The sequence below is a fragment of the Nicotiana tomentosiformis genome, chromosome 5, assembly GCF_000390325.3.
Source record: "Nicotiana tomentosiformis chromosome 5, ASM39032v3, whole genome shotgun sequence".
Classification (NCBI taxonomy): Eukaryota; Viridiplantae; Streptophyta; class Magnoliopsida; order Solanales; family Solanaceae; genus Nicotiana; species Nicotiana tomentosiformis.
In genome coordinates this window covers 57731728-57803816 of record NC_090816.1, presented here as the reverse complement: position 1 = coordinate 57803816, position 72089 = coordinate 57731728, and the positions used below count along the sequence as shown (strand labels likewise).

General features: G+C 38.7%; 2 protein-coding genes and 1 long non-coding RNA gene across 3 annotated transcripts; 2 read left to right on the top strand and 1 right to left on the bottom strand.

Annotated features, from left to right (window-relative positions):
• Positions 1-8321: 8321 nt before the first annotated feature.
• On the bottom strand, positions 8322-14767 carry LOC104112505 (uncharacterized). Its single transcript, XR_689994.4, has 2 exons — positions 10064-14767; positions 8322-9424 (listed from the first exon to the last, which is right to left on the bottom strand). It is a non-coding gene; the product is annotated as an uncharacterized lncRNA (long non-coding RNA).
• Positions 14768-42920: 28153 nt separating this feature from the next.
• LOC138892410 (uncharacterized) lies at positions 42921-43959 on the top strand. The gene is made up of 3 exons (XM_070176122.1): positions 42921-43022; positions 43137-43397; positions 43603-43959. Exons 1-3 carry the CDS (start codon positions 42921-42923, stop codon positions 43957-43959), a joined length of 720 nt encoding a protein of 239 aa, XP_070032223.1.
• LOC138892409 (uncharacterized) lies at positions 43960-53338 on the top strand. Its single transcript, XM_070176121.1, has 2 exons — positions 43960-44259; positions 53129-53338. The coding sequence occupies exons 1-2, from the start codon at positions 43960-43962 to the stop codon at positions 53336-53338; spliced, it is 510 nt and encodes a 169-aa protein (XP_070032222.1).
• Positions 53339-72089: the final 18751 nt, after the last annotated feature.

Below are 72089 nucleotides of genomic sequence, written 5' to 3'. Positions count from 1 at the left end.
AAGGGATAGACTCACATACATTGTATATACTTCCCAACCTCAAGCTATGCAAATGTCATGACTCCTTAGTCTACAATAAGAGAAATGAGACTATCGTTATCGTTTAAGCATCATAACTATTATATATCGACCGCAACCTATTTTACGATGAAATGGACAGAATATCCCCTATTTATATGACTTCCCACAAGTTAAAACAATCACCAAACAGCCCAAACAACATCAATAATAATCATATTAAGCCTCCCAAAACAGTCCACCAACCAACAATATTACTAACAAGCCTTTCTATAGATATCTCACATGTTCTAGCTTCAACGACTTAGCCGCAACCTGGATAATCTTAATACATGTAGAGTAAGAGGTTCCTTACCTCTAAACATATAGAACAACTCCAATTTGACCTTACTTCACCACGAAATATCCTTCCAATGCTGCCACAAGAACAAGAAAGTGAAACTAGCAATCAATTCGAGTTTTTCGGCACTAGAATCACTTTGGAAGACTTGAGATCACCTAGGATTGATATTAAAAACATGGGAGAGTATTTTAAAGAACTTAAACCACTTCAAAAAACCTCCCACATGAGCTGGAACCACACAAAAATCAGTAACAACAAGAAGAACAAGAAACTTACTAGCGCCACGGGATTCCCGACACTTGATTTGTGTTTTTATCTGTCCAGGGTCTGAAAAGAGTGAAAAGGAATGAGTTAAAACTGGCTTAAGGCGTCTCATATATATCAATATATCTCAACCGCCTATGTGGGTCTCATAGAGAGTTGCTTATGCAGTCTCACAAAAACGCAAATATCTCTCTACTCTTATGTCGTATCGACAAATGGTTTAATGCGTTGGAAACTAGACTCATAGATATTCAATTTGGTGGGTATATCACCCCGTAATTCCATATAAATTAGTAGAAAAGCTTAGTAATATTTGACCTAAAGTTTAAGTAAAATTATGAACGTAAGTTGCGACAACTTTTGTCGATTTTTATTTCATAACTCGTTTGAATTCAAGAATTATGATACGGATATTATATGATTGAAATAACTTAAAACACGACCTCCTGAGAATATTAAGCACCTCTAGTTTTACCCGAAAATACGGGTTACAACATCCTTGATTCATTTAATTTCTAATACTTGTTAACACTCTTATACACCGTTGTATCATTTAAGACCAATTGGATTAACTTCTTATCATCTCAAAGATAATCTCTTCTCGGATTTACATCGACTAACTTACGGCGTGATCTAACGTACACGAATATGGGTTGTAACAATATCAGATTCGGATTTTTGTTCCGTGAGTTGGGATATGTCCATTGTGTTATATGGGACTTGCATGCAAAATTTGAGGTCATTCTGAGTTGATTTGATATGGTTCGGCATGCGTTCGGCATAATGATCACTATGCATATGCCTGGGGTAGATTATTTAAGTACCTTATTTCGAAGGTTTTGGTTATTTTATCACATTTTGAGTTATAGAACTCGAATTTGGGCGATCATGGAGGGTATATTCACGATTTGGATTGGGGTAAGTATTTTTTACTTGGATTTGTTCTTTATTCATCGTTCCATCCTTGTTTTTGGCATTTAATTGATGAATATAAGTGAAGAAATTGGGGGTTTCAGTAAGAACTTTTCTAAAATGTAATTTGAGGATTTGGACCCCGATTCGGAGTTAGAATCGGATGAAATTGGTATGGTTGGACTCATATTCGAATAGGCGTTCAGGATTTGTGAGTTTTGTCGGTTTCTGGGGTGTAGTCCCAGGTTGACTTTTTGGGTTGACTTTTTGATTTTCATAAAGATCGAAGCTTTATTGTTTGGGGTCATTTCCTACGGCATTATTTACTATCATGCCTCGTTATATCCTGTAACGACCCGGCCGGTCGTTTTGAGAATTTAAGTTCCGTCCGATGGGATAAGGCCCTGAGCAGCTTCGTATTATGAGTATTGACTTGCGTGCGTGGTTGAATTCAGTTACCGGATGATTCGAAGTGATTTGGGACACTTGGTCTCTAAAACGGAAGCTTAAGTCTTAGGATTTTGACCGTAGTCAGAACTGTGTGAAGACGACTCTGGAATGGAGTTCTGTTAGTTATGTTTGCTCCGTTGGCTGATTTTGGACTTAGGGGCGTATCCAGATTGTGTTTTGGAGGTCTGTAGCTCATTAAGCTTGAAATGGCGAAAGTCGAATTTTTGGAGATTTGGACCGGAAGTGGACTTTTTGATATCGGGGTTGGAATGCGATTCTGAGAGTTGGAACAGCTCTGTTATGTTATTTGAGACTTGCCTGCAAAATTTGACGTCATTCCGGGTTGGTTTGATAGGTTTCGGCACGAGTTTTAGAAGTTGGAAGTTTTGGAAGTTCATAAGCTTGATTCGTGGTGCGATTTGTATTTTTGGCGTTGTTTGATGTGATTTGAGACCTCCAGTGAGTCCGTGTTAGGTTATGGAACTTGTTAGTATGTTTGGACGGGGTCCCTGGGGCCTCGGGTGTGTTTCGGATGGGCTACGGGTCATTTCCTTCTATTTTTGAATTGTTGGTTCTGGTGTCTGATGTCCTTCTTCGCGATCGCGAAGCTCCTTTCGCGTTCGCGAAGTGTCTCTGCTGACTGCCTCAATTTCCTTCTTCGTGTTCGCGTAGTACGCCTCGCGATCTTGTAGCTCTACGCATTTCCTTCATCGCGTTTGCGTCCTCCATTCTGCGTTCGCGTAGTAGAAACCAGGCCCTGAGCACTGGAGGTCGTTACTCTTCGCGTTCACATAGGTTTATGTCTCTTCTTCTCCGCATTCGCGAGCATGTCTTCGCGTTCGTGAAGCACTTCCTGGCAGCCTTAATTTTTCTTCTTTGCGAACGCGTCCCTTTCTTCGCGTTCACGATGCACAAACACCTGGGCAGAATATAAAGTCCTCTATTCTGAGGGTTTGCCATTTTCACCATTTTGGGAGTTCTAGAGCTCGGTTTTGAGCGATTCTTTGTGGTTTTTTCAAGCAAATCGATTGGGTAAGTGTTCTTCACCTAGAATTTAATATATTCCATGATTTTATCTTTATTGTTATCATTTAATTTGTGTTTTGAGTTGAGGAAAATGATGGTTTTTGAAGAAAATTTTCAAAATGAAAAATCATGATTTGAGGGACGAAATGGTATCGGAATTTGATGATTTTTATATGGTTGGACTCATATTGGAATGGGTGTTCGGGTTTTGTAAAATTTGTCGGGTTTAGAGGTGCGGGCTCGGGGGTCGACTTTTGGACCGATTTTTAGATTTTGATAAAGATTGAGGCTTTATGATCCGGAATAGTCTCTTATGAGTTTTATTTGTGCTTTGAAGTTATTTTGATTAGATTTGAGCCGTCCGCAGGTCATTTCACCCGAGAAGTTCATTTTTGAGTATCGGTCTGTCTTCTTTGAGGTAAGTATCTTGCCTAACTTCATGTGGGGGAACTACCCATTAGGATTTGACTCTTCTATGCTAATTATAGTCCGTGTACGTGAGGTGGCGAGTACGTGCCCAGACTTATTTGTGGAAAATTGGCCTTTAGGGATTCTTAGGTCCTTGTACTCACTGAATATACAATTGTTCTCGTTATGATTACGTTTCTAAATTTCCAATTTCACTTCTACCTGCTTTAATTGGAATTAATTGCTTTCTGATCCATTTTTGTTTTTCATTTGATTCATATGTGCCTTAACTGAAATTGTATCTCTTCTATTGCCGTGTTGTCTTTTCCCTAACTGCTTATCTTTATCTAAAATTATAGTTATCTCTTCTATATTGTTCATCCTTAATTGAGGCTATGATTATCTTCATACTGCTTATCCTTAATTGAAGTTGTTGTGTCTCTTTCGTACTTGCCCAACCTTAAAAGAAGTTTAGATATCCTATATCTTAATTGAATCATCCTTATTGGAATTATTGACTCGTGATATCTCCCTCGTTGTTGAACTGTACCTTGTGGGACCGTCATTACATATTATGCTCTCCCTTGTTGAGTTGTTCTTATTATGACTAGCGTTTCTCTATTGTGGCTACTCCTTGTGAATTAGTTCCTCCGTTTTCTTGAGTTCTGGAATTTCTGAGTTAACGTATTTGTCGTATCCTTGTATTATTATCATTTGTTGTTGTTGTACTTATTGTGGTGATGCACGAGGTTTCTGCCGTGCGGTTGTTGTTATGGGGTTGCACGAGGTTTCTGCCATGCTATTGTTACTACTGATATTTGCACATACGGCGTGACAAGGCGGGATATATATATATATATATATATATATATATATATATATGTGTGGGTTGCGCATGTGGCGAGACAAGGTGGGAACATTATTATGCACGTGTGGCGAGACAAGACGGGCATTTATTTTATTATTGCACATGTGGCGAGACAAGGTGAGTTGTGTCAGGGATTGATTTGTGATGATTTGTGATGGCCTGGGGGCATTGTTGTTGTTGATATTGTGTAGTGGTACACCTACCTGTGTGAGCTTTATCTTGTGAAAGCTATGAGAAAATATTCTACGTGTTGTCCGTTCTTTTTCCTTATGCTTATTTGCTGGTATGGACTATGTTAGGACACTTGCACAAACATACACGTAGTTAAGAACTCTTATCAGATAAGAGGTGTTCTTGATACTGTGGAACATAGATGCTCACCCTTGTTTACTTGCCTTATATGTGAGAATGGCTCTATTGGCACGTGAGTCGTCAGTGCGGTTATGAGGTGTTATAAGGGCACAGGATGCCAAGTGTTAGGGTTCAGGTATTGAGACCCGTAAGTTGTGATTTGTCCGAGGTTCGGTACCTCATGGAGTTTAATGACTAAAACCTTATGTAAAAGCGGTTGTAGTTGCTGAGTTATTACTTGTCCTTGCCGTATTTGTGATTCCGAATTTAGGTTATGTTCCATTCACTTTTCTGTGTCATTTTTATGGTATTCCGCTGATACTTGTTGTTTCCTTTCTTATTGCCATTATTGTATTGTGAGCCATATTGCATAGTCTTTATGTAGATATCATATTTCTGTTGTTCCCATACTCATACTTGTTCAGTTTATTAGACCAGTGGGTGTCTTGACTGTTCCTCGTCACTACTCTACCGAGGTTAGTTTGATACTTACTGGGCACCGTTGTGGTGTGCTCATTCTACACGTCTGCACATTTTTGTGCAGATCCAGGTATTTGTTCGTTAGTAGTTATGCGGGTCGTTGCTGTGGAGACTCAAGGTAAACCTGCTGTTGTGTTCCCAGGCTTCGGAGTCACCTTCAAGTTTTTATTTTGCACTGTTTATTCTTATTTCTAGACAGTTGTATTTAGAAGTTTTCTAGCAAACACTCTGTAGAGCTTATGACTTCTACTATCGGTTTTGGGAATTATAAATTTTAAGAGATTTCTATTTCAAATTGTTGGATGTTATTTAGATAATGTTGTTGTTTCAATTAGTGTTAGGCTTACCTAGTCCCTAAGACTAGGTTCCATCATGATACCCAAACGGAGGGGAATTTAGGTCGTGACATATCCGTGTTTTCTCTACTTGTGTGATCATTTGAGCTATGATTCATGTTAGAAATCATGTCTAGGCTATGTGCTTGTTTGTTTGACACATAATAGGGCTATTCTTGTTGTTTTAAGTTGTTTGCCTTAATTGTAGTCATATCCTCAGTCATAATTCTTCATCCGCATGTTATGTCTCGGTCTTTGTACTTTATTTGTTAGTCATATCACATATTGTTGTTGCCTTCTATGTGTTATACTGTTTGGGCTAAGTTCTATGAGATGTGATCCATTGAGACTTGAGCGGTTGATGACTGATGTGGGCCATAGAGCCGTGTTGTGAGTGATATTTGGATCGGGTTGCACGCCGCAATAGATTGATATTTGTATTGGGTTGCACGCTACAACGGTTATATGATTATTGACTAGTGCTTGGGCCGAGAGTTTCCCCTTCGGAGTCTGATATTACAGTGAGCGCGGGCACAGTGATATATATATATATATGCGCTTTGGTAAGGGGCATTTGTGCCAAGTACCCGTACAGTGCTAAGTGTAGTTGTGTTTGTAATGGTGAGGGCTTGTGCTAGGCACCGTGAACATGCCTGTGATGATATTAACTCATGTATATTTGACATGTAAGCATAGAGATGTATTTTTCCTCATGCTAGCTGGTAAATAAAATGTCTTATCCGTGTTGGGCTTTGATTGTTATACTTGGAAAGCACGTATTAATTTCCCATAATTGTAAAAGACCTGAACATGATATCCTTGAGTTATGTACTTTTACTGTCTTCGTTATATCCTGAGTTGTTATTAATTATTGATGATTGGGCACTAACTTTTCTTCTAAGTGTATTACTGCTTTCAGCCCAAGGTTAGGTTTGTTACTTATGGAGTACATGGTCAGTCGTACTCATACTACACTTTTCACTTCATGTGTAGATCCAGGTACTTCCCGGCACGGTGATTGCTAGAGTTCACATTAGTACCAACTTGTGGAGACTACGAGGTAGCTGTTATATCATTCGCAAACCTTGGAGTTCTCTTTCATTTATTTCTGTTATTACTGTTCTATTGTTCAGACAGTTGTATTGAGGATTTGGCCTTGTATTTTGACATTCAGTAGTGCTCATGTACTCGTTGACACTAGATCTTTGGGATGGTTGTAGTTTTGTTATCATTGTTTTTCACAGATATTTTATGATATTATCGTTGTTGAGGTTACTAAGCTTTTGTTAATTTAGTCATTGTTATTGTGAAACTGTTGGCTTGTGTAGCAAGTAGTGTTAGGCATCATCACGGCTCCTGTGGGAGTTTGGGTCATGACAAAGGTTGTATTAGAGCACTAGGTTGCCTAGGTCTCACGAGTCATGAGCAAGTTTAGTAGAGTCTTGTTGATCAGTATAGAGACGTCTGTACTTATCTTTGAGAGGCTACAGAACTATTAGAAAACTTCACTTTCTTGCATTCTTATCATGCTGATTTGTTAATTCTGAAGTTTGAACCTTTAATCTTCTATTCTCTCACAGATGGTGAGGACACGTTCTGCTGATCAGGCACTAATGCCACAAGTCAGGGCCACGAGAGGTCGGGCCGAGGTGGGCTCGCACTACAGCTAGAATAGCACCCGTGGAGCCACAAGTTGCTCCAAAGGAGGAGCAGGTTTCGGATAGTATTGAGCCGGTGGGACCAACTCAAACACCGGTGGTGCCTATTGCTATACTTGGTCTTCAAGAGACTTTGGCTCAGATCTTGAGTGTGTACACGAGCTTGGCTTCGGTGGGTATGATACCGGTTGCACCAGCTACCTTATAATCTGGGGGAGTAGCCTAGACTCCCGCTGCCCATACACCGGAGCAGCTAGCTCAGGGTTATCAGACACCAGCGGTGTTACCAGCTCAGCCAGTTGTTGCTGCTCGGTCTGAGGTTGGTCCATCTATGTCCGATGAGGGGCAGAAGAGCTTGGGCGATTTAAGAGGCTTGATCCTCCCGAGTTCAGTGGAAGAGAGGATTCTCTGTGTTTTCTGGATTGGTGTCATCGGATTCTTCACACAGCGGGTATTGTGGACACCAGTGGAGTTGCCTTTACTACCTTTCAGCTTATAGGGGCAGCCGATAGATGGTGGCAGACTTATGAGTCAGGCAGGCCAGCTGACGCAACACCACTTACATAACATCAGTTCTCAGTTCTCTTCTTAGAGAAGTTGGGTCCATAGACTCGTAGAGAGTAGTTGCGTAGGGAGTTTGAGCAGCTACACCAGAAGGATATGACTGTGACCTAGTACGAGATGAGATTCGCGGATTTGGCACGTCATGCAGTATGGTTGGTTCCTACTGAGAGAGAGAGGAGGGGGGGGATTATTAGGTTTATTGTTGGCCTCAACTATGGTTACGTTACATTTTGGCTCATGAAGCCGAGACGGATTGATACGAACTATGAACGAAAACACGTATATAGCAAAACATGCGGAATCAAAAATAAGAGCTAGACCTACAATTGATTGGAAGAACAAGAACAAATTAGGATATGAAGCTTAATTAACTCTATGAACTCAATCAATTATAACCATAAGCTATAAAAATAAGAGCTAGACCTACAATTGTTGGAAGAACAAAAACCAATTAGGATATGAAGCCTAATTACCTCAATGAACTCGAACAATTAAAACCTTAAGCCATGAAAACACTCAAGAGATTGGCAACTCTTGAAAACCAGAATAAAGTAATCAAGCAATTATGCATTCACTACTAATTGCTCACCAACTAAGACTAATTTAGCACTAATAAAAGCATAAATAAAGCAATAAAGAAAGTAAAAGCATAAACATAAATGCATTAATTAAAAGATAATGATAAAGTATGAGACTTGCATGTCTTCAAGTTTATCATTCATCAAGTCTACATAAAATAAAAGCCTTAAGGGCTATTTATACTAGAGTAGGTATTTGGCTCCAAATGGCCCAAATACCCCTAAGCTAATTCTACGAAGCTAGGAGTAGTCAATTATTACAAGTATAGCCTTCTTGATCTTGACTCCTTTAAAGCACTCCAATGTTATGATGTTGATTTGGAAATCCTTAGGCATGCCCATCTGACATGTATTATCCTCCCCCCTTTAAAAGAAATTCATCCTCGAATTTGGACCTTGCAGAACCAAGAAAGGAGCAAACATAAGTACCAAGCCAATCACAATCAAAGCATTGTATGTCTAAGCTAAAAGATCAAATATTACAATCTTGCATTCAAAAGTGACACTCTTATGATATAGCCAAGTGTCATAATCTATAAAGAACACATCTCCAACACAAATGACACAAACTTGACTATAAGAAAAATAATACTCATGAGAAGAATCAAGAGTCTAGAGTTACATGCTTCCAACAAAACCACAATGTTGTAAAATCCTCAACAAAGTGCACACTTTTATGGTATAACCAAGTGTCATAAGAAGCAATAAAAATCATACTCTCCAATCCAAAGAGAGACACTTCACCATGATAAGAAGCAACTCCAGGGTCAAACACAATTTTTAATCCCCAAATATCTACACTTTCCAACAACTTCACATGACAACTTAAGAGATACGCCAAACTCATCATGAATCATCATACAAAGAATATCACAATACTCAAAGTTAAGAATCTTTACCTCAATGGCCTAAGATAAACACAAGATAAGCATAAGCCAAACGTACATACCATTCTTGCTTTTGGGCAAAAGAAAAAGCTCTTTACAAAAAGTATGCCAAAGTGTTAGTTCAAGGCATTTCTTACCCTTAGCAATTTTCTCTTGTTGAACCTTCACAAAATAATCAATAAAGTTAGGTTTTGTTTTGGCTCAAAATGATCACTCAAAACACCAAAAGAAACATTCTTACCTTTTCTCATATAAGCATTAGCAAAATCCATAGAGAATGTTCTTGCAAAAGTAGAAATAAGATAAGTAAAGTAATTAATACTAATGCTAGCATAAAAAACTTTACTTTTCTTTTCACACTCAACAAAATCATCACATAAATATGCATAAGAGTCATCAAGATCAAATACAAGAGAAATTAACTCATTGGAATACAAATGGAAACTGTCTTCTTTTATTTCTATGTCATTATAAGTAACTTGTTCACTCTCCAACAAGGCATCTCCACACTCATATTTGCTCATTTCACCATAAAAAATGAATCTTTTTCCAAAGGAATGCACATAGAATCAAAAGAATCATCAACACATTCTTTCTTGACTCATTTCTTCATAAAGGTCAAAACTTTCTTCCAACAAAGTTAAAGTAGAGTCAAAAGAATCATCACATGCATCATCCCATAAAGGTGGGGTATCATAAGATTCAACATCACACACATCACTAGTTAAGGAGTCATTTAACAAAGAACTAGAATGATCCAATAATGCACAAGAACTCCTAGTTAGTTGCAAGCCATAACTATTTTTCTCATTACAAGATAAAGTATCAAACTCAAAGTGTCAACACAATCAACTAAAGTATCATGAATAGAAGGATAAGCTATTTTACCTTGAAGATCTTCTAAAGTGAAATTATCTTTACCTTGAACTTGCTCATTGAATTTCAAAAGTTCTCTTGAAAAGGTAGCTTGATCTTCTTCCAAGTTCATCAAAGTAGATTGAACTTCACTTGATGGCTCATCTCCAAAAGTTCATTCACAAGATACAAAACAACTAGAGAAAGAAGAAAGGTTATTAGCATTAGAATAACGAAAATCCTCACTCTCTATTTGTTTTCCCTTTGTTTTCCCTCTTTCTTTTCTCTCATTTTCTTTTCAAGCTCTTCACTCTTTTCTTGTGACAACTCACTCACTTCACTCCACACTTTCTCTCATTTTTCCACTCTAGAGTTGTCACTTTTCTCTCCCTCACTTCTCACTATCTTTTGTCTCTCATCCTTACTCTTTCTCTTTACATTTTTCAAGGATGGTCTCAAACTCATTTGGCCTCTTCCCCTTTGGTTCACTTCATCCCCTCTATATGTGTCATTGAAAACTTGTTGGATGTTGTCCAACTCATTCAAGGTGTCCTCTTGATCATGTTGAAAAAGTGGATTGTTCATCTTCTGAGGCTCTTGACTAATTACTTGTGGTCTAGGTAGTGGTGAAGTTTGATAAGGTTGTACTTGAGGTACTAGTGGTGGTTGATGTGTGGTTTGGGGTTGTAGTTGGTGTTGGTAGTAGGTAGGTGGTCGGTAGTTTGGTGGAGGAAAATAAGGTCCTTTTGGTTATTGTGGTTGCCTTGGTAAGTTTTATGGTCTTTGGTTAGGTTGGTTGTGTTGCAAATTTTCGCTTTGAAGCATTTGCCGCACTTGTGAAGGAGAGGGTGTAGCAGAGGAATTAGTAAGCGTCATACTACGCTCCCTTCCTTGTTGTCTTAAGTGAGATTCCTCTATCACGGAATTCAACCTTGCATCCATTTGGTATTGCCATATGGTAATATTGGTAACTTTCTCACTTATGTTGGTAACCTTCTCACTTATGTCATAAAGCATATATACAACTTCATGCATCGTAGTCTCACTCCTTGGATCACAATTAGGACTAAAAGTTTGTCTGTACTCCATGATACCTACAAAACGAGCAAACAAATTAGTAGTAAAGTCCTCACCAAGCTCACTCGATGTCGCTCAACCCTCGTGTATCACACTTTGCATCAATTGGCTTTTGCGTGCTCAAAGTCCTATTCACTCTTGCCTTTTTCCGCTCAAGTAGTGAATGTCAAAATTGCTAGCAAACTTAAGTCCTAAGGGTTCACAACAAGTTCCAACTGTCTTCGGGGTGGAGTGGAAGTTGTGTATTCACAAGGACGGACAATTAAAAGCAAACAGACTTGAGCCAAGCAATTCACAACGAAATTAAAAGATAAAAGCATGAAACAATTGGCACGAAACAAAATTAAGCACACAAAGAACTAGGATAAAACTTAATATGAACTAATATCAAGTTTACACTAGTTTAGAATTAACAAACAAGAAGAAAAAAAGAAAGAAAAAGATTAACGACTGGACAGGAAAATTGGACAGAAAACCGGACAGAAGAAACTTCTGATCTTCTGAACCTTTGACTCTCTGGACTTCTAGCAATTGCAGAACCCTTGCCAGCCAAAAACAGCTTCCAAACTGTGTATGTGACTGCTCAAAATTGTTCAAGAAAATCTGATGTTTAGTCCAAACAACAGAAATCAGCAGCCCCAATAGTTGTCCAAAACTGATGCAAAACTGGTGCAAAGCAGGTGTGAAACTGGTGCAAAGGTGGTTTCAATAGCAAGCTCAAACGTTGGTCCCAACTGATAGTTAGCTGAGTGGAAAATTTCTGCAAAACTGCTGCAGAATCAGCTGTAAAATACTGCAGACTTCAGCTGTTAAATTTGCAGGACTTTACTGTGAAATAGCTGCTCAAATTCTGCTGAACTGATGCCCAAAACAGTGCAGAAATTGCACTCAAACTATACAGAAAATTTGCAGCAGAACAGGAGCACAACTTCAACTCAAAACCACCAACTTTTCTGATAAAAGTTACTCACAACTGTACTAATTTCCCAGGATTCCCTTTCCTTCAAGTACTATCAGGAGGCTGTAAAACTTGACAGTAGCTTATGCAACAAGAGCACTCAATTCAGCAAGGGAACATATCAGAAACGAGCAAATTTCAGCTATCACAAGCTGAACTCAAGCACAGCTTTGAGATATACAAAGGATACTCCCAGAAATTTTATGCACTACAGCCTTTCCAAAACAGAAACCTTTCAATGCAGCTGCAGTTTCATTAAACTATCCAACAGATGCAAAGTAATGAGGTTCAACAACTTTCTGCTTCACTTGAACTACAGCAACTATGCAGTAATTGCAGACTGTTCGGCAACAAACAACTAAGATACAATTTCTAACTCAGTTTCTGCATTTCTTCAAATAACCAGCTGAACTCAAACTAAAATGCTCAAAATTAGGTGAAACTGAAAACTGGTGCAACAATACTGCAGATTTTACAGTCCTCTGATTGTCAGATTTTCTAATTCAATTCTCAACAGACTAGGAAAACTGACTGCAGCCTCAATTCCCAACTACCTAGACACTTCACAATGCAACTTAATCAAGCAAACAGTCAGTTGTAGCATCCACAATGGCAGGTTTAATACCTCAGCAGCAGAAATTACAGCAGCAAAGGTACAGTCAAGAACATAAACTATATCAGCTTTAAATGCCTTGAGGCTCTTCAGAAATGAGCTAAACCAGTGCAAGATTTAAACTATGCAGAACCTGTAACTATTGAGAACTAAAAATGTCACAAATCACCCCTTGTGCTAACAGGTTCTCAATTGAGAACTTCACTGGTGACCCCCAAACTTCAGAAGCAAACACAAATATAAAACCAAGCACTTTATTTCAATCAAATGAACAGCAGCAAGTCGTGTCTTTTGCCCTCAAACTTGTGCAGTATATTCTGCACTGGTGCTTCAGTGAAGTTCTAGTGAGAATACCCTCAACAAGCTGCAAGTTTTTTTCCAAATCTTACTGACCTTCTATAACAGTCCTTCACACACAATCCAACTCCAAACTCACACACAAAATCTCAGAAGCAACAGCAGTGAACAATTTCACTAAGCCTGCATTTCTAAACTATGCAGAGTTTCTCAAAATATAGGTGCAGCAATGAAGTACAGAATTAAGCAAAGCTGTCCAATCTAAGAGTTCAACAATACAGACTAAACTGATACCAATTCTGGAAACAATTCTGGGCAAAAATTTGCAGCAACAAACAAAAGAAGTTGAGCTACCAAAAATGTAGCCAAGAAATCACCAAGCTGCCTCTTAAAATTTCAGAACCATATGCGATCATTATTTCAACCAACAGTAGCTATTCACCCGATTCGATTCAAACTATCAATAACTAGTATCAGTGCAGTAGTTGACACTATCAAATTCAACTCAAAAACTTGACGACAAGTTCTCGATCAAAATTCAACAGCAACAAGAACGAAAATTGAATTTTTAGTTTTTGATTCAAGCACTCAAGCTCCAAACGGACAGTACCAATCAGTTATTCAGCAATAAGTGACGTGAGTCGACTTCACTGATTTAAATCAATCAACTAAGAAAGATCGAGTCGATGTTCAGAAAACTCTCTCCAATATTTTCAGCACATAACTCTAATTTTCGACTTAGAAGAATCAAACCTGATGCTTCTGGAATTGGTTACGTGTCGAGGACGATGCATAGTCTACGCAGCTTCAAACACAATCCCAGACGTTTGAAGCTGTTCTTCGCGTTCGTCGAGCTTTGAAAAATTTCCGACCAAAATCGCATCAAATAAGTTCCAATCAAGCTAGAACTTCGAATAGAACTTCCCAACAGGTGTAGGGATGAACCCCAGTGACTAATTTGAATAAACACTCACGAAATCGACGAACCCTAGGTCGTCTTCTTCTTCGCACAATCAGCTCAAAATTTCGAACCAAAAACTAGCAAATCAGTTCAAATCGAGCTAATCCTTCCGATTCAGCTTCAAAATGATGTTTCTAACTAGATTCACAAACTCAAATCTCGGAACCGGAGCAAAACCCCCAATTTCGCTTCTGCTTTTCGTCGTCTTAGGGTTCAGAAGCTCAAACCCAGCTTCAATCCAAACTCAAACCAGTAGTTACGAATCGATCGATACTCGATCTTTAGAAGTTTTCAGAATTTTGGAAGGTATTTTCGAACAGTAGCAATTAGGAACAGTAGCGAAATTCTAATTCTGGAAACAAAACATAGCACGGTACATTTTTATTTTTATTTTTGTGATTTTCTGTTTTGATGATAAATACACAAATCCTTGACCTCATAGGAACTATGAACTAAAACACAGATATAGCAAAACACGCGGAATCAAAAATAAGAGCTAGACCTATAATTGATTAAGAGAACAAGCCTAATTAACTCTATGAACTCAATCAATTGTAATACTAAGCTATTAAAATAAAAGTTAGACCTACAATTGTTGGAACAACAAGAACCAATTAGGATATGAAGCCTAGTTACTTCTATGAACTCAATCAATTGAAATCCTAAGTTATGAAAACTCTCGAGAGATTGGCAACTCTTAAAAACTCGAATAAAGTAATTAAGCAATTATGCATTCACTCTAATTGTTGACCAACTAAGACTAATTTAGCATTAATTAAAGTATAAATAAAGCAATAAAGGAATTAAAGATATAAACATAAATACATTAATTAAAAGATAAGGATAGAGTGTGAGACTTACATATCAAGTTTGTCATTGATCAAGTCTACCTAAAATAAAAGTCTTGAGAGCTATTTATACTAAAGTGGGTATTTGGCTACAAATGACCCAAATACCCCTAAGCTAATTCTAAGAAGGTAAGTATAGTCAATTATTACAAGTATAGTCTTCTTGATCTTGACTACTTTAAAACACTCCAATGCTATGATGTTGACTTGGAAATCCTTATGCATGCCCATCCGACATGTATCACGAATGATAGGTTTGACCAGATGGTTGAGATTGTTAGGCGTTTGGAGCATGTTTGCAGGCTTAAGCGAGAGGAGCGAGAGGGCAAGAAGGCCCGGGGTTCAGGTAGTTTTGGTGGTACCTCGTTTAGAGGTCAGTCACATCACAGTAGAGGTCGTCCTTTTAGGCCCGCTCAGGCAGCTCGTCAGATTCCTCGTAGTTCATCAGTTAGCCAAAGTTCATACACTGCATGCCCAATTCAGTCATCATTCAGTGCACTTTCAACTCAAAGCTCTTACCATACTCCCTCAGCTCAGGGTTCGCCAGTATCGGGCTCTTCTAGTGGCTATTATGTTTTACGGGGTCCGATTCAGGCCCCACAGTCATTCCTAATTCGAGGTTGCTATGAGTGTGGGGAGTTGGGGCATGTGAGGAGGTATTAAACCTCTTTTCTCAGAGGTCCCGTGCAGCAGAGAGGTCAGACTATGACCCCTGCACCAGTTGTTACACCACCCGTTTAGCCAACTCGGGGTAGGGCTCAATCAGTTCAAGGTCGCCCTAGAGGGAGAGGTCGATCAAGTGGTGGTCAGGCCCGTTGCTATGCATTTCCCGCCAGGCCAGAGATAGTTTCTTTTGACGTCGTGACCACAAGTATTGTTTCTGTGTGCCGCAGAGATGCTTCAGTGTTATTTGACCCTGGTTTGTAACGACCCAACTTGTCGTTTTGAGAATTAACGTTCCGTTCAGCGACTTAAGGTCCCAAGCAACTTCGTAATATGTATAATGACTTGCGTGTGCGGTCGAGTTTGGTTTTGGAAGGTTCGCAATTAAATTGGAAGAACAATCCTTATTTTTGAAGCTTAAATGAAAAGAGTTGACCGGAGTTTGAATTTTGAGCAAACGACTCCGGAATGGAATTTTGATGATGTCAATAGTTTCGTATGGTGATTTCGGACTTAGGCGTATATCCGGATTTGGATTTGGATTTGGAAGTCCGTAGGACAATTTGACGCATTTTGGCGAAAGTTAAAAAAATGGAAGATTTTTAAAAAGTTTGATCGAGAGTTGACTTTATTGATATCGGGGTCAAAATTCGATTCCGAAAATTGAAACACCTCCATTATGTCATTTATGACTTGTGTGAAAAATTTGAAGTCATTCCGAATTGATTTGATACGCTTCGGCGCAAATTATAGAATTTGGAAATTTCATAACTCATAATTCGATTCGAGGCGCGATTCATTGTTTCAGCGTTGTTTGATATGATTTGAAGCATCGACTAAGTTTGTATCATGTTTTGGGACTTGTTGGTATGATTTGACCGGGTCCCGAAGAACTTGGGTGTATTTTTGGATCATTGGTTGAAAGACTTGTAAAGTTAAGAAATGTTGAATTTGACCATGGTCACTATCGGGTCAAGACGACCTCTTTTCAGTGTTTTGAGTGCGAGAGCAGGTCCGTAGCGTGTTTTATGATTGAAATTCATATATGATTTGTGTTCGGAAAGTTCCGAATGTGTTTCGGGGTGGTTTCGGATCATTTCAGAGAAGTTTGGGTTTTACTGATTTCTAGTGAGGCACTGTTCATTCACAATTTGCGAACACCGTTCATCCGCAATTGCGAATACTGTTCATTGCCATTGCGAACACTGTTCATTGTATTTACTGTTCATTCGCAAATGTGAAGTTTTTGTCCGCAAATGCGAACCTGGGCAGAAACTTAAAGATTGAAAATCTTTCATTTCTTCATTTTCGATTGGGATTTTTGGGCGATTTTGAGAAAATCTTCACAAGCTTGGTTGGGGTAAGTGTTCTATATCCGAAAATGATTATATTTCATGAATCTATGGTTATATTCATCATTTAATTCGAGTTTTAATGGAGGAAATTGAGATTTTTGTAAAAACACCTTTCAAAAACGAAAATTTAAGATTTGAAGGTCGAATTGTTATCGAAATTTGATAAAATTGATATGGTTGGACTCGTATCGGAATGAGTGTTCAGATTTCGTAAAAATTTTGTCGGGTTCCGAGAGGCGGGCCCCGCGTTGATTTTTGGTTGGCTTTTTAATGTAAAATTTTAAGTCGATGTTTTATTATCCGAAATTATTTTCGATGAATTTTAATGAAGTTATAGAATTAATTTGGATAGATTTAAGTTGTCCGGAGGTGAATTCAAGCAAGAAGGCTATTTTGGAATATCAGCCTAACTTCAAAAAGGTAAGTATCTTGCTTAACCTTGTGGGGGGAATTTCCCCTTAGGTATTGAGTCGTATGTGCCATTGGTGTAATGTGAAAGCCGTGTACGCGTGCTGGCGAGTACGTACTCGGGCTTATATGTGCAAATTGTATTGGTTTAAAGTCGTAGGAATTCTGAAGTATTAAATTGGAAATTTGCTGGCACTTATTAAATCCTTATTTGCCATGCCTAGTTTTTTGTTTGTCGAATTATTTTATATGATAATTTGGTATGATTGCTACTTGTGATCACCTAATTTTTGACTATATTTGAATTTTTATCACCTTCTACTATGTAAATATTTTCAAAAATTTAATATATATATTTTTAGCTTTGTTATATTTTTTTATATAGGGTAAAAATTAATAATAATTTAAAAGATCAATTATTAATATTAGTATTATTTTTATTTTTATTATTTTTCTTTATTTTTAAATAAAATAAATTTTAAAAAACCAGAAAATAAATAAAAATTAATTTTTTTTTAAAATTGTAGATGGGAATTAAAAAACTAGTAAAAGTAGAAATATAAAATTAAAAAGTAAAAGTAAAAGTAGGTGGAAATTGTTTAATAAAAAAGTAAAAGAAAGTGAAAAATTAAAAAAATAAAAGTAAAAGAATGTGGAAATTTTAAAAAATAAAAAGTAAAAGAAAGTTGGAATTAAAAAAATAAAAGTAAGGGTAGCTGAAATGTTTTTTTAAAAAAAGTAAAATAAGTGAGAAATAAATAAATAAAAAGTATAAAAGTGGGAATTTAAATATAATAAAAGTAAAAAAAAGTAAGAAATTAAAAAATAAAAGTAAAGAAAAGTGGGAAATTATTTTTTTTTTAAAAATAAGAAAAATGGGAAGTGGAAATTCTTTTTAATTAAAAAGAAATAAAAAATAAAACAAATCTGAAAATTTCGAAATTTTTTTCTATAAATAGAAGAGAAATGTGAGGATAAATAGGGAGAAAGAGAGAAAAAAAAAAGGGAGGAGGGAATGGAGAGAAATTTATTTTCTTCTTTTAGGATAAGAGAATTTCTACTTGTGTCATTCTTTCTTCGTCTTTCTTTCGAAAAACCCAGCAGCTTCACCACCCAAAAACGACCTTTAAACCTCCATAGAACAGCCCTTTTAATACCATAAACTACCATCCAAACTCAGTCGAAACGGTGAGATTTTTAGTTGAGGTCGTTGGCGAGTTTCGATGCTCCATTTGAGGTCTTGCGTGCGGTCTGAATGAGTTTAAGATTCAAAGTTGTAAAACCGTAAAGTTTCAGATTCATTTTTAAGGCCAACTTCTTATCTTGTTTTGATTAATGATATGAGTTGCTTCTTTTTCTTTTGGTGTTCTTTGGTGTTCATTTATATCTTGAATGAATGAAATTATTCTCTGTTAAACATGCCAATTTTTAAGCTTCCTCTTTGTATATTTATTTTAGTTCATTAGCATGTTCTCTTAAAAAGGGGTTCATCCATGAATGGTTTAATGAAATTTGCTAATTGATAAGTGAGTTGTGATTGTTTATAAAATAAAAAAAATAATTTTTTATTGAAATGGAAGCTCAAGCAATGTTATGTCTCTATTTGGTTATTTAGTCATTCATGTGTTAATAAATGAGCTTTAGTAGTTCCATCTTTGTTTTAAACTAAGCTGTCAATTGTCTAAAGTATAGAGTTAAGTTGTTAAACAAGTTTAACTAGAATTATGTCACTGGTGAAGATCCAATGTTTGGGCCTAGACACATGGGTTGTTGAAGGAAGTGGAGTTGTGAGGTTACTATAAGCTAATGAAGAAAGTTATTTTATTTTTGGGCCAAAACTTGAAATCTGCTAGGCCCATTAATCTCATACAATGGCCCCCTTTTGTAGTTCTTGAATAATTAATTTAATCTATTTCATGCTTTTCTACAATGACATACTCTTATGGTTTTACAAATCTCAAATTAGTTTAAGACAAATAATTCATAAACTTCGTAGCTTGCTTTAGGCACGATTAATAAATTATCATGGCCATAGGTACAGTTCCCGTGGCATAGTCACGATACGTAAATCTCAATTCGAGTGTGCGTTTCACGCGACTTGATCATAACTTCAAATAATAATAATAAACATGTTATAAATCGCGGGTGCGTTTCACGTGGCGCATTTTGCAATGTGTACCAAACGACAAGTGTACGACATCGTAACTTGTTCAAGAAATAACTTCATAAATACTAAAAATCGATTTAAATACATAATTAAAAGCGGTCAAAGGTAAAATGCACAATAGGTTTAAAACAGGTAATAAATCACATAATTAAAAAGTAAAAAAAAAATAATTAAAAAAATTAGATAAATAAGTCAAGTATTAATTGTTAAGCGACCGTGCTAAAACCACGAAACCCGGAAGTGCCTCATACCTTCTCCCGGTTTAACAGAATTCCTTACCCGGTCTTCTGTGTTCGCGGACCATAAATAGAGTCAATTTCCTTAATTTGGGATTTTAAAATAAATCGGTGACTTGGGATACCATAAATTATTCCAAGTGGCGACTCTGAATAAATAAATAATTCCATTTTGAATAATGTTACTTAAATTGGAAAAACTTCCTATCCTCTCGGGAAAAAGGATGTGTGACAGCTCTGGCGACTGTGCTGGGAAAACGAACCCACAATCTCTGGTTCAGGGTTTAGAATTCGAGCTTAGAATAACTGTTATGCTTGGCTTTCTTGTGATTCTCTAATATTACATGTTTGGGCCTAAATGTGCTAAATGTCGCTTTTTACCGCTTTGATATTGATTGAACTGTATATAAACTGTTATGAAACCCTCTTCTCTCTGAGTCTTCTGAATTTTCTGGGAAGCATGCGCTTCCCGTGGCTTCTTTTCTGTTAGAGTCATATCCTAATTTTAGAATGAGGTACGGACAAGTTGCAAAGCCGGTGAAGCTTCTGTATTCCCGGTATGCTGCCCTCCCCCTCACCCCCCCGAGTTGTCCGCTCGGGTAAGCCAGGTCTAGAACAATACACCCAGGATTTAAACTTAGAATGACATAACCTCATGCCGGATCCCTAGTAGGTACGCTTGTTTGCCTCACGTGCATTTGACTTTGGGGACTCAACACAGGGGTTGGGTCCGTCTAGGACAGGTGTACCCAAATCAAAAGACCATCCTGATGCATTGTTACATGCTACTTGTACATTTATTTATTTCGGCTTTCATGTTGACCGTCTTCTATAATAGGGAAAGAAAATCAAGAAAAAACAAGGGTGAGGCAAGAGAGAGAAATTTACCCGATTTCTGAAAATTCAGTTATTTGAAAATCCCAAAACTCTGCCAACATTTTGAAAAAAAAAATCATTTCAAAATACACCAAATATTTTCAAAAAAAAAAAGGTCATGCTTTTCTGACCGAACTACACGGGTCTGATTCTCACCGGATGTGAGATACGTAGGCAAACCTTATCGGTTCCGGCCCCAATTTTGAAAAATTTAAAAATATTTTCCTTTAATTCCTTCTTTATAAGTTTTTCTTTGACACATAAAATCCAAAATTTTTCCTTCTTTTGTAGAAGTTTTTCTTTTGGAAATTATAAAACAAAAAGTCAAAATTCAAAAATATTTTTCTTTAATTCATTTTTTAGAAGCTTTTCCTTAGAAAATCCCAAATAAAAAAAAATTTAAAACCAAAAAAAAAAAACATTTCTTTATAGAAGTCTTTTATTTGAAAAAAGAAACAAATCAATTCAAAATTCAAAATATTTTTTACCTCTTTTTAGAAGTCTTTCTCCCAAAATATTAAAAAAATAAATTCAAAATAATATTTTCTTTCTTTTCAAAAATTCTAAAAAAAAAAATACAAAAAAATCAAAATCAAAAAAAAAAATTCTTTCTTCTTTATAAGTCTTTCGAAAATTTAAAAAAAAGAAAAAGAAAAAATTTAAAATCCAGCAAAAAAAAGTTAGTTTGTTTACTTTTTTCCTGATCTTTCCCGAACTACGCAAGATCTGATTCATGCGGCGTCATGATACATAGGCAATCCCCATCGAATTCGATCATTGATATCAACTAAACTAAGTGGCAAAAAAAAGAGAAGAAAGAAAAAGAAAAGAGTGACAAAGATAACAACAACAAAAAAAGCGAAAAAAAACAAAGAGCGAAAAAAAAACTAAAAAAAAATAAAGAAAAAAAGCAAGAGTGAAAAATCCAAAAAGAGAACTCTGTGTCCAGATTGACAAAGAAAACCGCGGAATATTTTTATGAATATACTGTCATATAGCGCGAGCAAGCTGCCAGGGGAAAGCCTCCAATGGACAAAACAGAAATGGTTACGATCTTCCTATAGGCCCAAGAGGCGAACTACTTCCAAAACATGATGTCTGCTATGGGTAATCCGTTCGCCGAGGCTATCAAAATTGTGGAGATGGTCGAAAATGGTTTAAAAACGGGCCAAATCTTGAGTCATGCTGCCTTTAAGGCCACATCACAAGCCATTCAGAGTGGTTCAGTGGGTTTGATGAACAAAAATTGGAGAGATGAGGAATTTGATCCGGCACTGAAGGCCCTTACAGCCCTTGCCGAGACAGAGGAAAAGCCAAAAATGGTCGCCAAGACTGAAAGTTCCCCATCAGACGGGAGTCTCAGTAGCCAGTCTTGCTATCCTTTCTGCCTCCGGATTATCTCAGGGTGTGATCCGGATGTTTTACTTTATTGTCTTACTTTCCGGTGTAATCCCTTCTATCTTTAAAATTCAAAAAAAAAAATCGAAATAAAAAAAAATCAAATGAAATTAATATTTCATTGTCCAGGAATGTCTCTTTTCTTAATTTTGTCATTTTTTTTAGTTCTGTTAAATGCAGATTTCAATAACATGACATGCTTGTGGACTTCATGCCCTGATCCTAAAATGCTGTCAGGCTTCGAAATAATGAATCAAGAATCAAAATGCAATGAAGATAGGTTTAAGGAAATAAAACAAAGAATCAGAACAGCTAAAGGAAAATTGGCTTCAGGTTGGAAAGGTCCATACATTGCACAAGAGTACTGCCAAAAGAGCGCGTTGTACTTGGGATACATCGAAGAAAATGTCCCTGAAATAATTGTTAACACAGGTGCAGTCAAAAGGTACTATGTTGGATCCTCTATATAGCATTAATGTTCTTCGGTTGGGATGAAGAATGCTTTCTTTCTCACTATCCAAATATTTAACCCTTTGCAAACCCTTTTGAGCCGGCTCCCATTCTTTGATTACCCTCATTGGAACCCGAAATTCATTAAAAAATGAATGGAAAAAAATGAAAAGAGAAGAAAAAAGAAATATAAAAAAAAAGGAAGAAAAGACAAAGAAAATGAAATGAAAAATGAAAAAAAAGAGAAAAAAGGAAAGGAAAAAGAAAGAGAAGAAACCAAAACAGAAAAGAAAACCAAAACAAAAGAGAATCAAAAACAAAGTTCTCGTTCTTGAACTACGTTTGACTTGATTCCGAAAGGATACGTAGGCAGCCTCTCTCTGGGTTCAGTCACACCAAAATAAAAATCCACATTCCCCAAAAGTTGAAAATGGGGCAGAATTTATAATGGTTTGGTGATGGTTTTGTCTCAAAAGGTTCCAAAGTTGTAATTCAATCCAAATCCTTTTTACCCAAATCCTTTTCAAGTCCTTCCGATCAATCGACAAAGAGATTCAAAATGGGAGGATACAGTTACCAGGATCTAATACAACAAAATGAGAGAAATAAAATGAGAGAGTCTTATCGGTGAAAACCCTCACGGGCACCGTAAGGCGATGGTAAGCAGAGAAATTCGAAAATGAGAGAGTGTTGTTAGTGAAAACTCATAAAGAGAACTATAAGGCGATGGTGAGAAGAGAAATGAGAGAGGCCAGCTGGTGAAAACCCACAATGGGTGCCACTGATCGAAAAGAGGATCCTCACAGTCACTGGCATCGACACAGTCGTGGACAAAGTTTCTCAGTCTCAAGGCAAGAGTTGTGATGAATTTCTGAGAGTTGGATGTTTACACAGATCATGCATCTAGTCCAAGAGGCATTTTATGTTCATTGAAGTCTGTATACACTCCAGATAAGTCCTTTATTTTCCTCGAAAGGGATACCTCTCGTCTAAATTCATTTGTCCATTCCATTGTTTTCTTTTCTTTGAATCCTTTCGGCCTAACTCTGTTTCGAAACTAAGACAAAGAAAGGATGGCAAGACTGATTTACAGGGTTCTCACTTGATACAAGCCAATATGCAAAAAAGGCACCCAGCCTCAGCAGGGGCATCAAGTTGACTCCGACTGGCCATGGTGGCCGATGCTTCAAAATCAAAAACTGTTGAAAGAGGAAATTCAAAGTCAAATGCCCACAAAGGCAAACTAATGTTGGAAAGGTTAAGTCCCACGTGATTGACCGTCATGGCAAAGTCTGGAAGAGCCAGAGGATCTCTAAGGAAACAAGTGCAATCCAAAAGCAACCTTGCAAGAAGCAGGTGCAACCAAAAAGAAATTGCGCAAAGGCTAGAAACAGTTTTGCAGCAACCATTCCAAAAGGGAAGTCTCCTCCAAAAAATTATTTCTCGCATTTACTCATTCTCTGAAATAAAATAAAAATGATGAAAAGAAAGAAAAAATAAGAAAAAGTTCAAAATCATGCTAGTATAGGGTCTCCAATCCCTAGCTGCATTTTTCCAACATAGGGTCTCCACTCCCTAATTGATTTTATTTTATATATAGAGTCTCCACTCCCTAGTCTCTTTTCCAATATAGGGTCTCCACTCCCTAGTTGATAATTTTCCAACATAGGGTCTGCACTCCCTAGTTGAAGTTATTTTAGACATAGGGTTTTCACTCTCTAGTTGATGATATTTTAGACATAGGGCCTCCACTCCCTAGTCTGCTTTTGCAACATAGGGTCTCCACTCCCTTGTTGATGATTATTTTAGACATAGGGTCTCCACTCCCTAGTCTCTTTTCCAACATAGGGTCTCCGCTCATCTTTTCCAACACAGGGTCTCCACTCTCTAGTCTCTTTTCCAACATAGGGTCTCCACTCCCTAGTCGTTTTTCCAACATAGGGTCTTCACTCCCTAGTCGCTTTTCCAACATAGGGTCTTCACTCCCTAGTTGATATTTTTAGACATAGGGTCTCCACTCCCTAGTCGCTTTTCCAACATAGGGTCTCCACTCCTTAGTTGATGTTTTTAGACATAGGGTCTTCACTCCCTAGTCGCTTTTCCAACATAGGGTCTCCACTTCCTAGTTGATGATTTTTAGACATAGGGTCTCCACTCCTTAGTCGTTTTTCCAACATAGGGTCTCCACTCCCTAGTTAATGATTTTTAGACATAGGGTCTCCACTCCCTAGTAACTTTTCCAACATAGGGTCTCCACTCCCTAGTTGATGAATTTTGGACATAGGGTCTCCACTCCCTAGTCTCTTTTCCAACATAGGGTCTCCACTCCCTAGTTGATGTTATTTTAGACATAGGGTCTCCACTCCCTAGTCTCTTTTCCAACATAGGGTCTTCACTCCCTAGTTGATGTTATTTTAGATATAGGGTATCCACTCCCTAGTCTCCTTTCCAACATAGGGTCTCCACTCCCTAATTGATGTTATTTTAGACATAGGGTCTCCACTCCCTAGTCGCCTTGTAAAAAAAGGGTCTCCACTCCCTAGTTGATGTTTTAGATATAGGGTCTCCACTCCCTAGTCGCCTTGTAAAAAAAGGGTCTCCACTCCCTAGTTGATGTTTTAGATATAGGGTCTCCACTCCCTAGTCGGTTTTCCAACATAGGGTCTCCACTCCCTAGTTGATTATTTTAGACATAGGGTCTCCACTCCCTAGTTGATGTTTTAGACATAGGGTCTCCACTCCCTAGTCGCTTTTCCAACATAGGGTCTCCACTCCCTAGTTGATGTTTTTTGACATAGGGTCTCTACTCCCTAGTTTGATTTTCCAACATAGGGTCTCCAATCCCTAGTTGGTGATTATTTTAGACATAGGGTCTCCACTCCCTAGTCGCTATTCCAACATAGGGTCTCCACTCCCTAATTGATGTTATTTTAGACATAGGGTCTCCACTCCCTAGTCGCTTTTCCAACATAGGGTCGCCACTCCCTAGTTGATATTTTTAGACATAGGGTCTCCACTCCCTAGTATTCTTTCCAACATAGGGTCTCCACTCCCTAGTTGAAGTTATTTTGGACATAGGGTCTCCACTCCCTAGTCTCTTTCCCAACATAGGGTCTCCACTCCCTATTTGATTTTATTTTATACATAGGTCTCCACTCCCTTGTCTCTTTTCCAACATAGGGTCTCCACTCCTTAGTTGATTTTATTTTTAGACATAGAGTCTCCGCTCCCTAGTCTCTTTTCGAACATAGGGTCTTCACTCCCTAGTTGATTTTACTTTAGACATAGGGTCTCCATTCCCTAGTCACCCTTTCCAACATAGGGGCTCCACTCCCTAGTTGATTTTATTTTAGACATAGGGTCTCCACTCCCTACTCTCTTTTCCAACATAGGGTCTCCACTCCCTAGTTGATTTTATTTTAGACATAGGGTCTCCACTCCCTAGTATCCTTTCCAACATAGGGTCTTCACTCCCTAGTTGATTTTATTTTTAGACATAGAGTCTCCGCTCCCTAGTCTCTTTTCCAACATAGGGTCTTCTCTCCCTAGTTGATTTTATTTTAGACATAGGATCTCCACTCCCTAGTCTCTTTTCCAACATAGGGTCTTCACTCCCTAGTTGATTTTATTTTAGATATAGGGTCTCCATTCCCTAGTCACCCTTTCCAACATAGGGGCTCCACTCCCTAGTTGATTTTATTTTAGACATAGGGTCTCCACTCCCTAGTCTCTTTTCCAACATAGGGTCTCCACTCCCTAGTTGATTTTATTTTAGACATAGGGTCTTCACTCCCTAGTCTCCTTTCCAACATAGGGTCTTCACTCCCTAGTTGATTTTATTTTTAGACATAGAGTCTCCGCTCCCTAGTCTCTTTTCCAACATAGGGTCTTCTCTCCCTAGTTGATTTTATTATAGATATAGGGTCTCCACTCCTTAGTCTCCTTTCCAACATAGGGTCTTCACTTCCTAGTTGATGTTTCCAACATAGGGTTTCCACTCCATAGTTGATTTTATTTTAGACATAGGGTCTCCACTCCCTAGTCTCTTTTCCAACATTGGGTCTCCACTCCCTAGTTGATATTTTTAGACATAGGGTTTCCATTTCCTAGTTTGCTTTTCCAACATAGGGTCTCCACTCCCTAGTTAATGATTAGTTTAGACATAGGGTCTCCACTCCCTAGTCGCTTTTCCAACATAGGGTCTCCACTCCCTAGTTGATATTTTTAGACATAGGGTCTCCACTCCCTAGTCTGATTTTCCAATATAGGGTCTCCACTCCTTAGTTGATTTGATCTTAAATGCAGGGTACACCACTCCCCGATATCTTTTCCAATATAGGGTATCCCATTCCCTAGCTATATTTTCTCAACTTAAGGTACACCAATCCTTAGTCGAGACATCCTTTTGACAATAAAAGAACACCATCCAAAAAAAAAACATGACTTTTTCAGGGTACACCACTTCCGACCTTTTATTGCTCTCAATAAATAAGTAGTTTAGAATTTTATTACAATAACTCACAAAATTTTTCTAGTGCAAACTGGGGCAGAAATATTTCGTTCGTTTGTTTGTTTTGGTATCTGAGTAGGTTTTACCTCGAGGCACAGGGTTCGAGATGACCTAAAGAAGAAGTCTCAATTCAGAATAAAAGAAAAGAAAAAATAAGTGAATCCAAAATGCAAAAGCAATTGAAAAGATGTGGAATACTCAAGACATGACTGAAGCCACGAGCATTGGAGTCCCGTTTTGATTAGAAGAAGCTATAAAAAAAATGAACTAGAACCTACAGCTAGCGAGCATCAAGGTTTAGATCAGAGTCTGCATGAAGAACCAGTCAAGACTCACGATCAAGTTTCTGAAGATTCATAGATAGGAATCTTTTAACTCATAACTGATAGGCTTGTTTAGTTTCTTTTTTATTTTGATATAATAGCAGGACCGTGGACTGGAGCCTCGATGGAACCTCACTCGACTCCTCAACTCATCATTACACCATTCTTCTTGAACTACACGTGACCTGATTCCCCTATAACCCAGGATATGTAGGCTGTCCAAAACCAGGACTCGGTTGCACCCTATCTTTTATTTCTTTTCCTTTTGAATAATGGTTTGGTCAAAAATTAGTCACATGGCTCACCTAGTCTTTGCCTAAAAATTCTTCATGTTTCCAAGCAAAGAGGGACAGTTGTGAGCACCTAATTTTTGACTATATTTGAATTTTTATCACCTTCTACTATGTAAATATTTTCAGAAATTTAATATATATTTTGTAGCTTTGTTACATTTTTTATATAGGGTAAAAATTAATAATAATTTAAAAGGTCAATTATTAATATTAGTATTATTTTTATTTTTATTATTTTTCTTTATTTTTAAATAAAATGAATTAAAAAAACCCGAAAATAAATAAAAATTAATTATTATTTTATTTTTTTTAAAATTGCGGATGGGAATTAAAAAACTAGTAAAAGTAAAAATATAAAATTAAAAAGTAAAAGTAAAAGTAAAAGTAAAAGTAAAAGTAGGTGAAAATTGTTTAATAAAAAAGTAAAAGAAAGTGAAAAATTAAAAAAATAAAAGTAAAAGAATATGGAAATTTAAAAAAATAAAAAGCAAAAGAAAGTTGGAATTAAAAAAAATAAAAGTAAGGGTAGCTGAATTTTTTTAAAAAAAATGTAAAATAAGTGGAAAATAAAAAAAAGAAAAGTAAAATAAGTGGAAAATAAAAAAAAGAAAAGTATAAAAGTGGGAATTTAAATATAATAAAAGTAAAAAAAGTAAGAAATTAAAAAATAAAAGTAAAGGAAAGTGGGAATTTTTTTTTTTTAAAATAAGAAAAATGGGAAGTGGAAATTCTTTTTAATTAAAAATAAAAAATAAAAAGAAATCTAAAAATTGCGAAATTTTTCTCTATAAATAGAAGAGAAATGTGAGGAAAAAAAGGGAGAGAGAAAGAAAAAATAGGGAGGAGGGAATGGAGAGAAATTTATTTTCTTCTTTTTGAAAGAACCAGCAGTTTCACCACCCAAAAAAAACCTTTAAACCTCCATAGAATAGCCCTTTTAATACCATAAACTACCATCCAAACCCAGTCGAAACAGTGAGGTTTTTAGTTGAGGTCGTCGGCGAGTTTCGATGCTCCGTTTGAGGTCTTGCGTGCGGTCTGAATGAGTTTAAGATTCAAAGTTGTAAAACCGTAAAGTTTCAGATTCAACTTTTGAGGCCCACTTCTTATCTTGTTTTGATTAATGATATGAGTTGCTTCTTTTTCTTTTGGTGTTCTATGGTGTTCATTTATATCTTGAATGAATGAAATTATTCTCTGTTAAACATGCCAATTTTTGAGCTTCCTCTTTATATATTTATTTTAGTTCATTAGCATGTTCTCTTAAAAAAGGGTTCATCCATGAATGGTTTAATGAAATTTGCTAATTGATAAGTGAGTTGTGATTGTTTATAAAATAAAATAAAAAAAAATTCTTATTGAAATGGAAGCTCAAGCAATGTTATGTCTCTATTTGGTTATTTAGTCATTCATGTGTTAATAAATGATCTTTAGTAGTTCCATCTTTGTTTTAAACTAAGCTGTCAATTGTCTAAAGTATAGAGTTAAGTTGTTAAACAAGTTTAACTAGAATTATGTCATTGGTGAAAATCCAATGTTTGGGCCTAGACACATGGGTTGTTGAAGGAAGTGGAGTTGTGAGGATACTATAAGCTAATGAAGAAAGTTATTTTATTTTCGGGCCAAAACTTGAAATCTTCTAGGCCCATTAATCTCATACAATGGCCCCCTTTTGTAGTTCTTGAATAATTAATTTAATCTATTTCATACTTTTCTACAATGACATACTCTTATGGCTTTACAAATATCAAATTAGTTTAAGACAAATAATTCATAAACTTCGTAGCTTGCTTTAGGCACGATTAATAAATTATCGTGGCCATGGGTACGGTTTCCGTGGCATGGTCACGATACATAAATCTCAATTCGAGTGTGCATTTCACGCGACTTGACCATAACTTCAAATAATAATAATAAACATGTTGTAAATCGCGGGTGTATTTCACGTGGTGTATTTTGCAATGTGTACCAAACGATAAGTGTACGATATCGTAACTTGTTCAAGAAATAACTTCATAAATACTAAAAATTGATTTAAATACATAATTAAAAGCGGTCAAAGGTAAAATGCACAATAGGTTTAAAACAAGTAATAAATCAGATAATTAAAAAGTAAAAAAAAATAATTAAAAAAATCAGATAATTTGGCCAAGTATTAATTGTTAAGCGACCGTGCAAAAACCACGAAACTCTGAAGTGCCTCACACCTTCTCCCAGTTTAACAGAATTTCTTACCCGGTCTTCTGTGTTCGCAGACCATAAATAGAGTCAATTTCCTTGATTTGGGATTTTAAAATAAATCGGTGACTTGGGACATCATAAATTATTCCAAGTGGCGACTCTGAATAAATAAATAATCCCATTTCGAATAATGTCACTTAAATTGAAAAAACTCCCTATCCACTCGGGAAAAAGGAGGTGTGACACTACTTTGATCCTTATGAGGATTCCGTGTGCTGGTTGAGTTGACATTTTCTAGAAATAATTACATTTTGGATTTTTCATCTGCAAATAATTAGTAAATAAGTTTAAATGGAGACGTTAATATGGTTATCAGAAATTACTGGATTAAAGAAGAGGTTGTTCTTGCTGAGTTATTTTTCCATCTTTGCTGTTGCATATTTACTTTGGGACTACGAGGCGTTACCTCGGGAGATCCCCCTGCTGGCATATTTACTTTAGGACTATGAGGCGTTTATCAGGAGATCCCCCTGTCTTGCATATTTACTTTAGGAATATGAGGCGATACCTCGGGTGATCCCCCTGTCTTGCATATTTAATTGGGACTACGAGGCGGTACCTCGGGAGATCCCCTGTCTTGTGTTGATACCCAATTTTGCCCTCATATTTTTTCAAATAATATATATACTTTCAAAATATCATTTTGCATCATTACCTAATTTACAAGGGTTATATAAGTATTTTATATAATTTTCTATAATTCTTAAAGCTTTAAAAATTGATTTTTCTTGCATTTTAATTGTTCAATATATTTATTACTCCTTCAAATTATTTTGTGACAAATTAATCATCCAAATTTATTATTTACACCCACATGTATGTTCTAAAATATTTTAACTTCATTTCACATAATTATATTTGTATTTTTGAGCTATTTATGTAATTTTGCAATAATAACCTATATTCTATACATGATCGTATTTATTGTATTATTTATACTAAAATATCATTTATTATATTTTGATAATATTAAGCTATTATTCTTAAGTATTTTACTGCATAAATAATATTTTTATTATCTACTAATTATTTTTATAATTTATTTTGGATGAATTTTGTTTGTAGCCCAATTGTGAGCTAATTTTCGGACCAAACAAACCCAAATCACTGGCCTAGAGATCCCAAATCCATGGCCCAATCCCTTTAGCCCAAATCAAACGACCCTTTTAATCCAACCCGATCACGACCCGTTAAACCAACTCGCCCCGCTCGATTTTTAATCTTGGCCGTTGATCTCTCAAAATCAACGGCCCACAACTACCCTACCACTTTTAATTACCCAACCCCAAATCCTAATCCTCATTTTCCTAAGACCGCCGCCCCTGTTTCCCTCGTCTCTCCTCCTCCCTCCTTCAGAAACCCTAGCCGCCCTCACCAACCTTCTCCGAATTTGAATAATTCATGGATTCCCCATGATTCACTTACCTTTTATGGATTATCTCGTTGTTCCTTACAAGACTATGGTATTACATAGTACTTGCCCCATTTTTGGCAAGTACCAATCTTCCGAATCAAGATAAATCAGACTCGCTCCTCAAGATTCAGACGATTTTTCATCTATATACATTCACGGCAAGATTATATGGGCCTGATTTACCAAGATTCTTCGGCCAATCTCAGATTCTGGGCAGAACTAGGGTCTGCCTGATTTTTCTCCTAATTTGGTTCTAAATCGATTCTGCATGCTCTCCTTTCCTTATTTTGTGTTTGATTAATTATGTTTCCTTGTTTGTTTGTTTAATTTTGCTACTATATAAACCCTTCCCCAATCCCCCTAAAACAAACCTCATTACTGCGATTACTCTCACTATTCATCTCTTTCACTCACTTACTTACTCTGTTACACTCGAATATTTTCTAAAATTGTTGAATTCTTGGCCGGCTGAAAGCCAAGGCCATAATACCATTAAACGACCTCCTCCGGTGCAAGCACTGCTTGGAGCACTGCTTGGAGCCCTTCTCGAGGCTCTTGTGAACTCTGAAGCATCGGGGATTTGGGGTTCCATTATCCTCTTTCAATTGATGCTATTGAATCACTATTGATATTCTAAGTTCCTCACTCTTTTGCTCGCTTAACTTTGCTATTCGTTAGTGTCCCTGACTCTTACAATTTTAACTGTTTCTCTTTCTGTTTGTCTATGACATGTGTGTTCTATGTGCCAACACTGTTTGAACTTTTAGACAAACATGCCTTAAGCTTCTTTGTTATTTGAGAATTCCCAGCATTGTATTGTTGTATGCTTTCTGTAATTCTATTGTCTCAATGATATTCTGCAGTTCCATGTTCTCTAGTATCGAACATGATAGGTTTCAATATGTGTAGTATACCTTCACTCTGTGTAATTGATTCAAATGGTTTTTGGCCTTCTTAGGTTCTGTCTGATTGGTCATGTTCATGTTAGCCTTGATGTCGTGTCTTTGGCCTGTTATGAGTTCACATTCATGCCTTGGATTTCTGGGACTTTTGTAGAAACTGCCTGCCTATAGTCTGCTTTGATGAACCCATTCCTATTAGATCCTTCATGTGTAATCTTTTATTTCATGCAAACTGATCCTTGACTTTCCCATGTTATAGCATTGTCTTGATTTCTAGCCAAGCATGTTGGTTTGCGATTTGTAACTCTGATAATTGTGTTCCTTGACCTGTCAATACTGCACTCTTAGCATTTGATTCTAGGATAAATACCAATGTGTAGTTTTTATCTCATGTGGGGTTGACTGACACGAATCCTAATGTCTGCTTGTCCTGTTAGCCTATAATTGACATGTGAGTTCTTTAGAATCTTTGTGCTATAGTTAATGTCCATCATATTAAGTTTCATGATCAACTGAGTGATGTTTGCCAAATTGTTCCCACCAACATGTTGTTATGCTGTTTGCCACCACATTCTCACAAGGTTCTCATGTTAAAACCTTCTTATAGAGACGGCACTCCACCTGCTTTCTATTCATGATTTTGTTAAACTATCACCTAAAGGTCTTTAGGTTATTTCTAGTTCATGCTTTACTTTGAAACTCTTTGAAATGGTTTACTGTCCTATGATGGTCAATCTTATCACTATCAAACTTTGTTTCTGGAATTACAAAATATAATCTTGCCTCATATGTGTCTTGTGTGCTTTTACATTTAGTATGATCCCATTTATATGTCTTGGCTAGATGATTAAAGCTTTTAAGAGCTAAGTGTTTAGGTTTTTTTTTTATGAGTATTGTGTCACTTGCATAGCTCAATTTAGCATCTGTTTGGGTAAGTAAGTTATCCATTGGGCCTGGAAATGTGCCATGTGTGTTGTTAAACCTGGGGCACTGGATTCAGGTGCACTCTGATTGACTTGTGAGCCTGTGGTTTGAGTCTGCTGTTTGTCCGGAGAGTAAGACTATTGAAGGCTAGGGATAACCCTAGTTTATTTTTGTGTTGGGCCTGTAATTGCAATTTAGTGGGCTTGTATTCGTTCCAGCCTATGTTTTGTCATTTTCCAGTTAGTATTATTTCATTCTTAGGCTTGTAATAATTTGTAAACAAACAACTGGGATACTAGTGAAATTAGGGAAATGGGTATATTCTAATATTTACTTTGAAAGGGTAGAAAACCTACCTATAGGGTCTATGTGTTATGTTTGGCTGTTTCATTCAGCATGACTTATTTGTTATTTTATTTGGTATGTGATACACTCATAGAAATCATGCCTATAGGGAATCACACATTTCACTTAACTTGTCTAATACTTGTACACCACTCAAAGCATGTTAGTTTAAGCATTTGCTGTACTTGTTTCTCATTGCGTACATTTAGATAACATGCCTATAGGAAGTATAACGTATGCTTTGATGATCTAGATACTATAACTATAGGACTTTAAATAATCAATTGGTCAATTGCTTCCATTACTTTCAAGTGTACTGCCCATCTAGAAATCATGACTATAGGATTCTAATCTTTTAATCAATTATTTTTGTTGATTTCATTACACTGCCACACTTAGACGACATACCTATAGGGATAAAGTATATAAAATCAATTTCAATTATCTAGAAATCCTGCCTATAGGACACTATCACCTACCTATGAAACATGTTTATAAAATCAGTGTCTTAAACCCTGAGTTTTCGAACAACCTTACTGCCTCATCCCAGAAATAATGTAGATGTCATGCCTATAGATTTGTAATACCTTTAATCTGTCCATAAGATTGTCCAGAAGATGCAGCACTACCTGTATAATGCTGGGATCCAGAATCATATAGAAATCATGCTTATAGGACTTAACGTCTATAATGCGTCTTAATCCTGAAAACTGTCTATTGCTAAATCTGCCCGCGTGCATTTGTTTTTTATGAGTGGAGGCTAACTTGGGCCTCTAATTGTCTTTATGTGAAGTCTTGATTGTTTTGAATATCACATAGTTTTTATCATTTTGAGCAACCTAGGAGAAGTCTAGAACCACCCAAATAGAGGTCTAAAGCCTCCTGGACCATAGGTATGGGACGGGTAGTGCACACATAGGGTACGACCTAGAATTGAATTAGAGCGCCTTTAGGTAAACAACTTTAACATAGTAATCGGGTAGCAGGAGATGATAGTCTGTGCCCACTAAATAATATGAGCAACCCCTACCTCAAAGGAGTTGCGAAACATTATTTATGTTGCACGGGGTGATCCTTTAGGCTAAAAAACTTAAGACCCCCTCCCCTTTCTTTATTCGTTATTTACACTTAGTCATTTAACATAGATCAATATAGTTGTATCTCTATAGTCATTAAGATTTGTGCCGGCTCTCACGTGCCCTAATAAGACTCTTCGACTTCTAAATTTCCCTTTATTTATTTGATCACCTAGTCTAATTACATAATCCACATAGTTTAAAGTTCGGCCGGGACCTACAGTTGTGGACCTCGAAGAGTGCCTAACACCTTCTCTTTGAGGTAATTTGAGCCCTTACCCGATCTTTGGTGACAAGGACTAGTTCAAACAGAGTTATATACAAGTAGGTGCCCTAACACATCTTAAAAATCATTAGGTGGCGACTTTTCTATTTTAACACCCATTTAAAAGAGTTGTCATACGTCGAAGCCCGCTTTCATGAGAAAACGGGGTGCGACAGCATGACGACTCTGCTGGGGATTGACACTTAGGCTCTTACCATAACGAACTTGACTTATGCGGATTACTTTATTTGTTACATGCACACCCCTTCCCATATTCACCTTTATTTGTTTAAATTTGCTATGACATGCACATACCTTCCCCTATTCACCTTTATTTGTTTAAATTTCCTATGACATGCACGTCCCTTTCCTTATTCTCCTTTGTTTGACATGCTCTTCATTTCTTTTCATCTTGACTGCTACATTATCCCTATTTCCATACCTGCTTCATTACGTTCTCGCACGTTTTCATGAGCCAAACTGACTTCTTTCTTTTGTCTTTCTTTTCTTTTTCTTTTCATGCTCACTTTTGCTATTTTATTTACTGCTTTTTACAAGCAAATGCTTGGCAATATGTTATTATTTCTGCATGAATCATGCTCCACATCATACTCCACTCGTGCCAATTATCAACATAGCGGTGCTTGATGAGTGTCCGCGCTTTCCGAAAAATCACCCTTTTTAAATCGGAAAGGCTTATTTGCGATAGACTAGTCGATCAGCGGTGCAATCGACGGTCTCGTGCCTTTCCCTCTTAAGTTGTCCACTTGGGAGTACCAGTCTAGACCATTCTAGAAACCCTACTCCGATTTGAAATATACATGCATCATGCTAAACCTAGTATGGGTTGGAGCGTTATTAACGTAACAACCCGCTAAGATGAACCATGTCCGAAGTCCGATAGGATTTCCATAATCCCAATGGACACTATCATATTATGTGCATTACTTGGAGAAAATGTGCCAACATGTCGATCATTATAGGGTAAATAGTCAGTTCTAGAGGGGAAAAGGGCTAACCTTTGTTTGTCTGCAGAAACTGAAGCATGAAATCCCCAGGTTCGGCATGGTTCAAAATATCCCACCTTTGTTACTTGACTGGTGGAAAGACCTTGCGCCTTGCGATAAAAATCATGTGAGAAGAGTACTTGGTGACCTACCATCCTTGCTAAACATTCAACCAAACAGGGAATTGATTGAGGCCGCTACCATGTTCAGGGACGAGAAAAGAGTTATTTTCCGATTTGGCAATATAGAAATGACTCCTCTCCTAGAAAAAATAGGGGGTTTCGCCAAGATGCCATGGGATAGTCCAGGATTATTGGTACCAGAGAATCGCACTCCCCGCGGTTTTTTCTGAAAATGTTGGGTTTTAAGAAGAATGATGAGCTGCTCTGTCTAAAGAAATCATACTTCCCTTTTGAGTTTCTTTACAAGCGCTATGGGAATAGCAAGTCGTATCGTCTTCACCATGATGAACTAGCCATTACTTCATTGGGATGGGTGCACTGCCGGGTTCATGTGTTCATCGTCTGCTTCTTGGGGTTGTTGATATTTCCGATGAAAGGGGGAAGGATTCATACTCGCTTAGCCATGGTCGCCAGGACCTTGATGGATGGCATCGAGGGACAAACTTATACCATCATCCATGTGATCTTAGCTGAGATGTACCGTGCTCTAGATCGGTACAAGCAGGGATTTGGACACTTTAAGAGTTGTAATCTATCTCTACAAGTCTGGTTGCTGGAACACTTTCATAGGGGAGAGTATCATCAAGAGCTTCGGCGAAGGCCATTGAATGACTAAATAGCCAACCATCACCCAAAGAAAATGACGTTTATTCCGAAAAGGTTTACAAAGCCTGGAAATGCTGTAAGTTGGGTGCGTTTCTTCAGTAATCTGACAGACGAGCAGGTGCATTGGATGTTCGAATGGTTTCCTAGTAGTGAGTTTATTATCAGATCAAGGGGAAATACTCATTTGGTATTGATCGTGTTGCGAGGCATCTATCCTTGCGCTCCCATAAGGGTAATGAGGCAAGCGGGAAGAAAACAGGTCATACCTCGAGTTTCCAACATGGTCCAGTACAAGGTTGATTTCAAAGAAGATGTCATTCCATTTAAGTTCGAGGCGCAACATATATGGAACCAAATGATCATTGTGGATGGAGAAACCATCGAGCCAGATAGGTATCACGCCGGTCATATGTACTACTACCTATCATGGTTGGAGGAACACGTAGCAGGGGACGTCAAGCCAGGAGTCAATCCAAAGCATATGATCGTAGATGAGGCACAGGTTAAGTATAAGAGGCTACGTAAAAGGATGTTCAAGTCCGAAGCAAAACATCTGGAACAGCACAAAGTGAACATGGAGGCGATAAAAGAATGGAAGGAGATTGCCACTAAGTCAACAGAAAGATTGAAATACTTGGAACAAGGATTGATGGAGCTCGAGGGGAAGATGAGAAAGAGACTCTCAGATTGCCAAGGCATGGATAGTAGTGAAGGAGGACATCTAGCAAAAGCTTACTTATTGTTGGATATGCGCGATCTGGGGAACCTGATTGATGGGGTCAAGAGAGCCAAGCATGGAGAAGGTCCTTCAGGGACCAAGTAGACTAGGAAATGATGTTCTTTACTGCTTTCTAGCTTAGCTTTAGATTTCAATTATAATAAGGCTAAATGCCATTAGTAACTTTATTATTATTGTCGATTTAGTAAAGGTTTGACTCATTTTTCGCATTAATGAAATGACGCAAATGTTGACATCAATTTTTTCTAAGTCTGTGTGTTGCTTAGGCCTACCTCAGGCACAATGAGGTCCCCAAATTAGGACTCTAATTATTGCATGACTTTGTGAAACATGTTTGAATATTGCAAAGACTCTTTTATTTCACCTTACTAACTTGATTACCTTTTGCCTTTTCTTTTATTTTTGATTATTCCCATTCCCAAAGGTTAGTTCGTGCATATTGGCATCATTAGCATACCACACCAGATCCAGAGGTCCTCCACCTCCTCCTCCACCAAGCGACCCCAAAGCAAAGGAAAAGGGATAATGGATGATTTAAGTGGTATCAGGAAAGACAATTCTACTATAGCAGAAAACGTTGAAACTTCATATGGCCGAAGTACTCCGGCACAAAATGAGTTGGTCTTACGTTTGGAGCAGAAAATCCTGGAACTGCAGGGCGAGCTTGAGAAGGTCCAGAATTTGGAAAACCACTCCCTTACTCTCAATGTTCCCGACATTAACTAGCAAAACTCGACTACCCAGAACCAAACACCGCCGCAAAACACACAAAACCAGAACCCACCACCAAATCCTCCCACACCTCCCCAGAACCTTAACCCACCACCAGTACTAACCCCTCAACAACACCACCATCACCCAACTCAATACCCGCAAACCACTACTTATCACACCCCCTAAAATGCATCACAACCTACTTTCGATCCCCAAAACTCGACCAATGACCACCCTTATACCCAAGTTCCAGGAATCCATCAAAGCAATCCGATATATGTGGAAACCTTACCTCACACCTTGCAGCAAACCCTGTACATACCCGAATCGACTGAGAAGGACCTGCTCATTTAAAACATGGCGGAGGAACTCAAGAAGCTCACTGGTAGAGTTCAGAGTGTTGAAGGTCTAAACTATGAGGACCTATGTATTCAACCGGATGTGGAACTGCCGGAGGGTTACAAACCTCCCAAGTTTGAAATGTTCGATGGTACCGGTGACCCGAAGGTACATCTGAGAACGTATTGTGACAAGCATGTATGGGTGGGAAAGAATGAATAAATACGCATGAAACTGTTCACGCGAAGCCTTACAGGAGACGCCTTGTCTTGGTATATCAGTCAAAACCCAAAGAAGTGGGTTAGTTGGGTGAGTATGGCGTCAGACTTCATGGATAGATTCAGATTCAACATGGAAAATGCGCCAGACATTTTCTACATTAAAAACCTCAAGAAGAAGCTGACAGAAATCTTCTACGAGTATGCTACTCGTTGGAGATCAGAAGCCGCAAAGGTAAGGCCAACACTTGAAGAGGAACAAATGAACTAGTTCTTTGTCAGCACTCAAGACCCGCAGTATTATGAAAGGTTGATGGTTATTGAAAATCACAAGTTCTCTGACATCATCAAGTTAGGAGAAAAAATAGAAGAAGGAATTAAGAATGGGACGGTGACCAATTTCTAGGTGCTGCATGCCAAAATTAAAGCTTTGCAATCAGGAGGCATTTCGAAGAAGAAAGAAGTGGGTGTCGTGATGTTAGCCCAAGGCCCTAAGTCTCCCCTCACATACCAAACACCTCCACCCACATATCAATCCTCACCCCCAAGATACCAACACCTTGCTGCCACCTACCATACCTATAATACTCAACCTGCATATTACTATTCACCTCCACCCGCCTGCCAAAACTACCCCAAACCACGTCCAAATTTTGACCGCAAACCTTTTAGATAATACACCCTAATTGCTGAACCCATAGACCAATTGTATGAGAGACTGAAGGCCGCTGGTTATGTTACTCCTATCCCTGTTGTTGTTGTGGAAAACCCCTCCCAATGGATCAACCCCAACAAAATGTGAGCTTATCATTCAGGCATGAAAGATCATACCATTGAGGAGTGTCGCACGTTCAAAGACAAGATTCAGACGCTGATCGACACTAAGGTCATACAGGCAAAGGAAGCTGCACCAAATGTTCGTAACAATCCTCTCCCGTATCACAGAGTTAAGGGAGTGAATGTGATAGAAACTGATGAAGAATGGGATCAGGAAGGGTCCATCAAACTCATCTGAGAGGGAGACATTCCTAAAACATCTCCAGTCATCCTCACGCTAGTTGTGGTACAAACCCAGGCACCATTTGAAGTTGAGGTAGCTACACCCTTCACTGTGATGGTAGCTCCCATGCCATCTTACAAGTCTGATGCCATTCCATGGGATTATGTTGCAGAAGCAAGGAGAAAAGGAAAAGCAAAAATGGAGGAAACATGTGCGGCGCAAGGTATGACTAGAACTGGCAGAGTTTATATACCTGAGAATCTGGGAGGAACAAGCAAGGAAGCTGCGCCTAAGCCGCCTGTTGTCGAGACTGGAACTGATGATCTTTGGAGGAAGATACAAGCAAGGGAGTATTTTGTTGTTGACCACCTGAACAAAATTCCTGCTTAGATATCCATCTTATCACTACTACAGAATTCAGACACGCACATGAATGCTTTGATGAATGTGTTAAGTGAAGCTTATGTGCCTACCAGCATCACTAGTGGAGAGATGGCTAACATGGTCGGACAGGTATTGGAAAGCCACAAAATCACCTTCCACAAGGACGAATTACCACCAGAAGGACTGAGTCACAATAGGGCATTGTACATTACAGTGTAGTTTGAAGATAAGTTCGTCGCCATGGTCTTGATAGATGGAGGTTCAAGTCTCAATATATGTCAATTGACCACTCTAAAGTGACTAGGTAAAGGCCTGCACGAGATACGAATGGGAAGCATGAATATGAAGGCATTTGATGGATCTCAGAGAGCCACCATTGGAGAAATCAACCTCAGTCTGCAGATGGGCCCGACTTGGTTTGATGTCGAGTTCCAAGTGCTAGATATATCTTTTACTTACAACCTATTGTTGGGACGACCATGGATACATGCCGCCGGGGCAGTGGCTTCAACTCTGCATCAGGCTGTGAAGTTTGAATGGAATCATGAGGAGGTGATCATCCATGGAGATGGAAGTAACCCCATCTACACCAATCAGACAGTTCCGGTCATCGAAAATATAAAGAAGATGGGTGGAGAAACATACCATCGCATTGAACGAGTCAACACGATTGAAAAGGACCGATGGTGGAGCAACAAGATAGAAAGCATACTGGTGTGGATGGGGTATGAACCCGACAAGGGTCTCGGCAAAAATCTTCAAGGGATCACCAAACCCGTGTAACCATAGTACCATGGTACGACTTTTGGACTCGGGTATGAATACATAGGGCAAGAATATCAGGATTGGTCACCACCATGGCATGCTTCTTATTATCCACTGGAACAACCGGTACTATCTCTGCACCAGACATTCCATCAAGCTGACATGATGTGGGGATCTGAGGAAGATAAGGTTTTGGCTGGCATGAGGAAGCTATTTCTAGATGAAGAAGACATGGACTGCAGTGCAATTGTTGAGGAGTAGGAGGAGGAGGAGGAAGAAGACCTTACCATTTAGACCATGGAAGAAGGAGTTGTTCTCAAGAACTGGACCGCTGCACCATCCCGGGCCCGTCGAGTTCCTGGGTAGCTTGGCAAATTAGCATGAATTATTTTTAAATAGTTTTGATCATTTGAGACATTTTTCAGTATTTTGGTTTGAAATAATTACTCGAGCCATCGAGCCGCACTTGTTGACGTTTTAAAAGTTTTATTAATGCATTATTGCCTTTTATATTTATTATTATCTTTCTATATTTCTTTTCATCATAATTATTACATATCCTGATGAACCTATGAATGTGACATGTAATGAGACAATGCAATATAAGGACAATGATTCAGAGGATCTGGAAGATGATATAATACCTAAGGAAATAGTCAGAGAAGTAGAAGACTTTGAAAATAAGCCAAAGTCTAATTTGGAAGAAACTGAGGCCGTCAACTTAGGGGATTGTGAAACGGTCAAGGAAACACGTATAAGCATTCATCTATCACCGTTAGAGAAGGAAGAGTACATCATATTCCTAAAGGAATATGAAGACATCTTTGCATGGTCCTACGACGATATGACCGGTTTAAGCACATCCATAGTAGCTCACAAACTACCCACCAATACTATGTGTCCAACAGTAAAGCAGAAGCTCATAAAGTTCAAGCCGGATATGAGTTTGAAGATAAAAGAGGAGGTCACCAAACAAATCAAAGCCAAGGTTCTTCGAGTGGTCGAATACCCAACTTGGTTGGCCAACATTGTGCCAGTTCCGAAGAAAGATGGGAAAGTTAGAGCATGTGTCGATTACCGAGATCTGAACAGAGCAAGTCCTAAGGATGATTTCCCATTGACCAACATACACATACTGATTGACAACTGCGCCAAGCATGAACTCTAATCCTTTGTGGATTGCTTCGTAGGATACCATCAGATCTGGATGGATGAAGAGGATGCCGAAAAGACAAACTTTATCACACCATGGGGAATATACTATTACAAAATGGTGTAGTTTGGTTCTGGAGCCACCTACATAAGAGCCATGATAACTATCTTCCATGATATGATACACAAGGAAATAGAGGTGTACGTGGATGACGTTATCATCAAATCTAAAAGGAGTTCGGATCACATAACAGACCTGAGGAAATTCTTTGACCGGCTTCGAAAATACAATTTGAAATTGCATCCTGCAAAATGTGCCTTCGGAGTCCCTGCTGGAAAGTTGTTAGGATTCATCATCAGTCGTAGAGGTATTGAGTTAGACCCATCGAAAGTCAAAGCTATCCAGGACCTACCGCCTCCAAAGAATATGAAAGATGTGATGAGTTTTCTAGGGTACCTCAATTACATCAATTGCTTTATAGCACAATCAACCGTGATATGTAAGCCAATCTTCAGAATGCTGAGGAAAGATGTTACGACAAGCTGGACTGAAGAATGCCAAAAGGCTTTCGACAAAATCAAGGAGTATTTATATAAACCGCCCGTGCTGGTACCACCAGAGCCAAGAAGACCTCTGTTTCTTTATTTGTTTGTGTTAGATGGGGTTTTGGTTGCGTTCTAGGACAACATGATGAAACAAGAAGGAAGGAGCAGTCGATATATTATCTGAGCAAGAAATTCATGACTTATGAAACCCGATACTCTTTGTTGGAATGCACTTGCTGTGCTTTAACATGGATAGCTCAAAAGTTGAGACATTACTTCTGTGCATACACTACATATCTCATATCAAGGATGGATCCGCTAAAATACATCTTTTAGAAATCCATGCCCACGGGTAAGTTAGCAAAGTGGCAGATATTGCTAAGTGAGTTCGACATCATCTCTGTGACTCAAAAGGCAGTCAAGGAGCAAGCATTAGCAGATCATTTGGCAGAAAATCCCGTACATGGAGAATACGATCCACTGAAAATGTATTTTCCCGACGAGGAGTGTCATTCGTAGGAGAAGATATCACCGAGGCATATGATGATTGGAGGATGTTCTTTGACGAAGCAACAAACTTCAAAGGAGTAGGGATCAGAGTTGTCTTAATATCAGAAACCGGTCAACACTATCCGGTATCCGCAAAACTCAGGTTTCCATGTACCAACAATATGGCAGAGTATGAGGTCTACATCGTGGGACTCAGATTGGCTATTGACATGAACATTCAAGAGCTGCTGGTAATCGGAGACTCAGATCTTTTGGTGCACCAGGTTTTAGGGGAATGAGCTACAAAGAACACCAAAATATTGCCATATTTGCACTGTGTACAAGAGCTGATCAAGAGGTTCACAAAGATAGAGTTCAAACATGTTCCAAGAATTCAGAATGAGTTTGCAGACACATTAGCCACTTTGTCTTCTATGATACAACACCCAGATAATACTTTCATCGATCCTACCCCAATAGGAATTCATAAGCAGGCAACTTATTGTGCTCATGTTGAAGAAGAGATTGACGAAAACCCGTGGTTCCACGACAACAAGAAGTACTTGGAAAAAGGAGAATACCCAGAGAGCGCTAACCCACACTCAGAAGCCCACACTTCGAAGATTGGCCAACTATTTCTTTCAAAGCGGAGGAATTCTGTATAGAAGGACTCCTGACTTGGGATTACTATGATGTGTCGATGACAAGGAGGAATCCAGATTGCTCGAGGAAATACATGCCGGAACCAGCGGACCCCACATGAATGGTTTCATTTTGGCCAAGAAGAAACTAAGAGCAGGGTATTTCTGGATGACTATGGAAGTAGACTGTATCAAGTACGTTCAAAAGTGTTACCAATGCTAGATACATGCTGACATGATACGAGTACCACCCAACGAACTTAATGCAATAAACTCACTCTGGCCTTTATCAGCTTGGGGTATGGATGTCATCGGACCAATCAAACCCGCCACTTCAAACAGACATAGGTTCATTCTGGTAGCCATCGACTACTTCACAAAATGGGTTGAAGCCGCATCTTACAAAGCAGTAACTAAGAAGGTTGTAGCAGATTTTGTCCGGGGCCGCATTGTTTGTCGATTTGGGGTACCAGAGTCAATCATTACTGACAATGTCGCCAATCTCAATATCGATTTGATGAAAGCCATGTGCGAGACATTCAAGATCAAACACCGAAACTCTACAGCATACAAGCCGTAAATGAACAGTTCCGTAGAAGCCGCCAACAAGAACATCAAGAAGATATTGAGGAAAATGGTAGATAATTACAAACAATGGCACGAGAAGCTACCGCTTGCTTTACTCGGGTATTGTACCACAGTTCGTACATCAACTGGGGAAACTCCCTACCTACTGGTTTATGGTACTGTAGCCGTTATTCCCGCCGAAGTGGAAATTCCTTCTTTACGAATCATACAAGAAGCTGAGCTCAGCAATGTAGAATGGGTACGAAGCCGGTATGAACAACTATCTCTCATTGATGGAAAAAGAATGAACACGGTATGTCATGGTCAACTCTACCAGAACAGAATGGCAAGAGCTTTCAACAAAAAGGTCAGGTCGAGGCAATTCACGCCGGGGCAGTTGGTACTAAAGCGAATCTTCCCATATCAGGACGAAGCAAAAGGGAAATTCTCATCCAACTGGCAGGGCCCTTACATGGTTGATCGGGTATTGACAGGAGGAGCACTTATACTTGCAGAGATGGATGGAGAGATTTGTCCAAAACCTATCAATTCGGACGCAATCAAGAGATACTATGTTTAAGATTATGTTTGCACTTTCTATTTGATGTAACTGAACTATGCTTGACCTGATTCCCGTTTAAGAGGGGATACGTAGGCAGCCTTGTGGGTTCGGTCACATCACAATAAAATCTTCATTTTCCCTATGGTCAGAAACTGGGGCAAGGACATGAGTTTGCCCGATCTCATCACATTTGGAACCGCCAAGAAATGTGTCGCCAGAAGTATGCATTTAAACTGGGGCAGAATTTTGAGGAGGATCCTCAAAATTCCGAAGCAAGGAGGTTGCAACGTCTCAAAATGCGTCATAGTCACCAGTTCATCAAAATCATTTGATCTCATATATTATCACATATTTCAAACAACTACATTTTCTGCAAATAATTTGTCAAATACATGCATGTTTTCGAAAATTTTGTTTCTATGGCAGCCAGACGTTACCCATGGTGACTCAAGTAGGGCGTCAAGGCAAAAGGCGAATCAAGGAAATCGAGAGCACGAACCAACCTTTTTTCCCGAAAAACTCACGACTTTTCTTTGGATGCGGGCACAATGAACATAATAGGAACGTCCGCAAATATATACACACAACATGATCACTATCTTCACAACAACAAGAATTGCCAAACGCAAACACATCAAGCTAAGAAATGCTTTATCCTCTCGCACTTAGTCATTGCTTTTTCTCGCATAGGGCTAAGCGCTACCCTCATCATTACATAAGTCTAAGCATTGCCTTTCTTTGCATGAGACTAAGAATTGTCTCAATACTTTGCATGAGGCTAAGCATTGCCTCCATTACTGCATAAGGCTAAGCACTACCTTTCTTTGCATGAGACTAAGTATTGTCTCCATACCTTGCATGAGGCTAAGCATTGCCTCCATTACTGCATAAGGCTAAGCATTGCTTTTTTTGCATGAGACTAAGCATTGTCTCCATTCTTTGCATGAGACTAAGCACTATCTCCACTATTGCATATGGCTAAACATTGCCTTCTTCGCATGAGACTAAACATTGTCTCAATTCTTTGCATGAAACTAACATTGTCTCCATCCTCTGCATGAGACTAAACACTATCTCCACATTGCATAAGGCTAAGCACTGCCTTTCTTTGCATGAAACTAAGCACTTTCTCCGCTACACTGCATAAGACTAAGCACTGTCTCCCTTCTTCGCATAGGGCTAAGCACTGCCCTCATCTCATACAAGACTAAGCCTTGTCTTGTCTCGTCCTCGCATATGACTAAGCATCACATGTTTTCTCCATCAAACGATCGATATCGCCACATCTTTGAATTTCATGGGCAAAACATTGCCACATTGTCCGAAGGCATCATAGTACAAAGGCACCACTTCATAGCCTGAAGACACCATTCTATGGACTCAAGATCTCTCAAAACCGCACATCATTTTTCAAAGGCGTCATAATCCGGATGCATCATCCTCATAGCCCGAAGACACCATTTCATGGCCTATGAATCCTTTATCATACGCTTCATGGCCTGGGACGTCATGGTCTAAGGACATCATCCTCATGGTCCGAAGACAACCCTCATGATCCGAAAGGAATTTGCATCATGTTTAAATTTTTGCAATAACCTACATATATTCGCGTGCATCTTGTTTTAAGTTTTGTAGGTGACTCAGGAGGTAACTATTCTACAAACAGGAGCAAGTTTCGCTCCGGTTTCCGTTCACAACGTTCACATCCCTGACTATCTCAAACGTAACCGACAGCCAGTAATTGATTACCTTTTGTCCCATAACCGTTCAAATATTGGCCTTATACATCTGTAATGTTCAAATTTGCATCCATAGCTCCACCTAAGATTATCCGACACTATCCTACCCAAAAGATCCTTTTCCAAAACATATGACCACTCTTATAACAACTCCATCAGTTTTGTTCGCCGTTGGATCCAGAACTACACACGGTCTGATTCCCGTAACATCAGGAATATGTAGAAAACTCAAGAACCAGGGTTCGGCCCCCCATTTTTTCAAAACACATCATTCCTCACTCGCTTCGGACAAAATTGGTCATCATTTTCTTTACCCGACAACTCTTTCATCATTCTCGGGTAAAGAGGGGCAGCTGTTGATACCCAATTTTGCCCTCATATTTTTTCAAATGGTATATATACTTTCGAAATATCATTTTGCATCATTACCTAATTTACAAGGGTTACATAAGTATTTTCAATAATTTTCTATAATTTTAAAGCTTTACAAATTGATTTTTCTTGCATTTTAATTGTTCAAAATATTTATTACTCGTTCAAATTATTTTGTGATAACGTATTCATCCAAATTTATTATTTACACCCACATGTTTGTTTTAAAATATTTTTACTTCATTTCATATAATTTTATTTGTATTTTTGAGCTATTTATGTAATTTTGCAATAACAGCCTATATTCTATACATGATCGTATTCATTATATTATTTATACTAAAATAGCATTTCTTAGATTTTTATAATATTAAGCTATTATTTTTTAGTAATTTACTGCATGAATAATATTTTTTATTATCTACTAATCATTTTTATAATTTATTTTGGATGAATTTCGTTTGTAGCCCAATTTTGAGCTAATTTTTGGACCAAACAAACCCAAATCACTAGCCCAGCGATCCCAAATCCATGGCCCAATCCCTTTAGCCCAAACCAAATGACCCTTTTAACCCAACCCGATCGCGACTGTTAAACCAACCCGCCCCGCTCGATTTTTAATCTTGGCTGTTGATCTCTCAAAATCAACGGCCCACAACTACCCTACCACTTTTAATTATCCAACCCCAAACCCTAATCCTCATTTTCCTAAGACCGCCGCCCCCGTTTCCCTCGTCCCACCTCCTCCCTCCTTCAGAAACCCTAGCCGCCTTCACTAACCTTCTCTGAATCCGATTAATTCATGGATTCCTACCATTATTCACTTACCTTTTATGGATTATCTCGTTGTTCCTTACAAGACTATGGTATTACATAGTACTTGCCCCATTTTTGGCAAGTACCAATCTTCCAAATCAAGAGAAATCAAACTCGCTCCTCAAGATTCAGGTGATTTTTCATCTATATACATTCATGGCAAGATTATATGGGCCTAATTTACCAAGATTCTTCGGCCAATCTCAGATTCTGGGCAGAATTAGGGTTTGCCTGATTTTTCTCCTAATTTGGTTCTAAATCGATTCTGCATGCTCTCCTTTCCTTATTTTGTATTTGATTGATTATGTTTCTTTGTTTGTTCGTTTAATTTTGCTACTATATAAACCCTTCCCCAATCCCCCTAAAACAAACCTCATTACTGCGATTACTCTCACTATTCAACTCTTTCACTCACTTACTTACTCTGTTACACTTGAATATTTTCTAAAATTGTTGAATTCTTGGCCGGCTGAAAGCCAAGGCCATAATACCATTAAACGACCTCCTCCGGTGCAAGCACTGCTCAGAGCCCTTCTCGAGACTCTTGTGAACTCTGAAGCATCGGGGATTTGGGGTTCCATTGTCCTCTTTCAATTGCTGCTACTGAATCACTATTGATATTCTAAGGTCCTTACTCTTTTGCTCGCTTAACTTTGCTACTGGTTAGTGTCCCTGACTCTTACAATTTTAACTGTTTCTCTTTCTGTTTGTCTATGACATGTGTGTTCTATGTGCCAACACTGTTTGAACTTTTAGACAAGCATGCCTTAAGCTTCTTTGTTATTTGAGAATTCCCAGCATTGTATTGTTGTATGCTTTCTGTAATTCTATTATCTAAATGATATTCTGCAGTTCCATGTTCTCTAGTATCGAACATGATAGGTTTCAACATGTGTAGTATACCTTCACTCTGTGTAATTGATTCAAATGGTTTCTGGCCTTCTTAGGTTCTGTCTGATTGGTCATGCTTATGTTAGCCTTGATGTCGTGTCTTTGGCCTGTTATGAGTTCACATTCATTCCTTGGATTTCTGGGACTTTTGTAGAAACTACCTGCCCATAGTCTGCTTTGATGAACCCATTCCTACTAGTTCCTTCATATGTAATCTTTTGTTTCATGTAAACTGATCCTTTTCTTTCCCATTGTATATCATTGTCTTGATTTCTAGCCAAGCATGTTGGTTTGCGATTTGTAACTCTGATAATTGTGTTTCTTGACTTGTCAATACTGCACTCTTAGCATTTGATTCTAGGATAAATACCAATGTGTAGTTTTTATCTCGTGTGGGGTTGACTGACATGAATCCTAATGTCTGCTTGTCCTGTTAGTCTATAATTGACATGTGATTTCTTTAGAATCTTTGTACTATAGTTAATGTCCATCATGTTAGGTTTCATGATCAACTGAGTGATGTTTGCCAAATTGTTCCCACCAGCATGTTGTTATGCTGTTTGCCACTATATTCTCACAAGGTTCTCATGTTAAAACCTTCCTATAGAGACTGCACTCTACCTGCTTCCTGTTCATGATTTTGTTAAACTATCTCCTAAAGATCTTTAGGTTGTTTCTGGTTCATGCCTTACTTTGAAATTCTTTGAAATGGTTTACTGTCCTATGGTGGTCAATCTTATCACTATCAAACTCTGTTTCTGGAATTACAAAATATAAGCTTGCCTCATATGTATCTTGTGTGCTTTTCCATTTAGTATTATCCCATTTATATGTCTTGGCTAGATGGTTAAAGATTTTAAGAGCTAAGTGTTTAGGTTGTTTTTTTTATGACTATTGTGTCACTTGCATAGCTCAATTTAGCATCCGTTTGGGTAAGTAAGTTATCCATTGGGCCTGGAAATGGGCCATGTGTGTTGTTGAACTTGGGGCACTGGATTCAGGTGCACTCTGATTGACTTGTGAGCCTGTGGTTTGGGCCTGCTACTTTTTCGGAGAGTAAGACTATTGAAGGCCTGGGATAACCCTTTTTTACTTTTGTGTTGGGCATGTAATTGCAATTTAGTGGGCTTGTATTCGTTCCAGCCCATGTTTTGTCATTTTTCAGTAAGTATTATTTCATTCTTGGTCCTATAATAATAACTAAACAAACAATTGGGGTACTAGTGAAATTGGGGAAACATGTATATTCTAATATTTGCATTGAAAGGGTAGAAAACCTGCCTATAGGGTCTATGTGTTATGTTTGGTTGTTTCGTTCAGCATGCCTTGTTTATTCTTTTGTTTGGTATGTGATACACTCATAGAAATTATGCCTATAGGGAATCACACACTTCACTTAACCTGTCTAATACTTGTACACCACTCAAAGCATGTTAGTTTAATCATTTGCTGTACTTGTTTCTCATTGCGCATATTTAGACAACATGCCTGTAGGAAGTATAACGTATGCTTTGATGATCTAGATACTATAACTATAGGACTTTAAATAATCAATTGGTTAATTGCTTTCATTACTTTCAAGTGTACTGCCCATCTAGAAATCATGACAATAGGATTCTAATCTTTTAATCAATTATTTTTGTTGATTTCACTACAGTGCCACACTTAGACGACATGCCTATTGGGATAAAGTATATAAAATCAATTTCAATTGTCTAGAAATCCTTCCTATAGGACACTATCACCTGCCTATGAAACATGTTTATAAAATCAGTGTCTTAAACCCTGAGTTTTCGAACAGCCTTACTGTCTCATCGCACGAACAATGTAGATGTCATGCCTATTGATTTGTAATACCTTTAATCTACCCATAAGATTGTCCAAAAACTGCAGCACTACCTGTATAATGCTGGGATCCAGAATCACGTAGAAATCATGCTTATAGGACTTAACGTCTATAATGCGTCTTAATCCTGAAAACTGTCTATTGCTGAATCTGCCTGCATGCATTTGTTGTTTATGAGTGGAGGCTAACTTGGGCCTCTAATTATCTTTATGTGAAGTCTTGGTTGTTTTGAATATCACATAGTTTTTATCATTTTGAGCAACCTAGGAGAAGTCTAGAACCACCCAAATAGAGGTCTAAAGCCTCATGGACCATAGGTATGGGACGAGTAGTGCACACATAGGGTACGACCTAGAATTGAATTAGAGTGCCTTTAGGTAAACAACTTTAACATAGTAATCGGGTAGCAGGAGATGATAGTCTGTGCCCACTAAATAATATGAGCAACCCCTACCTCAAAGGAGTTGCGAAGCATTATTTATGTTGCACGGGGTGATCCTTTAGGCTAAAAAACTTAGGAACCCCTCCCCTTTCTTTATTCGTTATTTACACTTAGTCATTTAACATAGATCAATATAGTTGTATCTCTATAGTCATTAAGATTTGTGCCGGCTCTCACGTGCCCTAATAAGACTCTTCGACTTCTAAATTTCCCTTTATTTATTTGATCACCTAGTCTAATTACATAATCCACATAGTTTAAAGTTCGGCCGGGACCTACAGTTGTGGACCTCGAAGAGTGCCTAACACCTTTTCTTTGAGGTAATTTGAGCCCTTACCCGATCTTTGGTGACAAGGACTAGTTCAAACAGAGTTATATACAAGTAGGTGCCCTAACACATCTTAAAAATGGTTAGGTGGCGACTCTTCTATTTTAACACCCATTTAAAAGAGTTGTCATACGTTGAAGCCCGCTTTCGCGAGAAAACGGGGCGCGACATCTTGCATATTTATTTTGGGACTACGAGGCGGTACCATGGGAGATCCCCTTGTTGAGCATTTACATTTGGGTTTATGAGGCGGTACCTCGGGAGCGCCCCTGTTGTTTACCTCTATTTGTTGTTTACCTCACTCCTCAATCATTTCATTAAATTATTATGTCTTCAGTCTTGTGAATTGCCCATACGGTTATGATAAAAATATGAGCACGAGGTGCCATGAGATATGAAAGTGGGTTGCGACATGAGATCCTTAGGATTATGAAGTGAGGTGTTAACCAGTGATTTTACTTGAAGGAAATCATATTCGAAGGATTTTACTTGAAAGGAATTATATCCGGAGGATTTTACTTGAAAGAAACTATATTCGAAAGATCTCATTTGAAAGGTTTTTATTTGAAAGATTTATATTCGAAAGGTTTTATTTAAAATAATTATATTCGAAAGGTTTTTATTTGAAAGAATTATATTCGAAAGGTTTTATTTAAAAGAATTGTATTCGAAAGGTTTTTTTTATTTGAAAGAATTATATTCGAAAGGTTTTATTTAAAAGAATTATATTTGAAAGGTTTTTATTTGAAAGAATTATATTCGAAGAGTTTTATTTAAAAGAATTATATTCGAAAGGTTTTTATTTGAAAGAATTATATTCGAAAGGTTGTATTTAAAAGAATTATATTCGAAAGGTTTTTATTTGAAAGAATTATATTCGAAAGGTTTTATTTAAAAGAATTATATTCGAAAGATATTTATTGAAAGGATTATATTGGGAGATATTTATTTGAAAGATTCGTATTCGCATGTTATTTATTTGGAGGAAGTATATTCGGGATATATTTAATTGAAAAAGATTACATTCTAAAGATTTTATTTGAAAAACTTATAGATAAAAGATGTATATTTTGAAGGGCTTTCTTAATTGGATGTACTTGTCTTTATTATTAGTGTGAGCAATATTTGTGGTGTTCTTGCTATTTTGTTGTTTATATCACTAGTTGATTATCGCTGCTATCACTGCTATCTGTTTTCTATTATTTTTGTATGCTATGTTGCACAGGTTATTAGACTAGTGAGTGTCTTGACTGTACCTCGTCACTACTCTACCGAGGTTAGTCTTGATACTTACTGGGTACCGACTGTGCTGTACTCATACTACACTTCTGCACATTTTTGTGCAGAGCCAGGTACTAGAGATATTGGACTCGAGCAGAGTTAGTGTGTTGATCGCGAGGATTCAAGGTAGAGCTGCTTGGTCATCGCAGTCCCTTGGAGTCTTTCCATTATATTGTACTGTCATCTCTTATTAGAAGAGTATTGTATATTTAATCCTTGAGATCATTGTATTCAGTTAGAGTTTGTGACTCTGTATTACATGTCTTGGGAGGTTGTTATAACTATTTCCTCTGTTGGTTTCAACACTTGTATGAAATTATATGTTTAGAAAATGGCTTGAATTGTAATTGTAATCGTCTTACCTTGTCTTAGAGACTAAGTGCCATCACTACACCTGTGGTGGGATTTTGGTTCGTGACAAGTTGGTATCAAAGCTCTAGTTTTATAGGTTCTATGAGTCACGAACAAGTATAGTAGAGTCTTGCGGATCGGTACGGAGACATCTGTACTTATCTTCGAGAGGCTATAGAACTATTAGGAAACTTCCACTTCTTTCATTCCTGTCGTGCGAAAATTGTTGATTTTGGAGATTGAGCCTATGTATCTCTATTCTCTCACTGATGGTGAGGACACGTGCTACCGGGTCAGCTGAGCAGACACTCGCGCATTCTGCTAGGGCCGTAAGAGTCTGGAGCCGAGGTAGAGGCCGAAGAAGGGCACGTGTCACAGCTAGAGAACTTGTCAGAGCAGCAGTTGAGGAGCCACCAGTAGCTCCAGTTGGGGGACAGGCACCAGAGACACCTGTTGTTACTCCCGAAATTCAGGAGACCTTAGCACAGTTCCTGAACATGTTTGGTACATTAACTCAGGCGTGATTGATCTCCGTTTTGCCAAATATTTCACAGATTGGGGGAGGAGCTCAGACTCCTACAACCCGTACTCCAGAGCAGCAAGTTCACATTGGTCAGGTTCCGGGTGTAGTAGTGATAAAACCTATTATTTCAGTTCAGCCTGAGGTCAGGCCAGAGGCATCAGAAGAAGAACAAAAGAGACTTGAGAGATTTAAGAGGTATAGTCCACCTACCTTCAGTGGCACAACTACCAAGGATTCCTAGGGATTTCTAGAAGAGTGTCACTGTATTCTCCGTAACATGGGTATTATGGAAGTGAGTGGAGTTGCCTTACTACATTTCAGCTATCAGGAGCAGCGTATCAGTGGTGGCAAGTTTATGAAGAGGGTAGATCAGCCAATACAACACCACCAACTTGGGCTCAATTTTCGAAGATATTTTTGAAAGAGTTTGTTTCCCAGACTCTCAGGGATACATGGCGCATAGAGTATGAACGGTTGCGTCAGGGAACCATGATGGTGTCAGAATATGCTATCGAGTTCAGTGAGTTAGCCCGTCATGCACCTATCTTGGTTCCTACAGTTAGAGAGCGAGTCCGCAGATTCATTGAAGGGCTTGATTATGATTTTAAAATATTTATGGCTCGAGAGTTGTAGACTGACATTCCATTTCAGCAAGTAGTATAGATTGCCAGGATGTTAGAACGTGTTCGAAGTGAGGAAAAGGAGTTTAAGGAGGTCAAAAGGTCTCGGAACTCTGGAGGGTTCAGTGGATTCTACTCTGCAGCTATGACTTATCATGGCGGAGGCTCAGGCAGTCAGTCAGCCCAGTCCGCAATTCAGAGTACTCGTAGTGCTCCAGTTAATACTTTTAGTGCACCACCAACACGGGATTCTTACAGTGGTTATTCCAATTATCCAGCATAGACTCAGTATGAGCAGTCGCGACCTCAGAGGGGTTGTTATGAGTGTGGTGATACTAGGCACATCATGAGAGATTGTTCAAGACTTGGGAGAGGCAAATTTCATCAAAACACTCGGGCTATGGGCTTTATTCCAGTTAATGCTCCACGTGCACAACCAATTAGGGGTGGAGGACAGGCGGATAGAGGGCGCCCTAGAGGGGGAGGCCCAGCCCGTTGATATAATTGCTATGGTATGGCCGGGGCCGCTATACCAGATGGTGTCATTACAGGTACGATCCCGATTTGTTATAAAGGAATACTTTCCTTAGTTTGATTCGGTTCTGAGTATCGAGGCGAGTCCTCCTATTATGCTCCACCTATGGGTGAACTTCGTAATTCTGTAACCTACTAATGTGTTTACCCCTGTTGGAAGATTTTATTGCGATAGCCGTGCCTATCATTTTGTTTTGTACTTTATTGAGGACTATGAGTCCAAAAGTGACTTTCTATTACTCATTACAGCGAGTTTGAGGTGATTTTGGGATAATTGATTATAATTTTTTGAATTATATGCCCTACCGGTATGGGGGTTCATTATGTGTTGTGAGATTGTTTCACGTAATTTATTAAAAAGAAGAAAGAAAAGATATGAAAAATTTCAGTTTGGCACAATGTGCAAAGGTACTTGTGATTCAAAGCTAAGGACGAGATCCTCGCATTTTAATATGATGTGAAATGTTTAAACCAGGCTATAAGCCGCGGTGGAAGTTATATAAGGACGAGATCCTTGTGATGAAAATTTATGTGTTTTCAATTCTTCCTTTGTGAAATTTAATTTGTACTATAGTACCGGTAGGGAGTCATGCCTGTTAGGCTTATTCGATAATTCTTTTATGTGTTTCTATGCATATTTAGCCATATTTGTACTGTAATTATTGGATTTTAGCCTACGAGGTGAGTGTCCAGGTGGCGTTAAATGTGACTCGTTAATTCGAGTAAATAATTATGAGGTCTTCATGCCTCGGGATTTGTTGTCAGTATTGTGAAAATTTGAAATGAGGGTTTGATTAATATGAGGTTAATTGAAGATGTTGGAATTAATTTATGAACAACTATTATGACCAGGGATTTGATTATGGGCATACGTATGATGTGTGCATAGGCACGAGTTGCTATAGCCAATTGAGACTAATACCGTGTGTTGATGTGAAAATTAGGTCTTTTGAAAATGTTTGGAGTGTAAGAAATTGGTTTTAAAGTGTATAAATATGGATAAAAGAAATAATCTCAACTGAGATGGTATTGTCGGACCCATGTTAAATTTGCGGTGACGTAGAATCACCTGCGAGTATGTGTGTAAGAATACTCTCAATAATTTAATGTCCTCAGAATAATTCTTGGCACGTTCGAGGACGAACGTATGTTTAAGAGGGGGAGAATGTAACGACTCGACTTGTCATTTTTAGAATTAACATTCCGTTCAGTGACTTAAGGTCCCGAGCAACTTCGTAATATGTATTATGACTTATGTGTGCGGTCGAGTTTGGTTTTGGAAGGTTGGGAATTAAATTGGAAGAACAATCCTTATTTTTGAAGCTTAAATAAAAATAGATGACCTTAGTTTGACTTTTGAGAAAACGACTCCGGAATGGGATTTTGATAATATCAATAGCTTCGTATGGTGATTTAGGATTTAGGTGTATGTCCAGATTTGGATTTGGAAGTCCGTAGGACAATTTGACGCATTTTGGCGAAATTTGGAAAATGGAAGATTTTTTAGAAAGTTTAACCGGGAGTTGACTTTATTGATATCGGGGTCGAAATTCAATTTCGAAAATTAGAACAGCTCCATTATGTCATTTATGACTTGTGTGCAAAATTTGAAGTCATTCCGGATTGATTTGATACGCTTCAGCGCAAATTATAGAATTTGGGAATTTCATAACTCATAATTCGATTCGAGGCGCGATTCATTGTTTCGGCATTTTTTGATGTGATTTGAAGCCTCGACTAAGTTTATATCATGTTTTGGGACTTGTTGGTATGATTTGACGGGGTCCCGAGGGGATTGGGTGTATTTTTGGATCATTGGTTGAAAGACTAGTAAAGTTAAGAAATTTGGAGTGTGACCATGGTCAGTATCGGGTCAAAACGACCTCTTTTTAGTGTTTTGAGTACGCGAGCAGGTCCGTAGCATGTTTTATGATTGAAATTCATATATGGTTTGTGTCCGGGAGATTCCAGATGAGCTTCAGGGTGGTTTCAGATCATTTCGGAGAAGTTTGGGTTTTGCTGGTTTCTGGTGTGGCATTGTTCATTCGCAATTGCGAACACTGTTCATTGGATTTACTGTTCATTCGCAAATGCGAAGTTTTTGTCCGCAAATGCGAACCTGGGCAGAAACTTAAGAATTGGAAATCTGTCATTTCTTTATTTTCGATTGGGATTTTTGGAGCTCGGGTTTTGGGCGATTTTGAGGATTTCTTCACAAGCTTGGTTGGGGTAAGTGTTCTATATCCGAAAGTGATTATATTTCTTAAATCTATGGTTATATTCATCGTTTAATTCGAGTTTTAATGGAGGAAATTGAGATTTTTGTAAAATGTTTCAAAAACGGGAATTTATGATTTGGAGGTCGAGTTGTTATCGGAATTTGATAAAATTGGTATTGTTGGACTCGTATCAGAATGGGTGTTCGGATTTCGTAAAACTTTTGTCGGGTTTCGAGAGGCAGGCCCCGCGTTGACTTTTGGTTCACTTTTTAATGTGAAATTTTAAGTCGATATTTTATTATCCGGAATTGTTTCTGATGAATTTTAATGAAGTTATACAATTAATTTGGATAAATTTAAGCTGTCCGGAGGTCAATTCAAGCAAAAAGGTTATTTTAGAATATCGGCCTAACTTCAAAAAGGTAAGTATTTTGCTTAACCTTTTGTGGGGAAATTTTCCCTCAGGCATTGAGTCGTATGTGCCATTGGTGTAATGTGAAAGCCGTGTACGCGAGGTGACGAGTATGTACTCAGGCTTATATATGAAAATTGTATTGGTTTAAAGTCGTAGGAATTCTTAAGTATTAAATTGGGAACACTTATTAAATCCTTATTTGTCATGCCTATTTCTTTGTTTGTCGAATTGTTTTATATGATAATTTGGTGTGATTGCTGCTTTAATCCTTATGTGGATTCCGTGTGCTGGTTGAGTTGACATTTTCTTGAAATAGTTACATTTGGATTTTCCATCTGCAAATAATTAGTAAATAAGTTTAAATGGAGACGTTAATATGGTTATCAAAAATTACTAGATTAAAGAAGAGGTTGTTCTTGCTGAGTTATTTTTCCATCTTTGCTGTTGCATATTTACTTTGGGACTGTGAGGCGTTACCTCGAGAGATCCCCCTGCTGGCATATATACTTTGGGACTACAAGGCGTTTACCCGGGTGATCCCCCTGTCTTGCATATTTACTTTGGGACTACGAGGCGGTACCTTTGGAGATCCCCCTGTCTGGGACTACGAGGCGGTAACTCGGGAGATCCCCCTGTCTTGCATATTTACTTTGGGACTACGAGGCGGTACCTCGGGAGATCCCTCTGTCTTGCGTTAATACCTAATTTTGCCCTCATAAATTTCAATGGTGTCCAATGGGGTTCTTGCTGTTTCGTTGTTTATATCACTAGTTGATTATCGCTTCTATCACTGCTATCTGTTTTCTATTATTTTGTATGCTATGTTGCACAGGTTATTAGAATAGTGAATGTCTTGACTGTACCTCGTCACTACTCCACCGAGGTTAGTCTTGATACTTACTGGGTACCAACTGTGGTGTACTCATACTACACTTCTGCACATTTTTATGCAGAGCCAGGTATTAGAGATATTGGACTCGAGCAGAGTTAGTGTGTTGATCGTGAGGATTCAAGGTAGAGCTGCTTGGTCATCGCAGTCCCTTGCAGTCTTTCAATTATATTGTACTGTCATCTCTTATTCAAACAGTATTATATATTCGATCCTTGAGATCATTGCATGTATTCAGTTAGAGTTCGTGACTCTGTATTACTAGTCTTGGGAGGTTGTTATAACTATTTACACTGTTGGTTTCAACACTTGTATGAAATTATATGTTTCAAAATAACATGGATTGAATTGTAATTGTAATCGGCTTACCTAGTCTTAGAGACCAAGTGCCATCACGACGCCTGTGGCGGGATTTTGGGTCGTGACATGGTTCCACTTATTCATATGTGTCATCATACTTTGCTTGTTATTTGGATACGCCTCATGATTCTTTAGTTATGCCTGTTCATATATCTACACTGGTGGGTGATTCTATTATGGTGGACCATGTATATCGGTCATGTGTGGTGACCATTCGGGGAGGGGGGGTATGAGACTAGAGTTGATCTCTTATTGCTCAGCATGGTGGATTTGGATATGATTTTGGGCATGGATTGGATGTCACCATATCACGCTATTCTTGATTGTCACGCTAAGACCCTGACGTTGGCTATGCCAAGGTTGCCGAGGTTGGAGTGGAGAGGCTCCCTGGATCATATTCCTAGTAGAGTGGTGTCTTTTCTGAAGGCTCAATAGATGGTTGAGAAGGGGTGTTTGGCGTATTTCTCCTTCGCGAGAGATGTTAGTGCTGATACTCCTGATGTTAAGTCAGTTCTAGTAGTGAGGGAGTTCCTAGATGTGTTTCCATTAGACCTGTCGGGCATGCCACCCGACCGGGATATTAATTTTTGTATTGATTTGGTACCAGGCACTCAGCCTATCTATATTCCACCATATCGCATGGCACCAGTGAAGTTGACAGAATTAAAGGAGCAATTACAGGAATTACTTGATAAGGGTTTCATCAAGCCTAGTGTGTCACCTTGGAGTGCACCGGTTCTATTTGTGAAGAAGAAAGATGGTTCGATGAGAATGTGCATTGACTACAGGCAGTTGAACAAGGTTACTATAAAGAACTAGTATCCACTACCGCGTATTGATGACTTATTTGATCAGTTTCTGGGTGCTAGGGTATTCTCGAAGATTGATTTGAGATCGGGGTATTATCAGTTGAAGATCCAAGATTCAGATATTCAAAAGACGGCTTTCAGAACCCTCTATGGTCACTATGAGTTTCTGGTGATTTTATTTGGGCTGACCAATGCCCCAACAACTTTTATGCACTTGATGAATATTGTATTTCATCCCTATCTTGATTCATTTGTCATAGTTTTCATTGATGATATATTGGTGTATTCTCGAAGCCGGGAGGATGATGAGCAACACTTGAGGATTGTGCTCCAGACTTTGAGGGAGAAAAAGCTATATGCTAAATTCTCCAAGTGCGAGTTTTGGTTAGACTTAGTGCATTCTTAGGCCATGTGGTGTCCGGCAAGGGGATTAGGGTAGATCCGAAGAAGATTGAAGCAGTTCATAGTTGGCCCTGACCGTCTACTGCTATTAAGATCTGGAGTTTCCTTGGGTTGGCTGGGTATTAACGCCAATTTGTGGAGGGATTTTAATCTATATCATCCCCATTGACTTGATTGACGTAGAAGGGTGCCCCATTTAGGTGGTATGAGGAGTGTGTGGAGAGCTTTTAGAAGCTCAAGATTGCCTTGACTACAACTCCAGTTATGGTTTTGCCTTTGGGATCAAATTCTCATACATTCTGTTGTGATGCTTTGTAGACCGACATTGGGTGCGTGTTGATGCAGGAGGGGAGAGTGATTGCTTATGCTTCGCGTCAGTTGAATCCCTATGAGAAGAATTACCCAATGCACAATTTGGAGTTGGCAGCTATTGTTCATGGGCTCAAAATATGGAGGCATTATATTTACGGCGTGTCTTGTAAGGTGTTCACATATCACATGAGTCTCCAACACTTATTCAAGCAAAAGGATCTGAACTTGAGGCAACAGAGGTGGTTAGAGCTACTAAAGGACTATAATATTACCATTATTTATCATCCAGGGAAGGCCAATGTGGTGTTCGATGCTTTGACTAGCAAGGTTGAGCATGAGGAGTCTTGCTTATATTCTAGTTGGGGAGAGATCGTTAGCATTGGATGTTTAGGCTTTGGCCAATCAGTTTGTAAGGCTGGATATTTCAGTGCCTAGCAGGGTTCTTGCGTGTGTTGTATCACGATCATTCTTGTTTGAGCGCATCACGACATCTCAGTATGATGATCCCCACTTGCTTGTCCTAAAGGACATAGTGCAGCACAGTGATGCCCAGGAGGTTACTATTGGAGATGATGTGGTATTGAGGCTTCAGGGAAGTATTTGTGTTCCTAATATGGATGAATTGCGAGAGGTGATTCTTGAGAAGGCACATAGTTCGCGGTATTCCGTTCATCCGGGAGCTGCGAAGATGTACCAGGACTTGAGGCAGCACTATTGATAGTGGAGGACGAAGAAGGATATTGTTGAGTATGTTGCTTGGTGTTTAAACTGCCAGTAGGTGAAGTATGAGCATCAGAGACCCAGTTGTTTGCTTCAGAGGCTTGACATTCTGGAGTGGAAGTGGGAGAGTATCACTATGGATTTTGTATATGGGCTTCCATGGACCTTGAGGAGATTTGATGCAATGTGGGTCATTGTGGATAGACTGACTATGTCTGCACACTTCATTCCTGTCACGACTACTTATTCTTCAGAGCAACTGGATCGAATTTATATTTGGAAGATTGTTTGCCTTCATGGTGTACCCGTGTCTATCATCTCGGATAGAGACACTCAATTCACATCGCATTTTTGGAGAGCAGTGCAACGAGAGTTGGGCACACAGGCCGAGATGAGTACATCATTTCATCCCAAATGAATAGACAGTCTGAGCGCACTATTCAGATATTGGAGGACATGTGAGGAGCCCAAACGGCTCCGTCTGAGGCCTTATATGGGAGGCGATGTTGTTCTCCGGTTGGTTGGTTTGATCCTAGGGAAACTAGGTTGTTAGGCACTAATTTGGTCTGTGATGCTTTGGATAAAGGACTATAATTCGGGAGCGGCTTTGCATAGCACAGTCCAGGCAGAAGAGTTATACAGACAGGAAGGCTCGTGATGTTGCATATATGGTGGGTGAGAAGGTTCTGCTTAGAGTTTCGACCATGAAGGATGTGATGAGGTTCAGGAAGAAGTGCAAGTTGAGCCTTAGATATATTGGTCCTTTTGAGGTTTTTGAAAGAGTGGGAGAGGTGGCCTACAGACTTGCCTTACCACCCAGTCTATCGGGAGTTCACCTAGAGTTTCATGTTTCTATGATTCGAAAGTATAATTGGGGATCCGTCACATGTTTTGGACTTCAGCACGGTGCAGTTGGATGAGGATTTGACTTATGATGTAGAGCCGGTGGCCATTTTGGATCGGTTGGTTTGAAAGTTGAGGTCGAAGAATGTAACATCGGTGAAGGTTCATTGGAGAGGTTAGTCGGTCGAGGAAGATATCCTCACCTTTTTGAAACTCCATGTCTGATTCTAGACTCGTTCGAGGACAAATGTTTATTTAAGAAGGGGAGAATATAATGACCCGTCAGTCGTTTTGAGTATTTTAGTCTCGTTTCCCCCATTTGATTCTTTACATATGTGTAATTGTGATCACGTGACTTTCTGGGGTAGTTGGTTTGGTTTCGGGGATGTTTTGGATCGAATTGGAACACTTCGTCCCTTGGTTGAAGGCTTAAGTTGAAAGAGTTAGCCGAAGTTTGACTTTTGTGTAGACAATCTCGGAATGGTGTTTTGATGGTTCCAATAGCTTTGTATGGTGATTTTTGACTTAGATGTATGTCCGAATTTGGATTTGGAGGTTCCTAGGTCTTTTTGGCTTGAATTGGCAAAAGTTGAAAAATTGAAGGTTTGGAAGGTTAATAGATTTGATCGGGAGTTAACTTTGTTGGTATCAGGTTTGTATTTTTGTTCCGAGAGTTGGGATAGGTCCATTGTGTCATGCGGGACTTCCATTAAAAATTTGAGGTCATTCCAAGTTGATTTGATATGGTTCAACATGAGTTTTGGGAGTTGAAAGTTCATTAGTTCCTTAGGCTTGAATTGAGGTGTGATTCGTAGTTTTGATATTATTTTGTGTGATTTGAGGCATCGAGTAAGTCCGTGTTATGTTTTGGGACTTGTTAACATGATTGGACGGGGTCCTGTGGGCCTTAGGTAAGTTCCACGGTAGTTTCAGATCATTCCTATGTGTTTGGGAGTTGATGGTTGATGGTGTGTCTGTAGTGCTTTACGATCGCGAAGCTAAGCTCGCAATTGCGTAGAGGAACTTTTGGGCAGCAGACATTGTGTTCTTTGCGATCGTGTAGGTGGTGGACGCATATGCGGAGAGTTGTGACCGTTGGCCTACGTATTCACAAGAGGGCCTTGCGTTCGCGTAGCGTTGAGGCAGGCTAGGGAATGAGCAGAGCTATGCCTTCGCGTTCGCGAGTCTGGGGATGCATTCGAGAAGGTTAGGTCATTGGAGGCCGCGATCGCAACAACGGGACCGCATTCGTGAAAGGAAGTTTGGTGCTGGTGTGATTTTGGCTTCATCGATTGCGATGGTTGTTCCGCGATCGTGATGCATATGCCTGAGTAGATTCTTTAAGTACTCTATTTCAAAGGTTTTGATTATTTTATCACATTTTTTGAGTTACAGAGCTTGGATTTGGGCAATCTTCGAGGGAATTTTCACAATTTTGATTGGGGTAGGTGTTTTTGACTCGGATTTGTTCATTATTCATGATTCCATCCTTGTTTTAGCATTTAATTGATGAATCGTTTTTTAAATAAATCCACTGGCCATTGTGCCTAGGGTTAATTTTCATATATGTAAAATAAAGTACAACAAAGGAGGGGGACATAAACCTTACCTCCAAGAATATGGTGGATACACACTTGGTCATCCAAAAGTGACAACCAAATAAATCCTGAAATCTATGTGAAGTTAGACCTATAGTGAAAGACCAATTGCCTATCCATAGCTGATAGACATTTGGGTATACAAAAACAAGGTGAAGTGAGCCTAGGTCAACTATACAAAAAAGCACAAGTGAACCTAAATCAACTATGCAGATGAGTTGGAAGTACATCTTCCATATACAACAAGATCTACAACTATAGAAAGTGTAGAAGCTCCCTATGGAGTATGGCAAAAAATAGATAAATATGTTAGCAACTATCTTCAATTTTGCTTTGACAATGAGACCATAGAAAGCCAAGTTGAAGATAGTTATCAAAAAGGCCCATATAGATAGGAAAAATTGCTGCCTCTGTGTGATGTTTTTGACAGAAGAGACTGAGCATTGGCCGACTGCTTCCATCCAGGATACAGTGAAGCAGGATTATTGAAATGGTGGCTTCTGGAGGTTGGTGTAATATGTAGTCTTTTGCATCTGGGAGATGAGAAGAGAAAGGGGCAGGACAGCTAGGTTTGAGCCCCTAGATGTGTCCTGCCAAGTGCCTCTTAATTGTAAGCACACATGTGTAATGTTCAAGAACTGGCATGTTTTGAGCCTTTGACATGTTTGGTTTTGAATCTGCTGCAGGTATGTTGAAATTCTAGGTGGTTTGTAGCAGGTGTTGATTCTGAAATAGTGAACTGCAGAAATCTACAGGTTTGGCTTCTTGGACTGTTGGACAGTTAGGTCTGGACCCCTAATCGTGTCCTTATGGACCCTATCTTTGATGTTTGACTGTCTTGTGTGTGTCAAATTAGCAGGATCAATATGGCATGTCCAAGTTAGTTGTTATCTTTTCAAGAGATTGAACATCAAAGATGTTAATAACATACCCTGCAAAGGCACCAATAAACTTATCCTGGCCAGTGTACCTGCAAAAAATAACAAACAAGTTAGAAATAAAGGGACACCTTAGACTTGGTGTTCAGTTCCCTTCCTTGGAGTGTTGTACTCATTGACAACATATTGATAGTGATACATGTCTTGAGCATTGCTATCTTTCTTCTTCTAGACATAGATGATGATTTTTTGACACAGTTGTTGGTTGTAGCGAACGGAGTATGGTTCATATTTCTGATGGTTCTGGTAGTGAGAGTATGTGTCACAGGAATGTTAATGCTCCTGATTCAGTTGGTACTGAAGATGAGGGTGAGTGTCACAATGGCATTGGGGTTCAATTGAGTCACGTCCTTTGTGCACGTTCCAGTTGTGACATACTTGTATCCATTGATATACCTCCAGTAGCATGAGCATCAGAGATGCTGATAACACACATTGAAGATATACCAATTGGCTTATCATGACAGCATTGATTGTTCCTGCAAAAAAGAACACAGGGTTAGAAAATGCACTTAGGTTCTTGGTTTTTCTAAGGCATATTGGATTATTGGGAGGGGTGAAGGATTGTTTATGTGAATTTGCACTCAGGTTTTTATGGCTTCTGAGGCAAGAAATGCAAGAAAAAGGGTTTTGTGTGTTGTGGTTGGAGGGAAGGAACTGGTGATCATGGGGTTAGGAGGGGATGTAGTAGCAGATGCCTTGATGATGGCCTATGTGGTCAGAACTATATGTGTATTGCATTATTGTGGTTAATGGGGTGTAGAAATGAACATAAGTTACTTTGGAATCTGCTAAATGGTGAACTGAGCTATGTAGGAAGGGGTGATGGTGCATAAAGTTGGTACTGGCCCTACTATTGGAGAAGGTATCTGTTCGTTGTGTGTTTGTTCTCTTTATATGAGGGGGTAGAGTACTCCAGTTGTTACCTGAGTCCATTGGTCTATATCCATCTCTTGAGCCTGTTCTAGTAGGTTGAACATCAGAGATGTTAATACCACACACTGAAAAAGAATCAAGAGACAGTGAAGACCATGGTATAGGAGACCTGCAAAAAAGAAGAAACTGTTAGTGTAATTTGTGAGCCCTTTCTATTTTGCTATCACTTGTGATGGGGATTTATCTTGGACTGTTAGGATTGCCTTTGTGGTGATTGTGGTTTGGATTGTTGGTCCTGCTCCTCTTTGGAGGTAATTATTAACCATATCCATTGGACTAATTGGCTATGAGTTGAGTAGGGAACTGAACCCTACTGGTCCTCTTATGTCTAATAGAGGGTGTTTCATTCTGATCCAAGAGGATTTGATCCCTAATGTGGGTGGGAATCTCACACATATTGTAGAAATTTGTTAGGGATGCAAGGCTATGGCTCTGTTTGGATAATGAGTCTGCAGGGTATGTGAAATAGAAGCTTCACATTGCTGACATAGATTTCTGAGTTCCTAGATATGGACATCAAGATTACAGGGGGTTGTGCTCTCACTATCTAGCCATTGCTTGAGGAGATTGGAGTCTGTTTCAATCTGAATCTTAGTGAATCCATTGGCCATGCACCATTTGATACCAATTATAGCTGCTTCTATTTCTCTCTAGGTTGTTGGTGCCTTCACCAAGTGGACTGGATATGGCATGAATGAAATGTCCTTGGTGATCTCTCACTATTACTCCTGCTCCAATCTTACCAGGGTTGGTCAATGCACTACCATCAGTTGTGGTAATATGTTTCAGCCCTTCTACCATAGTATACAGATCAATCCACTTGTGGGGCCATTTTATGTGTGGATATTTGGGTTTGAGAAGGAGATGAATATCAGAGTCAACTGCAAGTGTAACTCTAATCATAGAAGATATTTTACCCCCATACTTAACACTGCATCTATTTTTCCACAGATTCCAGCAGACAATGATGGGAACAACATCCAGCAGAAGCTGTTGGAGTTCATTATTGCTTTTGTGGATCCACCATTTAATAAGGAGAATATTGAGAGGTAAGTCATCAGTATTTATCCCTATGATGCCTGAGAAGTTTCTCCACACAGGTTTGGCAAAAGGGCCTCTATTGAAGATATGGTCTATACATTCACATTGGGATTTTCTGCAGTAAACACATCTATTGTCAATAAGATTGCCAAAAGCAATGATTCTTTCAGCAGTTGGAAGTTTATTTCTCAATGCTCTCCATAGACAGAATGACCATTTGAATGGGATATTTTTCTTCCAGTCCTTTCTGTTGGTTAAAGTGATCTACTTCTTATCTCTAATTGTTTCCCATGCTGTGCCACATGTGAATTTGCCAGAAGTGTTTACTGACCAGATGGCCTTATTAGCGGTTTGTGGGTTGAAATGAATGGTGGTTTGGAGGATCTTTGGGATCATGTGAGGTGGGGAATTGGCATTGAGCTTCTGAAGGTCCCATTTACCCGACTCCCAAAAATGAGACACCATAATTTTAGTAGGTTTATCCCCTCATGTTCTGTGGCTGGAAAGAGAGCCTGTGCCTAACCAATTATCACACCAAAAACTAATGTTACCTGAGTGTAACCTCCAGTAAATATGTTGTTGTACCCTCTTCTTGTTCGTAGTTAGCTTCTTCTATGCTTGAGATTGTCTAGTGTCCCATTTCTTAGAGACTGGTTGAGACCTTTTGCAATACTTAGCCATAAGGAAGTTACTCCATAGAGATTGCTTGGTTCTGAAGTTCCACCATTGTTTGTACTCTATAGATTTGCATACATCTTGAATGGATATGATGTCTATGCCTCCTTCATGTAAATGGTAGGACATTTTATCCCATGAGGCCCAATAATACTTATTTTTGTCCTTCTCCATTCCCCCAGAAGAAGTTGGCTGCCATTCTTTCAATCTGCTTCAGAGTTGCCTTGGGAAGGGATACAGCTGAGATTAAATGAGTAGGCATGGAATATAGCACATGTTTGATGAGGGTTATTCTGCCTCCATAGGAAAGTAGCTTGCCTTGCCACCCTATGATTCTGCTTATGACTTTAGAAATGAGACCATTAAAGTACATGATCATTTTTCTTTCAATGTACAAAGGGCATCCCAGGTAAGTAATTGGAGAATCCTTTCTAGTGAAGCCTGTAATCTGTTAGATTCTATTTACATTGTACTGGAAGACACAAGCAGGGGTCATGAAGTGACTCTTGTTACTGTTAATTCTTTTCCCAGAAGTGTCTGCATAATTCCTCAATATATGCATGATTTTATGAAGGGATGCTCTACATATTGAGGTGAATATGATAACATCATCAACAAAGCTTTGGTGATTCACCTGTGGACCCCTCCTTTCCATGTAAAAACCTTTGAAAATTTGATCCTGATTGAGGTAGTTGAGCATTCTAGAAAGCAGTTCTGCTCCAATGATGAAGAGAGCAGGTTCTAGAGGATCACCCTGTTTGAGCCCCCTAGTTGATTTGAAGAATCCATGTCTGGTACCATTTACAATGACAAAATACCAGTTGTTAGACATAGTTCTCCATATCATGTCTATAATCTTCTCACAGAATCCCATCCTTTTCAATGTGATGCCTGTGTAAGCCCATGAGACCCTGTCATATGCCGTAGCCATGTCCATCTTGATCACAACATTGGCCCCAATGTTTGGCTTCTTGATTCCTTGTACAATATCTTGAGATAACAGGATATTCTCTGAGATGCTTCCGCCCTTAACAAATTCTGACTGATTAGCTAAGATGATTCTTGGTAAGATAGGTGCAAGTCTTGTTGAGATGACTTTTGAAATAATCTTGTTGATGAAGTTACTCAGATTGATGGGTCTGAATTCAGTCAAGGAGTTAGGGAATTCCACTTTAGGGAGAGTATGAATCAAGCATTAGTCATGTATCTAGGCATGGTAATACCCCGAAAGAAAGCCAAGACTACATTTAGAAGATCTGTACTAATAATGTCCCAACAGGACTGGAAGAATTGACCATTCATCCCATCAGGAACAGCTGCACTGTTGGCACCACCTCCTTGAGTTCTTGCATAGTAGGGTCTCTTGTGAGATTAATATTATCCTCAGAAGTTATCATGGTTGGAATATGAGAGAGGAGATTCTGTCTGATTACACCCCCTGTTTCAATGAATAGGTCTTCAAAGTAGTTACAAGCTACTTTCCCAATGTCTTCATCCCCTTGTATCCAATCTCCATCTTCATATTTGATTTTGTGGATGTACAACCTCCTTCTTATTCCTCTAATAAGACTGTGAAAGTATCTGGTATTTGCAATTATCCTTTAATTGATGAATCTAAGTGAAGAAATTGGGTTTTTTAGTAAAAACGTTTCTAAAATGCAATTTGGGGATTTGAACCCCGATCAGAGTAGGAATTGGATGAAATTGGTATGGTTGGACTCGTATTAGAATGGGTGTTCGGAATTTGTGAGTTTTGTCGGGTACTGAGTTGCGAGCTCAGGTTGACTTTTTGGGTTGACTTTTTGATTTTGATAAAGATCGAAACTTTATTATTTGGGGTTGTTTCCAATGATATTATTTCATGATATTAAGTTATTTGTGACTAGATTCGAGCCGTTCGGAGGTCGATTGGGGCGGGAAGGGCTTTTAAAAGTATTGATTCGTGCATTTTGAGGTAAGTAACATATCTAAACTTGGTATTGGGGGTAATTATCCCTGAGAACTATGATATTTAAGATGTGGTGGGGGTGACGCATATGCTAGGTAATGGACGTGTGTGCGTGCACTAGGGTATTCATGATCCGCGTGGACTTCAGACTATTACGGGACTTGTTTTGCTATCATGCCTTATTATATCCATATTTTCTCTACTTGTATGATTTTTTGAGCTATGATTCATGTTAGAAATCATGTCTAAGCTATGTACTTATTCGTTTGAGACATAATAAAGCTACAACGTATTGATATTTGGATCGGGTTGCATGCTGCAATAGATTGATATTTGGACCGGATTGCACGCCGCAACAGTTATATTGATTATTGATTAGCGCTTAGGCCAGGATTCACCCCTCCGAAGTCTGATATTATAGTAAGCGCAAGCATATTGATATATATATATATATATATATATATATATATATATATATGTGTGTGTGTGTGTGTGTGTGTATGTGTGTGTGTGTGTGTGTATGTGTGTGCGCGCGCTTTGGTAAGGGGCATTTGTCCAGGCACCCGTACAGTGCTAAGTGTGGTTGTGTGTGTAACGGTGAGGGACACTTGTGCCTGGTACCGTGAACGTGCTGAGTGTGGTTATACTTGATGGTTTCATTATGATGATATTGACATGGCATGTAGGCATAGAGATGTGTTTTTCCTCATGCTAGTTGTTAAATAAAATTTCTTATATGTGTTGGGCTTTGAATGTTATACTTGGAAAGCATGTCTAAATTTTCCGTAATTGTGAACAAGCTGAAGATGTTATCCTTGAGTTATGTACTTTTGTTGTCTTCGTTATATCCTGAGTTGTTATTGATTATTGATGATTGGGCATTGACTTTTCTTCCGATCTCGTCACCGCTTTCAGCTGAATGTTAGGTTTGTTACTTATTGAGTGCATGAGGTCGGTTGTACTCATACTACACTCTGCACTTCATGTGCAGATCTAGGAACATATGGGCGCGATGATTGCTAGAGTTCGCACAGGTACCCGCTTGTAGAGACTATGAGGTAGTTGCTATGTCATTTGTGGACCTTGGAGCTCTCTTTCATTTACTTATGTTAATATTGTTATATTGTTCATATTGTATTGAGGATTTGGTGTCACGACCCAACTCCCACCCGAGTCGCGACAGCGCCTAACACTACTTTCTAGGCAGGCTAACAGTTTCACAATAACAATGAGCTCAATAAAGCAGAACTTAATAATCTCAACAGCAGAAATATTATGAAATTCTGAGAAAACAACGATAATACTACTACAACCATCCCAATGATCTGGTGTCAACGAGTACATGAGCACTATTGAATAAAACAATACAAGGCCAAATCCTCAATACAACTGTCTGAAGAATGGAACAGTAATAATAGATATAAATGAAAGAGAACTCCAAGGTCTTGGAATGCATAGCAGCTACCTCATAGTCTCCTCAACTAGTACAGGTACGAACTCTAGCAATCCTCGCGCCCAAAAGTACCTGGATCTGCACATGGAGTGCAGAGTGTAGTATGAGTACAACTGACCCCATGTACTCATTAAGTAACAAGCCTAACCTTAGACTGAAAGCAGTGACGAGCTCGAAAGAATCAGTCAGTGACCAACATCAATAATCAGTAACAACTCAGGATATAAAGGAAACAGTATAAGTAAATAACTTAATGATATTGTGCTCAGCTCGTTCATAATTACATGAATTTTGACATAATTTCCAAGTATAATAGTTAATGGACAACACAGATAAGACAATTCTTTTACCAGCTAGCATGATGAAAAGACACCTCTATGCCTACATGTCAATTCAATAACATCAAAGTGAAATAAACGATACGCTATTTCATACTAGATCTATTCCTAGCAACTAAGGCTGTCCATGTTGTTCTTTCTTTATAATTGTATTCTAAGCATGTATGTATGATCCTTGAATCCTATTGAGGTCGATATTGATGGTATGGATGTCCATAATGTTAATCGAAGGTGCAACGACCCTACGTCACTCTGAAAGGTTTAGAACGTGATTCCATGAGTCCAGCATGCATTATATATATGTATTAATTTTACTCTACCGAGCCGCGCTATAGTTGGCCGGGTACGACACCTACTGTGCAACCACTGATCAATTGGGTTTTACCGAGCTTCACGTGGCCAGGTATGATTCTACCGAGCCTGATGATGGCCGGGTATGTTTTTACCGAGCCTATTATGGCCGGGTACGATATGATGATGATGATGATGCCCGCATAGGAGAATGTTTTTAAAAGCTTATGTAGATATATATATAATGCATTTCATATCAGTAGCCCTCAGAGGTACCCAGATGGTACAGGTTGTATCTTCTCTATCTCTCTTTACATTATTGTTCTTATTTATGCTTTCCAGCCTTACATACTTGGTACTTAATTCGTAATGATGTTCCTTTTTCCTGGGGATGCTATATTTCATGCCCGCAGGTCCCTATAGATAGATTGAAGGTCCTTCTAGTAGGCTATCAGCTCAGCGGAAGGTGTTGATGCAAACCACTTGCTCCGGAGTTGCTTATTTGGTCAGTATACCTTAAACATGTATTAATTGGTATATCGGTGCCCTGTCCTGACCTTTATGACGTTTATGTACTCTTAGAGGCTTGTACATATATGTCATGTATATGGATGCTAGTAAGTCTTTGTCGGCATATGTTTTGAGTGTACAAATGGTCATGTCGGCCTTATAGGCCCGTATGTCATATGTATAAGTTTGTATATCATGTTGGGTCGTCCTATGTCGATTATTTCCTTATATTTTATTTTGGCTATCTCATGATGTCCTTTCCGATTCATTTACGAATGATGGTATGATAAGAAAGATACATTACGTGGATACTCGATTGAGTAAGGCACTGAGTGCCCGTCGCGTCCCTCCGATTTGGGCCCTGACAAACTTGGTATCAGAGCAAGTCTATCCTAGGGATGTCTACAAGCTATGTCTAGTAGAGTCTTTTTTATAAGTGTGTTTCGCCCCACACTTATAAACATGAGGCTGCGGGGACATTTAGGATTATTACCTTCTTTTCATATTCTAGATCGTGCAAAAGAGGATAGTTGTAGGGAATTGAGTCTAACGTATTCGTTGATATATGTTGTACAAAGATGTCATTACCCAGAGGTGTTGCGGCTAGTCCGGATGTTAAGGAAGGATTGGGAGGGGGTATGAGACGCACGCCCTCTATTGAGACAGATCCGTCTGAGGACCAGGGTGAGGCACTCCCTCAGATAGCCTCGATTCCACTAGTACTAGAGGAGCTAAGGGAGGGTCCAACATCATTAACTCTGTGAGTTCCACCACCGATTCAGTCTATGTAAGAACAACAGTACATGTATTGATGCAGTTGGTAGCCTCTCAGGATTGGCGTTACTCGAGGGCCCCTGATAGTGATAGAGCCCTTGAAGGGATAGAAAATTCACAACCTATGGAGTTCAGAGAGCAAGATCCGTCTATATTTCCAAGAGATGATTCTGATGAAGTTATGGGATGGACTAAGAGGACCAGGACAATTGATGGTGGTAGGTTATATCAGATTGGGTTTGTGCAGTGACTTGCACATGATCAGATAAGTAAAGCAATATTAGACAACTAAAGAATGAGGCTTGTTAGAGTACGAGAAGTCAAGATTCAAGGATGTTTTGTTAAAATTACATCGAAAGAAATGAGA

Coding starts and splice junctions, on each gene's coding strand:
- LOC138892410 (XM_070176122.1), top strand. CDS start 42,921: ATGGCAGAGTATGAGGTCTACATCGTGGGACTCAGATTGGCTATTGAC. Junction 43,023..43,136: donor CAGATCTTTTGGTGCACCAG/GTTTTAGGGGAA, acceptor CCAAGAATTCAG/AATGAGTTTGCAGACACATT. Junction 43,398..43,602: donor TTTCAAAGCGGAGGAATTCT/GTATAGAAGGAC, acceptor TACCAATGCTAG/ATACATGCTGACATGATACG.
- LOC138892409 (XM_070176121.1), top strand. CDS start 43,960: ATGAACAGTTCCGTAGAAGCCGCCAACAAGAACATCAAGAAGATATTG. Junction 44,260..53,128: donor ATGGAAAAAGAATGAACACG/GTATGTCATGGT, acceptor AATATTTCACAG/ATTGGGGGAGGAGCTCAGAC.